At 32.1% G+C, this 72089-nt stretch overlaps 4 protein-coding genes across 4 annotated transcripts; 3 read left to right on the forward strand and 1 right to left on the reverse strand.

Annotated features, from left to right (window-relative positions):
* The first annotated feature begins 79 nt into the window (after positions 1-79).
* Positions 80-7419, forward strand: LOC139501333 (uncharacterized). The gene is made up of 6 exons (XM_071290368.1): positions 80-109; positions 1294-1413; positions 2249-2377; positions 2675-3019; positions 3859-3936; positions 6453-7419. The coding sequence occupies exons 2-6, from the start codon at positions 1305-1307 to the stop codon at positions 7244-7246; spliced, it is 1455 nt and encodes a 484-aa protein (XP_071146469.1). The 5' UTR covers positions 80-109; positions 1294-1304; the 3' UTR covers positions 7247-7419.
* A 6860-nt stretch (positions 7420-14279) lies between these two features.
* On the reverse strand, positions 14280-33513 carry LOC139502093 (uncharacterized). Its single transcript, XM_071291449.1, has 9 exons — positions 33332-33513; positions 26958-27712; positions 26323-26434; positions 25474-25563; positions 24268-24570; positions 23542-23643; positions 22516-22614; positions 21462-21563; positions 14280-17497 (listed from the first exon to the last, which is right to left on the reverse strand). Exons 2-9 carry the CDS (start codon positions 27642-27644, stop codon positions 16701-16703), a joined length of 2292 nt encoding a protein of 763 aa, XP_071147550.1. The 5' UTR covers positions 27645-27712; positions 33332-33513; the 3' UTR covers positions 14280-16700.
* Positions 33514-48203: 14690 nt separating this feature from the next.
* On the forward strand, positions 48204-54953 carry LOC139500104 (uncharacterized). The gene is made up of 3 exons (XM_071288842.1): positions 48204-48423; positions 51300-51398; positions 54115-54953. Exons 1-3 carry the CDS (start codon positions 48204-48206, stop codon positions 54951-54953), a joined length of 1158 nt encoding a protein of 385 aa, XP_071144943.1.
* Positions 54954-57157: 2204 nt separating this feature from the next.
* Positions 57158-58609, forward strand: LOC139500105 (uncharacterized). Its single transcript, XM_071288843.1, has one exon. It carries the CDS (start codon positions 57158-57160, stop codon positions 58607-58609), a length of 1452 nt encoding a protein of 483 aa, XP_071144944.1.
* The last annotated feature ends 13480 nt before the right edge of the window (positions 58610-72089 follow it).

A 72089-nucleotide genomic window follows, 5' to 3' on the forward strand; every position in this document is an offset into this window, starting at 1 on the left:
ATATTCAAACAATTCGGTATAATACTATTTAAAGGTAAACTATAACTATATTTAGATCTAAAATCATTTCCCTGTCGCCATTTTGAGAGGAATTTTAACAGATCATCAGGTAACAATCTATATAAAAATAATGAGATGTGGTACATGTATGACTATCAATGGGACAACTAAACTGTTTCATCACTGAATAAATACGTAAAGAGTTGAAAAATACAATTATAGTACAACAAATGCATAGTAATAAATAGTAGTCAATTTCATTTATCTTTAAATACCTTTAACGTTTAAAATACCATTAAGTATGTCAATATCCCCGTACAGAAAGTGTTTTTTCATAGTTGACTTTACTTGACAAGCAATGAAGGTTTTTAGATTTCTTTATATTCTTAGGTATATTATGCATGCATGTGTTTAATGAAGGAATGTATATACTCTTTTTGATTAAGTATTTTGATTCCCAATTTTTTAGTTTTGAATTAGCAGAACATATATTTTTTTAAGACCTTAATGAAAATAACACTTAATATTTTAAGTGCGTCTTAACTTTTTTCTGTATTTACCGTCATCAGAATGTTCAAATTGAAATTGTTAATACCATGGATAAATCAGTGCATTTAAACATTATGAGCTGTATGACGAAACAGGAACTACAAATAACTACTGAGATCGTGCTTCACGGAAGATTAACAAGGCATTACAAAAATCGTTACAAAAGTATGTGTTGTAGTAGCAAAATATATTTTATGCGTAATTTTCTTTCATTTCTCGACACATTCAATTAAAGGAAATCGTTCTTTGGTATAATTTGACAGGAAAATGTCAAAAATTTGGCTTCCTAATTAAAATTTACGTTTTTGTAAGTGTTAATACAAATGTATTTTTTTCCCCAATTTTTTTATCAGACGCTAGTAGCTAAAGGATTTACAGAAAAAAAATATCTTAAAGCTTTGCACAGAAGGGAAATTAACATATTTGTCATGAAGACAATATAGACATTTTACAGCTTATTTGTCTCTGAAAACGAATATTTACAAAGTTTGCCAACTGATGGATTTTACGCTGTTTCAACGAGATAATTTATTTAACCAATTCTGAAAGAGTTTCCAGTTCAGTCTCTACTCGTTTTTCCTGTGATCTAGTGTAATTGTTACAGAGTTCTTTGTTATTTTAGAGTTATGTTTCAAAATGATGCGTTGTGATTTTGTAAAATTCACAGAACAAGAAATTCAATATTGAGCAGAGTTTCCTGTCATTTGAAAAATAATATTTAAAGGAGTTTTTATTGTTTACAAGATTTTCAGAGTATGTCAGATTCACAGATAGAACTGTTGGACCGAGTTTGCTTATTGAAGTCGGAATTTTTAAAGTTCTTGAAACCATCAGATGTTATATTTAACATACAAGGACTGGAAGGTACTTTTAAATATACATCTTTAAAATCTAATCTAGTGCCCCTTCTATGTAATCTGAAGATCCTAACCTAATAACTTAAGTTGTTAAATAATTTTTTTTTGTCAGTTTCTTGGAATAGACTACCATACAAAAGAGGAACAGTCAAACCAATAAATCGAAACAAACTGACAACGCCATGGCTAAAAAATAAAAAGACAATCAGACAAATAATAGTACAAAACACACATTAAAGAAAACTAAAGACTTAGCAACACGAACCCCACCAAAAACTGGGGGTGATCTCATGTGCTCCGGAAGGGTATTAAGCAGAACCTGCTCCACATGAGGCACCCGTCGTGTTTCTCATGTTATTACAAACCCAGTAAATAGTCTAATTCGGTAGGTCACATTGTTGGTGAAAAGGGAAAAGGTTTGTAGTTACGACATAAGGAACATATCCGATATAATCTGTGAAACGGTTATTCCATAACGGTCAACCAACTCGTGATGGTGTCCGTAAAAATTCGTAAAATGCCAAAAAAAATACTTTTAAACAGAGTCTTAATAAGTTTCTACTTGTATTCTAAAATGTACCTTTTAGTTTGTATATAATATATATGTTGTACAGCATGTCTATTGTATTATGTTTTCCAAAACAATGTGCTATTATCGTGATTATTAATATTTTAATTTTCAATGGACTCTACCTGTGCCACCATATGTGTTATTTGTTACCCTAGTAAATATTAAGTGAATATTATCTTATGAATATATCAAGATGTACGCCATATATGTTTCTTCCATTGTGCCATCTGTTATGATGCTGTCTTATAAAAGTCTTGTCGTACGTTTATAGGTGACTTTATCAACGAAATATTTGAGCTTGATAAAATTAACAGGAAAGAAGCTTGCGATAAATTGCTTAAGAAAATAGCTGAAAGAGCTGACCTTCTTCCAAAGTTCATATTGGCATTATCCGATAGAGGTGAGGGGTATTTGGTAGATAATTTTACAACATTTGAAATTAAAGCATTGTGTAAAGAAATCAAACTATATATCAATGATACAAATAAGTGTCCAAAAATGAATATAAAATCAAACATACCACGATGAAAGTTTATTTTCATATCAACTCTTTATACTCTTTAATTAACAAATTAAAAATAATATGTACATATATTGATATTGCTTACTTATAATGAATACTTTATCCTAATAGATAGTTGAGTAAGTGAAACAGGCTATTTATTGTTCTCAAAGAAAAGATGTTAATGTTTTTCAGGTTATCAAAGATTTGTTGATCCTATTAGCAACATTTATCCAGACAGAGGGAGAACGTTTTGTCAAGAATACTTTGAATTTATAATTAATTACCTATCAGGAGATTTAGTTGATGTATTAGAACCCTTGCAGCTTTGTGCATATTTATATAAATATAGATGTATTGATCAAGGTGACAAAGAAGCAATTGAAGCAATGCAGTACTCAAAAGGAAGAACTGCTGCGTGTCGGGAAATGTTTCTGGCTGTTAAACGTAGGAAAGATAATTGGGCATTACTTCTTTTAGAAGCAATCAAAGAGACACAAGAATATGTAAAGTTAAAAATGGACCCATCAGCATCTCAGGGTAAAGAAATAGTTTTCACAAATACTTCATATATGTCAAGCTATTTCGTTTTGATAACCTGTAATATGAGCCCCGTTAGAAAACTATGTTTTGTAAAGAACATGTATTATAACTCCTATGGACATATTTTGGAAGGATAGGAAGGATGGAGTAATAAATAAAAAATATATGAATGCTGTGGCTAAATTTATGGTAGATAAAAAACGAAACTTCCAGTGAACACAACTAAAAGAACATATTTACTAATATAGTTCATTCTGTTAAGCGTATTTCAATGTACTAGTAATCTATAATAAATTGAATAGTTACAACGCTCAATGTTGATTGTTGAACGCTTTCTTTCATAACAAGCTGGGTTTTTTTCCTCGATTTTTTATGTTTCTAATTTTGGTGCAGAGTATAAACATAAGCTGTAATATGTTATAAGACTAAGTAGTGAAGGATGATTCAGAGATTTGTTTGAGTACACTATTTGAATGTTTTTCGAACGCAATAATTATGTGGCTGACATTTGATGAATATATATATCGCAGATAACCATGAATATGAAGTAAGTTTCTTTTTAGTGCTGAGTTGAAACCTGTGAGTATTTATTTTATTTATCATACGCTTACGTCCGGAGTTCAAAACATCGAATTCCGAACGCGGGCTATCTTGCTTAATCAGCAGTCACAATATTGCATCGTATTCAAACACATTACTTTTACATTACATCAATACTATTATGTTTAATTCTTTTTTAGAAAGACATACGCTGTTATTTTGAAAACTCAATCACTTTGTTAAAAGTAGCATATGTAACTGTTCCTTCCGTACTGAAATACTCTAGTCTGTTGTAGAAGAGTTAGAAAGAACTGGTATATTGCTCGCTAGCACAAAACAGCATAATCACAGTGATTCGACACTTTCAGAGGGAGGTATGTCAGAGCTTTTTATTGCCATTTATGTCATAGTATAGGGTATGCGTTTTGCTCATTGTAGAAGGTTTCTTTATTTCACCTCATGTTGGGTCTGATGAAACTTCTCTTAGCGACATGAATTTCATATTTTCTTTTTATCACAATAAACTATTAGTTTGAAAGAAATATACATTTCACTCAGTCCATGGTTCAAATAAATATCATTATAAACTATTGACCGTAAATTTACAGTTTGCACATTTATTTATTTTGGTTCATGGGCATTTTATTCATATCTACATTTGTACACATTTGACACTATGCATTGTAGCTTTCACTCTTCAATTTTTTTTTTAAGTAACTCTCTATAAAAATGTAAGCTAACAAAAATACCAAGTCAAATTTAAAACGTGAAGTTCCAAATTTAATAACAAAATCAAAATTTCAAACACATCAAACGAATAGAATACAACTGTCATATTCCTAACTCGGTACAGGCAGTTCCTTGTGTAGAAAATATTTAATATAACCTGGTTTTGTAGCTAGCTAAACTGTTCACTTGTATGACAGTCGCTTAAAATCGCATTATTATAACAACAAAGTGTGAACAAATCAAACAGACATAATAGGGAAAATGTCAAAAACAGTAGTATAGCATTCAGTATTGTGTTATAATCTTAATCGCTATACAAACAAACAAATATCAAAACATTTATGTTACCTTTAGCTTAATTTGTATATAAGTCTACAATATATTTTTAATGCTCAATGCTCTTCAACTTTGTATTTGTTTGGCATTTTAACTGTTTTGATCTGAGCGTCACTGATGAGTCTTATGTAGACGAAACGCGCGTCTGGCGTATTAAATTATAATCCTGGTACCTTTGATAACTATTTACACCACTGGGTCGATGCCACTGCTGGTGGACGTTTCGTCCCCGAGGGTATCACCAGCCCAGTAGTCAGCACTTCGGTGTTGACATGAATATCAATTATATGGTCATTTCTATAAATTTTCTGTTTACAAAACTTTTAATTTTTCGAAAAACTAAGGATTTTCTTACGCCCAGGAGTGGATTACCTTAGCCGTATTTGGCACAACTTTTAGGAATTTTTGGGTCCTCAATGCTCTTCAACTTTGTATTTGTTTGGCATTTTAACTGTTTTGATCTGAGCGTCACTGATGAGTCTTATGTAGACGAAACGCGCGTCTGGCGTATTAAATTATAATCCTGGTACCTTTGATAACTATTTACACCACTGGGTCGATGCCACTGCTGGTGGACGTTTCGTCCCCGAGGGTATCACCAGCCCAGTAGTCAGCACTTCGGTGTTGACATGAATATCAATTATATGGTCATTTCTATAAATTTTCTGTTTACAAAACTTTTAATTTTTCGAAAAACTAAGGATTTTCTTACGCCCAGGAGTGGATTACCTTAGCCGTATTTGGCACAACTTTTAGGAATTTTTGGGTCCTCAATGCTCTTCAACTTTGTATTTGTTTGGCATTTTAACTGTTTTGATCTGAGCGTCACTGATGAGTCTTATGTAGACGAAACGCGCGTCTGGCGTATTAAATTATAATCCTGGTACCTTTGATAACTATTTACACCACTGGGTCGATGCCACTGCTGGTGGACGTTTCGTCCCCGAGGGTATCACCAGCCCAGTAGTCAGCACTTCGGTGTTGACATGAATATCAATTATATGGTCATTTCTATAAATTTTCTGTTTACAAAACTTTTAATTTTTCGAAAAACTAAGGATTTTCTTACGCCCAGGAGTGGATTACCTTAGCCGTATTTGGCACAACTTTTAGGAATTTTTGGGTCCTCAATGCTCTTCAACTTTGTATTTGTTTGGCATTTTAACTGTTTTGATCTGAGCGTCACTGATGAGTCTTATGTAGACGAAACGCGCGTCTGGCGTATTAAATTATAATCCTGGTACCTTTGATAACTATTTACACCACTGGGTCGATGCCACTGCTGGTGGACGTTTCGTCCCCGAGGGTATCACCAGCCCAGTAGTCAGCACTTCGGTGTTGACATGAATATCAATTATATGGTCATTTCTATAAATTTTCTGTTTACAAAACTTTTAATTTTTCGAAAAACTAAGGATTTTCTTACGCCCAGGAGTGGATTACCTTAGCCGTATTTGGCACAACTTTTAGGAATTTTTGGGTCCTCAATGCTCTTCAACTTTGTATTTGTTTGGCATTTTAACTGTTTTGATCTGAGCGTCACTGATGAGTCTTATGTAGACGAAACGCGCGTCTGGCGTATTAAATTATAATCCTGGTACCTTTGATAACTATTTAATACTCGAATAGCAATACTATATGTTTATCTTTTTTTCTGTTTAAACATTATTACTAGACACTACAATTAGTATATGTTGTACATAGATTTTAACTAAATTCACCTCAATTTACCTTAACTTATCAGTCAGAATATGTTTTACGTCATATACATTATCCATTAATATTTTTGAATTATGTCATCTAAAATATTGGTCTATTTTTACAGAATTAGTACCATTCAAGTCATCTTTTCAATTTGATGTTAAACTGCGAAAGAAATTTCAATTACAATCAACTCCAGATCTGGTAATTAGTGATTGTATTATTACCAATGAGCAGTTAGTGTTTACTGGTTATTTCAGCGAAAGATTACATATCTACAATATTTATGGAAGTTACAATCGAGAACTTAAATTGTTTAATAGACCACAATGTATTACTGTAATAAACGACGACGATGTGGCAGTCTCATATGATCAAAAGTTTGTAGAAATAATCAATATCAGTACAGATCAAGTGAAGAATAAAATTGTAACACGTGGTTATTCATGCAAACTATCTTATCAAAACGGCCTAATGTATGTTGTTATTGATTACCACACAATAGATGTAATAACTATGACAGGGGAAATAATCAGATCTTTTCATTGTCCTTTAAAATCATCGGTACAATGCCTATCCCCTGATACGGACAGCATGTGCATAACTTATCCCTTCAACTTTGCTTTATACTGCTGTGACTTGTATGGATCAAACAGATGGAATTGTACTTTTGGTACGAAAATAAAGCCGCGGCATGTTACAACTGATGGGAAAGGTAATGTTTATATTTTATGTTATGAATCCAACAATGTGATTGTGGTATCATCTGATGGTAAACATGATAAGGAACTATTTACTGAGAAAGAAGTAATGCAAATCCCGACAATAATTTATTATGATAAATCAAACGACTGTTTGTTGGTGTATGATAGTGGGACTTGTGATGCTTTTTTATTTGATGTGAAATGTTCAATTTAAAGTGAATGCATAGCAATTGAGTGATAACATCTATCTTTGCTGAGTACAGATTGTTTTACATTTGCTTAATGACTTCTTTTCTCAATTGATTAATATTCTGTAATGTAACTATTTTTCATATATATGTTATACTTTTAAATGTTTATGTTATGAAATAATAAATGTAAACCAGATGACCTTTTCTGAAATTTTTTGGATGGCTGGATAGATTGTTTTTGAACATCCAGTGACACATTAAATGTATATAAGGGACAAGAGAATCATAGTACGAATGAATATGAACCTTGCTGCGAACGACACCTTTACGCAGATCCATATTTTCATTATGCTATTTCACAACCTAACCATGGTAACAGACTGTGTTATCCTCGCTGTACACATAATATTGTTTCCGAGTCTACCAGTCCTTACTCTATTCTCTTAATTATTAAAAAAAACAAGTCAGAAATAGCGGTACAGCAGTCAACATTAAGTTATAATCTTAACAACTATAAAAACAAACAAACATGTCAACAAAGAAAAACAAAAAGGCAACTATACAAAGGTCTTAATTAAAAAGAAAGACAACAGTACAAAACTTTACACAAAACATAGTGATGGTATGTATACCGTTTTATAAGTACGAAGATACGTCAAATGGATATTACCGAAACTAGAATTAACAGTGAAAGTACTAATTTACAAATACAAATAAAAAAATACCACATGCATCAACCTAATAAAGATGATAAACAACGTAAGTACCTAGTATGTAGACTTGACAACCATTATGTTGTATTTGTGCAGTTGAAACGGAATATTTGTCAACAAGGTCTTGTTATCCTCCGATGAATCTTTTTTGTTTTAAAACACAACGTTCTTCTGACAGCATACTGACAATACTACGAACCAGAAAATTCAATAAATGACAGGTATAAGAAACCTAAAAATGACCAGTGATGACGATTTGCCAAGCAATGTATTTGCTCAAATAACAAATAACCAAGATTCATAAAACAGTTTCATATTTAATAGACAAAGACAATATAAATACATAAATATCGCGGTATCTCCATGTGAAAATATCAATTCAGAATTTCAAAACATTTTCGAACTTCCCCTTTTTGGACAATCGATGCGGTGAAAAATACCCATGACAAGCTAACCAATTCAAAGAAGCATTTGGCCTTAGTGCTATCTAATTGAATACAATAATATGATACTAGAATTTTGCGGTGTCCGTTTACTTAAAATATTGAGAGCTGTACACTAGTCGTCTCTAACTAAATTATTATCCGATCAATCAAGTTGTGATGTCAACCTTCCGAGACAAAATAAATATACCCACTGGTTCCCACCGACTTTGTTAGGCTAGATCATGAACCTCATTATTATATGACTAGGAAACAAAATTCGATCCAGTAAAAAAAACATCGCATTTATCTATACCCGTTTAATTTTCAGTCCAACCACAGCACTGTCTGAAAACGTTTTTCAATATCATTGACCAGTTCAAGACCCAAAACCAAAACATGCGATAATACAAAATTCTATTTCAGAGTAAGGCACGAACAATTCCGTAGATTGACGACCGTTACTCCAAAATACCCCTCGGATTAACCATCTGTCTAAATATCACTATCAAAATGAACTCCATTTCTTTATAAACCCGAAATCATAAAATATCTAGCTAGTGTACAATTCCCTCTATTTATTCTGGAACGGAAACGTAATTTAATATTTTGGAGCTGTTTGACTACAAGACCGAAAAGAAATGTAAAGAAATAAGTATTTAAGTCAAACATCAAAATACAAAATGAAATGAAATTTAAAGTATAACTTACCAGGACAAAAGTTTTCCCCAATCTAAAGAAAACTGCTTTGACGAGGTTTAAATATCCAAGTCTGGAAATTGAGTTCCAAGCACGAGAAAAACGATCCCCGCGAAAAAGTGACCGGACAACCATAGTTTTATATAGTACCTAAAAATAGAAAAAGGGGAAATTACGATGACCCATAAACGTTACAGTATAAGTCTAAATATGATGCAGAGGATGACGTGTCTGTTGTTTCGTTAAATTTTAGATCTGTGATTTAAATGGAGAGATGTACTATTACCTTATCTATGTATGTAGTTATCTATTCTGAGTGTTTTGCGTTTAATTGTACTTTATTCTTGTCATGTTATGTTGTCATTTGAACGATATTTTTAACATTGTCATATAAGCGGGAAGTTTTGATAGCAATAACATCAGGTACAACCTACAGTATTTCCTTAAATGACTGTATCAAATAGTCCGTTTTGTTTTGTTGTAGTTTCCTGTTTCTGTTGTTCTGTTGTTTCCCTCTTTCAGTTAATGTGGTTCCTGCGGTTTGGATTGTGATCCGGATTTGTTTTCGCTTGAGATATGTATGACTGTTGAACAGCGAAATAAAATTGTTGACTGTATGATTATATTACAATATCCCAAGTCCTTTACTATTCAGGTTTAATGTAGCCATTATTTTTTTTCTTTAATATCAAAACTGAAAAGACAAAATGTGTGTCCAATAATATAAAACATACTTTTGCCTCGTTTAACTCAAGTTACAATCCAAAAATCAATGTTCAAATAATAACGAGAACTGCAACTTTTAGTGCATTCAACACTTTAATATGATGTGTTGTCTGTGTCATTCTTGTTACGTGTACGTGTTGGTGGAGCTGATAACTGTTTACGTGTCCAGATTATGTGACATTCAAAATATATGCTCCTAGAACTTCCGAATTATTAATTACGAACATACAACCTTCAGACTTGTATAAAACAGACAAGTAAAGGAGGACAGGTTTTCAGTTTTTCAATGTTGATCAGAAAGGTACATGTGTATTTATTAAAATTTATCCAAAACACAAGTATATAGCGAGATTATTCGATATAACACATTATACAAGACTCCTGTCACGCATTATGCTTCAAGTGCATTGACGATTCACACACAAGTTTTAGTTACAAATTGATCTCACAAAAATATATAAATTAATCATGTTAATAATATATTTGATAAGGAACTTTCATTTTGAATTTTCCTTGGGTTTCGATATTCATTTTATATATATATATATATATATATATATAAGAAAATTATTAAAAGATAATAACGGTTTCAATGCATCACTGTTTTTACTAGTACTTTCACTGCTTCCGCAGATCTTCAGGTAATGTGACTTGTATATAAATAAAACAATTGATTGACGTTAACAATAGTATGACGTTAACAAATACAAGGGAGACTACTAATGTCATTTTAAGACTTTAAAATGTTACGTTAAAATTAGAATATCATTTATCATTTAATCCCGGGTTGAGAATGTTTATGAATAATTCTTCCTTCTTCCTCCGGAGAAAATCATTTTGACGATTGACCATATACAATGGAAATATTTTAAATCGTCCATTAGAACAACGATGGAAATGGTCGTTTGCCCTGATGAGTGTTAAATCTTCATGGTTGGTTTGCTGTCTATGTAAAGTCATTCTAGTCCGCAGTTCATTTTTTGTCTCTCCAACATAGAATTCCTCACAATTTGAACATATGAGAGAATAGATGACGTTTGAACTTTTACAAGACATATTTTGCCTCACAGTAAAATGCTTTCCATTTTTGAAATAAATTGAACTTTCTTCTATTAAATTTGGACAAGTCATACATCGTTTATCGGTACATTTTTTTACAATTGGCACAGTTTCATTAAAGTCAAATTTTGAAGATGTTAAATATCGTTTCAGACTTTTCGACTGTCTTTTGCTGTTGATAATCTTCTTTTTCTGTAAGACCTTGTCCATTCTTTCACTTTTGTGTAAATTTGTTTCAATTTGTCGCATGAAACTAAAAATGTCATAATCTCGCGGATTATAAGTTGTGACAAACGGAATAATTTTGTTTAAATTGTTCGATGATTCCTCGGTATATATATATATATATATATATATATATATATATATGAGCTTATCTTCTACTTACATTTATTGGTCTTTAACTGATATGCTCGTTCATTCACGTTGAAAAAGTTGTTAGATATTACTCATAACTTTGTCACATTTGGTTTATCCCACATTTTGTCGTTTTAACGATTGTTTTATTATATACGCCTGAGGTGAAATTTCTGATACAAAATTGGTTAATTCATAGATAATGGTTTATGAATGAACCAATTGAATATAGCTGTGTTTTGTAAACTGAGCGTCACTGATGAGTCTTATGTAGACGAAACGCGCGTCTGGCGTACTAAATTATAATCCTGGTATTGTAAATAGTTTTCTCAAAATCAACTAACTTAAGTTTTACGATTAACTAATTCAGATTACAGATACTACGACAACTAAAATAATGTATGTTGGTGTAAGAAAGAATGTACACAAGTTTTTATTTTTTATGTTGTGTTTTGTGTACTATTGTTTGCCTGTTTGTTTTTTGCTTTTAGTAACCATGGCGTTGTCAGTAATTTTGAATTTTGAGTTTGAATGTCCCTCTCATATCTGTAGCCTCACTGCTAGAAAGTATAGTTGGTAAACACAGACAAGTCTTCTATAACCTATATCCATCTAAAGTGAGGAAAATCGTTTGAATGGTTTTACATTGTCTTATCGGGGCCTTTTATAGCTGACTATGCGGTATGGGCTTTGTTCATTGTTGAAGGCCGTACGATGACCTATAAATTTTAATGTTTGTGTCATTTTGGCCTTTTGTGGATAGTTGTCTCATTGGCAATCATACCACATCTTCTTTTTTCATAATCATGCATCAACAGTATCCTCCTTCTATCCTCCAAAAATGAAATCGTGGCCTTTCTATCATTTAATTAGTCGATTAGTTGCATGTTCTATATTTGTCATATGTATATAATAAATATAACTGCTTTCTTGATATTATTTTTTCTCCCTTTATTATATCTGACAAACATTCACAACATCCACTTGTTTCATAAAAGTGATGCAATTTGTGTTTTTCCTTTTTTATCTTCAGAATGGACTCAAAACCTAGTTGCAAAAAATATTTTTCTCTTATATATGTCCAAATAATATGGGATGCAATATCAACTATCAATGCAACTAATCTAAAGTCGTTTGCTCTTTTTGTGGGTTGCATATCTGTAAACAAATTCAAATTTAATATTATATATTTTCTTAAACTTTTATATAGTTGATTAAATCCTCTCTCTAACAGAATTTTATCATTGTTTGTATTCTAAAAATATTTTCATGGAACAGCTTGGGTAATTTGTCTTCTTTTCTTGCATTTTGAATCTAATCCAACATTTGCCCACACTATGTTTTGACATAATAAACACTTAATACAATTTGTATCAGTTAAAAAGATATACATAAAACTTTATATTTAGGTATTTGTTTAAAGTTGCACTTTGTAAAAAACTGCTGCTTCACAAATCACGCCTCTTTTATGCAGATATATCATACCCATTGCTATTTTGTTTTCTTTTCGTACTTGTTCCTAGGGATTACCTTTATTTTACAACTCTAGATACATTACCTTGAACCAATATCAGTATACATACACTTTGAAAGCGGCCAAATTGAATTATGTTAAAGACATAGAATGAAGATTAAAGAACAGAATTAAAGTTCAGAAGTTTAGAGTTTATAAATGTTGAATATATATACCACACAACCCTATTATATTATCTTTTAAATAACAAGTACCAATTTCTTTATCAAATAGAAAAGCCAAACGCTCAAACACATCAAATGAATGGATAGCAACTGTCATATTCCTAATTTGGTACATGCATTTTATGATGTAGAAAATTATGGATTGAACCTGGTTGTTTAGCACTGAACCTCACACGTGCACGACAGTCGCATCATAATACATTATATCGATAACGATACGTGATGCAGACGGGTAAAACAGTCATAATTAGTGATGCAGCAGTCCCTAGTGTGTTCTAATCTTTTAAATCACAATAAAAACAAATACCTATCTAACAAAGAAGCAAACAGAAAAAAATACATGTATATCAAATTTAACAACCACATTAATTGCTTCTATTTTTAATTTATTGAAATATTATAAGTACTGGGACCAAATGGGTGGATTTGACACAAACAATAAAATACAAAAATAAGAAAGTAATTAATGAGGTTGTTAATAAACATTAAATCTGACATAGAATTGTGCGTTTGACGCCAACATGTAAACGTTACTCATGTAGAGATATAAAATTATTTTGTCGTTCAAAGTATGAAGAGAATATAGCTTATAAATAAGCTCATCGTAGATACCACTGGCAGGTTTTTTTTTATTTACGCAAAACGCGCGTTTCGTCTATAAAGGACTAATCAGTGACGCTCGAATCCCAAAAAAATAAGGCCATATGAAGTACGAAGTTATTTTAGGTATATCTCTACAGAATGTAAAATTGGATGTTAACCTTGTCCTTCATGTCGCTTGTCTATAACACAAAGAGCCACATCATTATATATCAAAATGAATACAGTTAGCTGGTTAGACAAAATTTGTATTTAAATCGATTTCAGGGGAAACTTATATTTCAATCTGAATGTTTATCTTGTAAAAAAAAAATTTGCACATTTACAAAAAAACATTTACATAAAAAAGTAAAAAAATCAATAAAAAGTACAAAACGAATAAAGGAGTTAAATGAAATCTATAATTGGTGGGAAAATCTTTATCTTACTTATCAAAGTATAACAGGTAAAAAAAAGACTGGTATGAGACCGAAAAACATTAGCACCACACTGGTGTAATCTTCAAAAGTCACTGGTCTACATATCGAAATTTTTTTTATCTTTGAGCTTAAACTGCAGAAAACCAATGAAACTTTACAGCTTTCAAACTTCTTATTAAAGGTCGTTCTACCCGGACACATACATATTGTCAGCTCCAGTAACAACTTCTGTTAAAAGATGACATAGAACAATCAAATCTTATTATACTCTTCAAATGCCGATTTTAGCACAATACATATGTAATTTTTTTAATTTTGTTTAGGTTTCAGGTTGTAGTTTTCAAACAAGTCAACCCTTCTGGGTTTTTTTTTTGTATGCTTCTGCTGTAACGATATATGTCGGTTCCAAATTAACCGAAGGATTCTAGTCGTTATCTCTCTAGTGTTATGTTGGTTTGCCAAACTTCTTCTATTTTCGAATTCACTATGACTTAATTTTTGTATTTTTACGATTTTGGGCCTAGCACCACCCTCTAAATAGAAAATATGAGAAATCTGATTGATAATTTAATTTCTTTCATATGTCATGAACATTTCTACGGGTTTAAAAACTGGAAAGACGAACAGAATACATCAATGTCCGCGAAACGCATAGAAAACAGAAAAAATTCCCGTTATGCGTGCGCATAACGGTTTAAAAATTGCATTTCCAATAATTGGAAGAAAAACAATAATGTGATTTGCGCATTAGCGTTACATTTCCTTCATCAAAGACTATTATTCTACTAGCTTGTCTTCCATTGGCTGCTTATAATGATGACTGAAGGGAACCTATTATTCTACTAGCTCGTCTTCCATTGATGCTTATAATGATGACTGAAGGCAACCACATCTATTATTCTACTAGCTCGTCTTCCATTGGCTACTTATAATGATGACTGAAGGCAACCTATTATTCTACTTGCTTGTCTTCCATTGGCTGCTTATAATAATGACTGAAGGCAACCTAGGCCTATTATTCTACTAGCTTGTCTTCTATTGGCTGCTTATAATGATGACTGACGGTAACCTATTATTCTACTTGCTCGTATTCCATTGGCTACTTATAATGATGACTGAAGGCAACCTATTATTCTACTAGCTCGTCTTCCATTGGATACTTATAATGATGACTGAAGGCAACCACATCTATTATTCTACTAGCTCGTCTTCCATTGGCTACATATAATGATGACTGAAGGCAACCTATTATTCTACTTGCTTGTCTTCCATTGGCTGCTTATAATAACGACTGAAGGGAACCTAGGCCTATTATTCTACTAGCTCGTCTTCCCTTGGCTACTTATAATGATGAATGAAGGCAACCTATCATTCTACTAGCTCGTCTTCCATTGGCTGATTATAATGATGACTGAAGGCAAATTATTATTCGTATAGCTTGTCTTCCATTGGCTACTTAAAATGATGACTGAAGGCAACCTATTATTCTACTAGCTCGTCTTCCATTGGCTACGTATAATGATGACTGAAGGCAACCTATTATTCTACTAGCTCGTCTCTTCCATTGGCTGCTTATATTGATGACTGAAGGCAACAAAATCTATTATTCTACTAGCTCGTCTTCCATTTGCTGCTTATAATGATGACTGAAGGCAACCTATTATTCTACTAGCTCGTCTTCCATTGGCTACTTATAATGATGACTGACGGGAACCTATTATTCTACTTGCTCGTATTCCATTGGCTACTTATAATGATGACTGAAGGCAACCTATTATTCTACTAGCTCGTATTCCATTGGCTTCTTATAATGAAGACTGAAGGGAACCTATTATTCTGATGTTGATTCCATCAAATTTAAAATTACAATTTTCGATACTAATTATTTCTCAAATCGGATTAAGATTGATTTATATAATGAACATATAGTACATACAAAATTCATTTTTGTTTTATATTTTCAACATCGAAACAACAACATCCCAATTACAACCGTTTTTCAGTAGAATTGTCATTCAACATGTTTGCCTTGTGTACCGGATTTATAGTCTCGAAACCCCCAAAAAATGTCTCGCCTCTGTTTAGCTCGAAATTATAATAATATGTCCGCTAAAGATGACACCGTCTGCACACATAAACATTTAAAAACTGGTTTTGTATAGTGTGGTAATAGTTCAAAGCAGGTTTTATTTAAAAAAAAAACATTCACATATGAATATATTTATATTGCTTTTGATTTTAAAACTGGACGATAAACAGTAATTAAAACATTTACAGTCTTGTACACAGTCATTTAAAACAGCAATGTAATTTAAACTTTCCCCTAATAATCAAAAAGAAGCAATTGCATTTAGATATTCTTTAAAAAATCATAAATCGAACAAATCAACAACAAATAAATCCAAGTCAAAGCGATACAAATAATTGTCACGCATCGTGACTTTTCACAAATGTTACATTTTTTAAATTTAGAAAAAGAAAATATTGAAGCATCTTTGAACATATGTTATGAAAATGCCATATCAGACAGTAACTGATAAAGTTTATTGTCTGAAGTCTTTGTATAATTACAATGCTATAAGAACTAATTACTACTAATTAACTGATACACAAATCTCATAGAAACTCAGCTCCTTTACACGTATTATCTCCTTAATGTGAATGGGTTAAAAAAACAAAACATGTACCTAACTAAAAGCATGTCACATACAGCGCAGTATAACAATAATGTAAGACTGATTAAATTGCAATGTTAAATTTACCCATTCACTAAAATGACATTCATTAATTTTTAACTGAATGTTTAACATTAAATAGAAATGCATCACAAGTCCCTCCATTGCACACCAACAGACAGTCGTTCGATTTGTCATAATATATTCCTGTTGGCTTTTGCAGTCCATCTTTCTCAGTAAGTAATTCTTTATGATGTTTACCATCAGGTGATACCACTACAACATTGTTCGATTTATTACAAACAATATAAACATTACCATTATCATCCGTCGTAACTCCCGTCGGCATTGGCATCTTTACATTGGAAAACTTCCATCTGACCGATCCATACAAGTCACAACAGTATACGGTAAGAGTTAAGGGATCGGTAAGAAACAAACTGTCGGTATCAGTTGATAAACCTATGTGCAGTGATTGAAAAGGGCAATGAATGGATCGAAATATTTCTCCCGTTATTTTCATTACATCTATTGTCCGGTGACCAATTACAACATACATCAGTTTGTTTTGATAAGATATACCACTAGTAACACCACGCGTAACAATTGTATTCTTTACTTGTTCAGTGTTGATATCGATAATTTCTATATCTCGATTGAACGAGACAGCGACGTCGTTTTCTTTTATTACTGCAATACATTTCGGATGATTTGACAATCTGATAGTTCGATAATGACTCCCATTTATATTGTAGATATGTAATATGTTGTTGAAATAATCAGTAAACACCAAATGATCATTTTTGATAACACAATCACTTATGAGACTATTTTGAATTGGTTCTATTTGTAACCTCAGTCGCCGACTAATATCAAACTGGAAATATGACTTAAATCGTACAGATTCTGGAAAAATAAAAACAGACCAGTATTTTATGAAATAAATAATTAATATATATAACTAATATTAAGTATCAGAATTGAGGAGAAAATGCACCTGTGTAAGCTAAAGTTTTGATACCAGTATAAAAGGTGTGGACAAAGAGTGACATACACATAGACGAATTGCTTACGAAATTCTATAAATTGACAATAGGCTTCTTTTTGCAGTTTTTTCTATTTACCAGTATGCTTACTTTCCTTATGTTAAAACATTGCTATAGCTATTTTTAACTAACAGGTTATTGAGTATATATATATGTTATTTGTGCTGTTTTAGACCCTCCTACATTGAAATTCGTTTTACATGCACACGTATAAAAATTGCAATTTTTATCCAACGCAATCATAGGTTTGAACGTAGTTTTCAATTTAGACTCGTTTATACTTTTTCGTTTGGGCTTGTATCATATTTTCCCTCCGGTTTATATAATCCGTTCATCCTATATTGACTCTTAAAATTCAAGGGTCTATCTAAAGTGAGGGTACTTTTTCTAAAAATGAGGGTACTGTTTATGTGGCCTTCCAAATACTGTTTCGATCCCTAACGTCACTGAAGAGACATTTATTGTCGAAATCCGGATCTGGTGTACTAATAAAATATGGACACAGTATGTTTGTGGCATAACATCGTGGCCACAAGTTAATTTTTTTCGGTTTAGTATTAAATTTAGTTTACGATCCATTTTGTTACATCTTGTGATCAGTTTTTTTGGCAATCGCCAATGGCAGTCAGCAGGGTTAAAGAACATCAGTTGTTCGACCTGTTAGTCAAATGCGTTTTGTTTAGATATACTTTTTCCCTTTTTTGGTCTTTTGTAACATGTTGTTTGTGCTGCTTTAAGACCCTTCTACAACGAAATTTGTTTTACATGCACACGTATAAAAATTGCGGTTTTTATCCAACGCAATCATAGGTTTGAACGTAGTTTTCAATTTAGACTCGTATGTATATATATATATATATATAGCCCAGGTGGTCGTGTGGTCTAGCGGGACGGCTGCAGTGCAGGCGATTTGGTGTCACGATATCACAGTAGCATGGGTTCGAATCCCGGCGAGGGAAGAACCAAAAGTTTGCGAAAGCAAATTTACAGATCTAACACTGTTGGGTTGATCTTTAGACGAGTTGTATATACATTATGTACACAGCCATGTATCACCATCATTGATGGCGATCCGATGGATACATCAGTTGTAGGGTTGTCACTGACTCAGACGTACTTATGAATATAATTATTTTCTGTGACTGTATCTTACATTAATTTGTAGGATCCTTTACTATAGATAATTTAGCTGATCTGTAACAATAACATCTTCATGCCTTATATATCATGTACTGTAGTACGCCGCTAGATTAAAACTGACGTGGAAAGGTAACACATAGCAACGAAAGCTCTTTTTTTGAGAGCCCAGGTGGTCGTGTGGTCTAGCGGGACGGCTGCAGTGCAGGCGATTTGGTGTCACGATATCACAGTAGCATGGGTTCGAATCCCGGCGAGGGAAGAACCAAAAATTTGCGAAAGCAAATTTACAGATCTAACATTGTTGGGTTGATGTTTAGACGAGTTATATATATTAATATATATACTGTACAAGTCTTAATTGAAAACAATGTTCAAACCTATGATTGTGTTTGATAAAAACCGCAATCTTTATAAGCGTGAACGTATTAAATTTCGTTGTAGAGCACAAACAATATTTTCCAAAAGACCAAAAGAATGCCGCAGATTTATTGCCTTTTACTAGGTATCAAATGCATATAGAGATTCATTTTTTTACACATTGTGATCAATTTATTTGACAATCGTCAATGACAGTCAGCAAGGTTTAAGAACATCAGGTATTCGATCTGTTAGACCACAAAAATACTGAACTTAGGAGAAAAATTCAAAACTGAAAGTCCCTAATCACATGACAAAATCAAATGACAAAACACATCAATCGCATTGACAAAAACTGTCATATCCCTGACTTGGCACAGGCATTTTCAAATGTAGAAAATGGTTGATTAAACCATGTTTTATAGCGCTAAACCTGTCACTTATATGACAGTCTCATCAAATTCCGTTATATTTACAACGATGCGTGAACAAAACAGATATATGCGTTTTGTTTAAAATATATTTTTTCACTCTTTCGGTGTTTTATTTTCAAAAGATCAATTTCATTTAAGCAATACGTTCTCAATGGAGTGAATGTAGTTCATCATAGATATTATCCAAATAAAGCCGGAGTTGGAATACTATCATGTTTTTTTTCAATTCTGACGCATTTAGAAAATATAGTTACACAATAAATATCTGATCAATCGATGCTGTTGTATTAGAGATAGCAACTCGTCGAATTCAAGTTGTTGCGTTAATTCAAAATGGTGATACCCATGCCAATTATATATTGAGCATGTTGAGTAGACACAATTTAAAAAAATAAAAAAAAACCTGAAACACTTTCAGTTCATTTGATTTACAATTCTATAAATCTTGAATTTAACAACACAATAAACAATAACCGTCAAGTTGGATCTAGGATAATTAAATAAAGATGTAGTTCAGCTAAACTTGACCCAGTTCACAACATGGATTCGTTCACGATTACCAGTAAGTAAGTACACACACATATAGGCACATACACTTTTACATTCAATTTAACAATGAGCTATAACAAGGGATCAAATGAAAATCCGGCTCATAATAGGAATAAAAGTAACATACGAACAAACATCAATAATAAAACATGCGAGATAGAAATGAGACACACGAACCCATCACAAAAATAGAGATAAAAACAAGTGTTACACAAGGGTTAGTTTATTCCTGTTGTAAAACTGACGTCACTCGTGTCGCTTTGATTATTAAAATTCTAGTATTCATTCGCTTTCAGTGTTGTGACAATCATAACAAACAAGTCAGCTTTTTCATGTAGATCGTCACTATTTTTCTGACAAGTCTCTTCTAAAATATATTAACTAGGGTTCTTATGTATGTTTTACAAGGCAAAACTTTATAATATCTCATATTTGTCACCATGTCTCTTCACACGTACTGTGGCATTTAGTAGCATAAACTATTAAAGGGCACAAGCTACGAGATACATCAAAAAATTATGTTATGATATTTTTGTTCAATCATTATTGAAAGTAAAAGAGTGAAATAATAATTCGCTATTATCAGCCAGTATGGTTAAATTTTGTCTAAAAAAGCTAAGAAACATCGATAATAAATTATTCACTTGCACGTGAATAATTTGACCTCATTGAATCCGTATTCATGTGAACTTCAATTTAACCCCTTAGCTCGGGATGGTTATGCATGTTTGATGCGTGTTGTGCTAATTAAAGAAAAGAATGGCAAATTAAAAGTGAATCAAAGGTAAATCATTTGTTTCGTCGACAAAACATCATTTTTCTATGGGTTAAATCGAAAATTATTTTTTTTCACCTTAATTTGGAAATCAAACTGATATAGAAAAAATAATTTGAGGTCCACATCTCTATTTATATTTCTGTTTATGTTTATATTGCGTTATGTGACCGTTAGTTTTTTGGGGGGTCATCTCAATAGTTAAATTAGATGGCGTCTAAACTAAAATACACCCGAAACGAAGTTACATATTATATAGAAGAGGGACGAAAGATACCAAAGGGACAGTCATATAGCTTATGCATTGCAGATTTTTTATTATTGTGTTTTTCCATAATTTGGATACATATTTTGAATTGTTATAAAAAATATATGAGAATTTGAGTAAAATCAATAAACATAAATTTGACAGCTAGTGCCCCTGTAAATTCAATATATCAAAATAAAATACGCTCGAATACTTTTTGACCGTGAAAGTTTAAATGAAGGACCAATTGCAAATGCTATATCTGATCTAACAAATGATAGAGTTATTCCAGTTTTCTTTACAAGTATACTAGTTTACATACCATCAAATTCTGTTCTTGTTTTACAGTCATGAATAGCCGATGGATGGTCTGCCTTTTCAGCTTGATCATGTTCATCGTCACTATTTATCTGACTAGTTCCTTCTAAAATATTAAAACTAGGGTTCTAATGTATGGTTAACAAGGCAAAAATTCATAATATTTCATATTTGTCACCATGTCTCTTCCCACGTACTGTGGCATTTAGTAGCATAAACTATAAAAGGAACACTAGCAACGAGATACATCAAAAAAAAATTATGATGTTTTGTGTTCAATCATTATTGAAAGTAAAAGAGTGAAATAATAATTAGCTTTTATCAGCCAGTATGGTTAAATTTTGTCTTTATAAGCTAAGAAAAATCGATTATAAATTATTCACTTGCCCGTGAATAATTTTATCTAATTAAATCCCTATTCATGTGAACTTCAATTTAACCCCTTAGCTCGGGATGGTTATGCATGTTTGATGCGTGTTATGCTATTTAAAGAAAAGAATGTTAAAATTGAAAGTAAATCAAAGGTAAATCATTTGTTTGACTGAATCGTCGACAAAATATCATTTTCTATAGGTAAAATCGAAAATTAGTGTTTTTTTAACCTTAATTTAGAAATCAAACTGATATAGAAAAAACAATTTGAGGTCCACATCTCTATTTATATTAATTTTCTGTTTATGTTTATATTGCATTATGTGATTATTTTTTTTGTCATCTCACTAGTTAAATTAGATGGCGTCTAAACTAAAAAAACACCCGAAACGAAGTTACATATTATATATCTTATGCACTGTAAATTATTTATTATAATAGTGTTTATTATAATTTGGATAGATAATTTGAATTGTTTTAAAACAAATATGAGAATTTGAGTAAACTCTTTGAACATGAATTTGACAGCTAGTGCCCCTGTATGTAAAATATTTCAAAACAATTTACGCTCGATTACTTTTTAACCGTGTAAGTTTAAATGAAGGACCAACTACAAATACTATATCTGATCTAACAAATGATAGAGTTATTCTAGTTTTCTTTACAAGTATACTAGTTTAACATACCATCAAAATCTGTTCTTGTTTTACAGTCATGAATAGCCGGATGGTCTGCCTTTTCAGCTTTATCATGCTTATCGTCACTATTTATCTGACAAGTCTCTTCTAAAATATATTAACTAGGGTTCTAATGTATGGTTTACAAGGCAAAAATTTATAATGTTTCATATTTGTCACCATGTCTCTTTACACGTACTGTGGCATTTTAAAGTAACATAAACTATTACAGGGGCACTTACTGAGATACATCCCAAACAAAATATGATGTTTTGTTCAATCATTATTGAAAGTAAAAGAGTGAAATAATAATTCGCTATTATCAGCCAGTATGGTTAAATTTTGTCTAAAAAAGCTAAGAAACATCGATAATAAATTTTTCACTTGCACGTTAATAATTTGACCTCATTGAACCCGTATTCATGTGAACTTCAATTTAACCCCTTAGCTCGGGATGGTTATGCATGTTTGATGCGTGTTATGCTAATTAAAGAAAAGAATGGCAAATTAAAAGTGAATCAAAGGTAAATCATTTGTTTGACTGAATCGTCGACAAAACATCATTTTTCTATGGGTTAAATAGAAAATTATTTTTTTTAACCTTAATTTGGAAATCAAACTGATATAGAAAAATAATTTGAGGTCCACATATTTATTTATATTTCTGTTTATGTTTATATTGCGTTATGTGACCGTTTGGTTTTTTTGAGGGGTCATCTCAATGGTTAAATTAGATGGCGTCTAAACTAAAATACGACCGAAAAGACAATACATATTATACAGCTTATGCATTGTAAATAATTTATTATAGTGTTTTTTAATTGCTATAAAACAAATATGAGAATTTGAGTCAAATCGGTTAATATGAATTTGACTGCTAGTGTCCCTGTAAGTACAATCTACCAAAAATAAAATACGCTGGGTGACTTTTTAGCCGTGTAAGTTTAAATGACGGGCCAACTACAAATTGTATATATGATCTAGCAAATTATTGAGATATTCCAGTTTTCTATACTGGTTTACTAGTTTACATACCATTAAATTCTGTTCCTGTTTTGCAATCATGAATAGCCGAGTGATGGTCGGGCTGTTCAGCTTGACCATGTTCATCGTCACTATTTATCTGACTAGTCTCTTCTAAAATATATCAACTAGGGTTCTTATGTATGGTTAACAGGCAAAAATTCAAATAATCAGTAACTTTAAAGCAATCTATCAAAAACATAATTCTTGAGGAGTTTCGCGGCTCTTCTAGCAGGTTAAAATGATAATTTTTATCACACATGTTGCAACATGTTATTACATGAATAGAACTAAAGCCATTTAATGTCATCATAATTTTTCGCCAGATTTCTCAATATGTGACTATATGTCGTACTGGATTGACTCTACTTACATAGAGCACAAACATCGTCGAATATTATTGTATTTTGACTAGTGAAAACTGCAGAAAACTGTTCACCCTGTGTACATATATTTGTAACGTTTTATCGAACGTTTTGTTGTTTGTTGGCTTCATTACCAGGGAGTTCTTACAACAGAAGTATGCTTCTTTCAAAAATACATATTATGCTGTTCGATAATTTGTTTCTTTAAACATATATACATATAGTGCAATTATAATACCATACACATTTTTGTTTATCAGACCTAAATATGTTAAGTCCTGTGCAAATATTGAAACGTTTTGAAAAAAGTGCTACATCTGAAACCATGCCATGTGATTTAATATAGTAACCCCTGCATTGGAAAAAGAATTACCTGTAATTGTTGGTATTGTTACATTAAAACCAACTTCAGCACTTTCTTTTGAGTTAATCACCGCCTCTAAAAGCATTCCAGACAATAGTTTTTGGACTTCATCTTTTAGTAGATCAACTTTACTTAGAACAGTCTTTGCTATCTCTGAATACAAGTTAAGATCATCTGGAGAAACTGCAATAATTCTCAAATTCATATCAGACGTTTCATTTATTCTCATTTCCTCCAGATATTCCAAAACTTTCGTTCTGGACCATGAAGCTGGTAACTCAAGTTGTAGGAAAACGGGTACTCTCTGGATGTCTAAAATATGTATCAGTATATTAAAAACAAAGTAAATATTACACATACTGTTTCATGTACCTTTGCGGTACCACTGTCGATGCCTATATTTTGGCAATGCAGAAGGTCATGTTCTTCTCTGATTGTTATTGGCGTCTTTACACTAAATACATTTGACGTTGGGTGTGCACTGGTCTTAAACACAAGTTCTTTTTTTATGTTGTTATTGACTTTTAACTAGATGTAAGTAATTTTGAGTACTCTGAGATCTTTACTTGTGTCTTTTTTGGTGTAAGGGATGAGGGATCGATATATTCTCTGCCACGTCCTATAGTTTGTTCTTACATGTAAGTTGTGCTGTTACAAAACTGTTCCATGATAGGCCGGGTTGAGCGCTCGCACAAATGTCTATATTCTTAATATGCTTTCCGAAACTGGGAGCTGTTAGTTTAGTAATTCAGGGTTTGTCATTTGTTTATATCTGGCATATTTGTTTTTCTCAAATTGTTTTGCTAATTATTAAGCCGTCAGTTTTCTCAATAGGATTGTTTCATAATTTTGCTGCATGTCGGGGAAATAAAAACGACTATGCTGGGATATTTTTTTTCTCATTTTTGAAGACAGTACGGTTGACTATACTTGCTTACATCCAATTCATATGAACTTTAGTGGGTAGTTTTCCGATAGGCAATCGTATCACATCTCCTTATTGTTTTTCTTACCATGAATCAAGAAAAGAATGTTAGCCACTTCTTTATTAATACTTTATCAAAAAAGGTATCCAAACTCATACTTCTAAAAGAAATAATAACAACAAAAACACGACGAAGACTAAGTAACACGGATGCGGATATTACCGAAATAGATCAAATTTGTTGAAACGGGAAAAGATGCAAAGGATTAATCACTCCTGAATCATCATACCTTCGTTCACTAATAATGTGTTCACATCTTCGGTCTTTCCAAATACCTTGATCAGTATATTAATGTTGTTAACATAAGTTCTAAACTTTCCTGTCCAAATAAAAGTAATGAATGATGTAACAATTAATGTTTTGCAAGACATACATATATTCTTTCATAAAACAGTCGTATACTGTAAACCAACTTATTTTCGCGAGCGATTTATTTTCGCGACTTTCGCGCGTAGAAAAATAATGCCAATATTCATCGTCGCGAATATGTTATACTTGGATCATTCCTGGATTTGAGCGTCACTGATGAGTCTTTTTTAGACGAAACGCGCGTCTGGCGTATATACAAAATTTAGTCCTGGTATCTATGATGAGTTTATTTATTGAACTTCAGAAAATCGAGAAATCAAATAGCCGCAAAGTGATCTAGGACGGGTAAACGCGAAATTAAGTATCCGCGAAAAGAAGTTGGTTAACAGTTTACCTAGAAATACATGTTTCGTTGTTGTTTTTTCATTTGTGGGAACTGGTCAAAATAAATGATGATAATATCATTACTAGTGTTTACAACAAATGTGATGGATAACAGCACGATGGTTTTACTGAAATGTTGGGTTTGCTCCCTTGTATGTGTATGTTTTATTCTTTTCACCGGTTGACTTGATTTACATTTATCCTTTCAGGGTCACTTGTATCTTCATGATAATATGTTTATGTGTGTTTTGTATTGTTCAACGTCACAGGTTATTTATCATTACATACAACCATTTCATTTGGTTTCTGTACCATCGGCAAGAATACCCCACCTTTGTAACCTGGACATTGTCGAAATCTTAAGTACATAAATCAACATATTTACGAATTTCTTCCATGGTTTTCTGACAATCCTTTTCCATGGATTTACTGAACACTTTAGGATCTTTCATGTGTAGAGCCTCTGTTTTCTTTTCGAAAACCTGTATCTGAGCTCTCTTCATAAAAAAATTAATTAAAAAAAAATACAAAAATTTAATAATTTTTTGAAAAATTGAATATCATATTCAAATATAATACAAATCAATTGCTATCAATTTGGGTGTGCTTGTATATCAACCAGAGACTTTTAACGTTTTATAACACAAGACAAAAATATAAGGAAAAGCGTGTAGATAATCCCATGTTTGTTTATGGACAACGTGGCAATCGATTTCAAGTTGAATGTTGTGATTACCATAGCTGTATTTGGCAAAATCTTTAGGAATTGTTGGTTCTCAATGCTCTCCGACTTCGTACTTTATTAGCATGTGGTCTTTTAAACCTTTTTTTATTCATGAGTCACTGATGTGTATTTTGGAGACGAAACGCGCGTCTGGCATAAAAACAAAAGTTCAATTATGGTTTCTATGATAAGTTTATTAAAATTTATAAAAAGATTAATTTGGAAAATTTGACTTTTAACTGAGGCTTGAAATTTAATCGTTTTATTCAACGAATACAGAACATGGTTAATCATACCTCAAATTCAGCGCATTTATTTCTCCAGTAGTCACAGCAAAGTTTCTCATACTTCAACATATATGAAGAAATAAATATATGTTCCTTTGTTTGTAAAATCTTTTTCTCAATTTCATCTACGTATACACTGCCCATTAGATTTGCTATTCCCAATATGGATCCTTCTAATTGTGTCCATATCCTGTTAAATTTGTGATCTGTTATCTTTTGTATATCAGATAGATGGAATATTTTGTTTCGGACGTCTTTTATCTGTTCAATCCAATTGTCTACCCCTTGTTCGCGTTTCCCACACCTTTTAATGATATAGTTTGCAAGTGTGATATCAACAACTTTGACATCTACATTGTCATTCGCAGAATAATTACATGTGCAAATTTGTGTCAACTTTCTGCAAGCATACTTGTTGTGGTAATAAACCTTGTTCCGGTCAATAGATTTATATAATACGAGGAACTGTTTCCTTGAGACTAGTCTTTCTCCATTTATCTTCTTACTAACTATACATTCACAACATGGTAAGGTTTCATACAAGTGCACCAATGTATGTTTCTTCTTATTGAGAAATGTTTCAAAAGAATCTTTTCCTAGAATATTTTCCCTTATATACTGCCAGATAACAAGACATGCGATATCAGCAATGAGAGCCACTAATTTGAAGTAATTGATTTTCTCTTGTGGAGCCATTTATAACAGTGCGTGTAATTTATTATAGATTGTTCCTCCTACAAAACATGACGTCAGGGAGAATTTATCTAAAAAAGTTAAAGTGACAAGTTTGCAAATAAGTTTGGAAATTCCCATCTAAAGTTTGAAAGAAAGGAACAAAGGAATCTGATGTACAGTAGTTGTCGTTTGTTTATATATAATGACACCGAATGTTTGTGGCACAACATTGTAGCCACAAGTTAACAAATTTTTTTTTTCTGTGACGTATTAAATTCATATTAAGATCCATTTTTTTACATCTTGTGATCAATTTTATTTGGCAATCGTCAATGGCAGTCAGCAGGGTTAAAGAACATCAGTTGTTCGACCTGTTAGTCAAATGCGTTTTGTTTAAATATACTTTTTCACTTTTTTTGGTCTTTTGGAAAATGTTGTTTGTGCTGTTTTTAGACCCTTCTACAACAAAATTTGTTTGACATGCACACGTATAAAAATTGCGGTTTTTATCCAACGCAATCATAGGTTTGAACGTAGTTTTCAATTTAGACTTGTTTATATTTTTTGTTTGGGCATGTATCATATTTCCCCTCCGGTTTATATGATCCGTGCATCCTATATTGTCTCTTAAAATTCAAGAGTCAATCTTAAATTGAGAGTAAATTATATGGCCTTCCAAATACCGTTTCGATCCCTAACATCACTGAAGAGACATATATTGTCGAAATCTAGATCTGGTGTACTAAAGAAATATTGACACCGAATGTTTGTGGCACAACATCGTAGCCACAAGTTAACAAATATTTTTTTTTTCTGTGACGTATTAAATTCATATTAAGATCCATTTTTTTACATCTTGTGATCAATTTTATTTGGCAATCGTCAATGGCAGTCAGCAGGGTTAAAGAACATCAGTTGTTCGACCTGTTAGTCAAATGCGTTTTGTTTAAATATACTTTTTCACTTTTTTTGGTCTTTTGGAAAATGTTGTTTGTGCTGTTTTTAGACCCTTCTACAACGAAATTTGTTTGACATGCACACGTATAAAAATTGCGGTTTTTATCCAACGCAATCATAGGTTTGAACGTAGTTTTCAATTTAGACTCGTTTATATTTTTTGTTTGGGCATGTATCATATTTCCCCTCCGGTTTATATGATCCGTTCATCCTATATTGTCTCTAAAATTCAAGAGTCAATCTTAAATTGAGAGTAAATTATATGGCCTTCCAAATACCGTTTCGATCCCTAACATCACTGAAGAGACATATATTGTCGAAATCTAGATCTGGTGTACTAAAGAAATATTGACACCGAATGTTTGTGGCACAACATCGTAGCCACAAGTTAACAAATATTTTTTTTTTCTGTGACGTATTAAATTCATATTAAGATCCATTTTTTTTACATCTTGTGATCAATTTTATTTAGCAATCGTCAATGGCAGTCAGCAGGGTTAAAGAACATCAGTTGTTCGACCTGTTAGTCAAATGCGTTTTGTTTAAATATACTTTTTCACTTTTTTTGGTCTTTTGGAAAATGTTGTTTGTGCTGTTTTTAGACCCTTCTACAACGAAATTTGTTTGACATGCACACGTATAAAAATTGCGGTTTTTATCCAACGCAATCATAGGTTTGAACGTAGTTTTCAATTTAGACTCGTATATATATATACATACATGTTTCTCGTTTCTCGTTTTGTTTATATAGATTAGACCGTTGGTTTTCCCGTTTGAATGGTTTTACACTAGTAATTTTGGGGCCCTTTATAGCTTGTTGTTCGGTGTGAGCCAAGGCTCCGTGTTGAAGGCCGTACTTTAACCTATAATGGTTTACTTTTTAAATTGTTATTTGGATGGAGAGTTGTCTCATTGGCACTCACATCACATCTTCCGATATATATCGTATTACATATTGGAACTCTAATGACAAAGTCCTCCAAGTATTTCTTCTAATAGCGATATATTTAAAAGAAAACTTTATTTAAACAAATTACAAAATTGAATTGAAATGTATACTTGTTTCTTTGTAACTTATTTTATGCCTTATAATGATTAATTACATAATGTTGACTGCTGTACCGCTATATATGTTTTTGACATTTGTTCCTATTATACATGTATGTCTTACTGTTTTGTTCAAACAGCGTTGTCAATGTAATGGAATTGTATGTGACTGTTATAGAAGTGAGAGGTTTAGCTAGCTATAAGACGAGGTTCAATTCTCTAATTTCTACCTAAGAAATTGCCTGTACCAAGTTAAAAAAAAATGACGGTTTTTTGCCATTCATTTTATGGTCTGAGCTTTTAATTTTGCCTTTTGATTACGGATTGTCAGTTTTAATTCTCCCTCGGAGTTCTGTAGTTTTGTTGTTTTACTTGTGATGACATCATTCATTCATATCTCTGAATCTTAAAGCGAATTTGGCTAATGCTTCCTTTCAAATATGTCACAAACTTATGGGTTACGACTATTTTGATCTTGTGGAACAAGTTGACTTAGTTGAAGATCGTTTAGTTTTTTATACTTGCTTACTTCCCTGTCATTTTGGTCTCTCATGAATAGTTGAGTGTTACTGGCAATAAACCCACATTTTCAATTTCTACCGATAAAATTGAGAATGAAAATTGGTAATGTGTCAAAGAGATCACAACCCGACCACAGATCAGAAGGCAGCCAATCGCACTAATAGATCTTAAACACAGGGACAAAATACAAAACACGGAAGCGGGCTTTAGTTGGACCCTCAAGATGTACTAGTCTAATAAACATATAAATGAACTAAAATTTAAAATCATACTAGACTGATAAAAGCCTACAGCGTCAGACTTTCGATAGGCGAATAAATATCGGAGAGGTATAACATATTTTGTAAGATATTGAAGAAGGGCGACCAGACCAGAAGGAATTTTTAAAGTCATAAATCGAAAATAAAACGTAATTGCTTAAAAAGAAAGGAAAAACAGACAAAAATTTGTTAACAAGACACAAACTAAAGACTAAGCAACACAAAACCCACCAAAAACTGGGAGTGATATCAGGTGCTCCGGAGGGTAATTAGACCCTACTCCACATATGGCACGCGTCGTACTGCTTGGTTATTATAAACCCAGTACTTTATCTTTATAGGTAGGTCAGATTCGTAAAAAGGGAACAGGGTTGTAGTTAATACTTAAGGCACATATCCGATATCATCTGTGAAACCGATATTCCATTAAGGTCAACGAACTTGTGATGTTGTCCGTACATTTTACGAAGGGTTAATACACTTAATCTTTTTAAACTTTTTGTTTAAATGCTTCCCTGTTAGCAGTAACCCTGTATCGAGGAAATTAAGATAGGAAATAAAAGATCTGGAATATCGTGTCAATCGGGGGATATATACTCCTTCTGCAGGCGTTGCTTAAATGTAGCTGCTTATAAATGGAAAGTTCACAAATGGGAAGCTTGAATCATTATTTTTGTCGTAAAGTTTTGTTTTTCCACTAACTCATTGTTAATTTCTAAATGTAAGTCAAGAGATGAGGCGGAGAATTCCCCTACCCCGTCGTATACCTCTAGCATGCAGCCAATGTAACATAAAACACACACAGCAATACACACAGTAAAACTCAGTTTAAAAGAAGTCCTAGTCCGATGTCAGAAAAATTAAAAAAAAATGATTAAGCAAGAAAACAGTTCCACATCCATTAATAAAGGACTGCTAGGAGCTTCTGACATGCCAGATCCAAACCGTAATTTAACCAATTGAAAGATTGTGTCTTCGTCATATCAAAAATTAGTTAGCCCTAGCTTTTGTGTTTCTTCGTGTTTGTTTATTATACATTTCAGATTAACTTACAAATGTTTTATCTCGAAAATCCCGGATAATACATTTGAATTTGTTGTCAAAATGTACAAAGGTAATTATGAAAATTGTTACCTTATGTGTAATTACTATTCACTTTCCCTATCTCTGCTGGTTGGTTGTTAATCAACGTGGATAGCAATAGCCCAATAGTAAGTACTGTGGTACAGGTTCGAAAATACGGATACTATGTTAGTGCAATTGCTGTGATTTTGTTCTGAACATAATCTAAGTGTAGAAAACTTTATCTCATATGAATTCTCAGATTGCCACGCAGTTATGCATATATCACCCCTATTTATTTAAGATATTGGACTTTTGAAATACAAACTGCTGATTTCTTGTCTTTATTTGCTTTTGTATTTTACTGTAGCGACGCCTTATCTACATAATCTATATAATTATGAATGTATGTTTCGGACAAGCTATATTTAGCACTGCCAACACCCAATGAGCTCAACGTGCTTAACCCATATCCTATAACATCTCGATCGGTACATAACAACCTGACTGATTTTCCCTGATTTATTTCATGATATTTTTTCAATGTGGTATCTAAAAACATTTTGTGTGTACCAGAATTGTTATGTTCCCTTTATAAACAGATCGGTATCGTCTATATCTATACACCACGCTAACATGATAACCAACCATTTTTACTCATGGAAGATAAAAGAGGGACGACAGATACCAAGGAATCAGTCAAATTCATAAATCGAAAGTAAATTGACAACGCATGGCTAAAAAAGAAAGAAGACAAACAGACAGACAAACAATAGATCACACTACACAACATAGAAATATATAAATCTAAAAGAGGGAAAATATTTGAAATCATGTTTTCATTTGAATTCATGATCTGACAGATATCTGTCTACCCATAAAATACGAAAGGAGGTCAGTTGTTACTCAACATTTTGGGTCCCCCATCTCTAGGAGACTTTTGAATAACGTCCAATTTACATTTTGGAGTACCACCATTCAATTAAAAAAACCTGTTAATATCTCGTTGTATTTAGTTGCATAAGATTTTATTACATAAGTAGAGTAAATGACATACATAATAGATATAGGAAGATGTGGTGTGAGTTAAGCTTAGATATTGCAAGTGATATGAGTAATACAATTTTTATAATCAAGTTAAGGTTTCCCAATCTTGCTCTTTATAATAACTGATTCCATTAAATCTATCTAAAGCTTGTTTGCAAATATTAGAACATCATCAAGAAACATGATGAAACTGAACATTTTTTTACGTTGCTGTTGTATAATGTCCCCTGTTTAACTACCAACCAAAATTAGCATGCCTAGTCTGATAAAATAATGGACATTGTTATATCAAAATATTTTTGATAATACACCATCAACTCAAGTTTATTTTTAATATCATTTATATAGTCTACGTAAATTATTTTTCAATTAAACATAGATTCTACCACTGCATCGAATGTGATACGATATTTATCCACTTGAGACAGTTAAATTTTCAAATTTGAAACGCGAAGCTTGCTGAGCGTTTCAAATATTTCAAATTTAACTGTCGAGAGTGGATAAATATCGTATTACACGAGATTTGGTGGAAGAATCTGTGTTTATTTGAAAAACAATATGCAAGCAAACGTATTCCTTATTTGCGAATGATCTGCAAAAAATGCGTTCTTTATATGTGACGTCATCAGGCATGGTCACCTTTTTGTATGCCGTCACAATATGAAATTCAGATGATAGCAAAAAAAAATCGACGTCATAATCGTATTTAAACCAATGAAGATTCAACGAACCACACGTTGATAAACAAATTTTATACTATGGGTGCAGAGAGGAATAAATTGACGAAGAATTAGAAAAAAGGATTTTTCATACCTATTTACATGTATCCAATTTTCCAACAGGAGACAGGAAACAGCATATTTATATATCATTCGACTTAATAGCATAAACATTGACACTGCAATTTACAAGATTAAGAATTACTGACAAAAGCTTAACCATGAATTAAACTAAAACTTTTAAACGCACAAATAGTAAAAAGTGTGTTATGTTTTATTTTTTCAAATGTAATTGTTCCTGTATTGGAAAATAATCATCGGAAGTAAAACAGTTTGTACGAGGCTCTAGATGGGGGTTATTCCTTGATCCTTTATGAGTTGATTTAGCATACATAAATTAAATATGTATTTAAAATGATAAAAGACGGAACACCTAAACAGTAAGAGCGGTTGGCGTAATTTACATTTAAGTATAAACCAACTACTGAAGCTGTATCTTCTTGTAAACACTTATTTGTATTTCGTTCACATATAGTACGACACAACTTTACTTTAAAACACAGAAAATATTACTTTAGTACGAAGAAGTTCTGTACTCAAACTTTACATCAGTTTACATAATCTATGTTTTCAACCTTTTGAAATGAAACCTGTTCAATCTAAAATCATATACATTATGGATAATGTACCTACAACTGGATTTTTCTAGTACAAATATGTGATAAAATTATTTATATTTGAATATTCCTAGAAAACCAAATGACAAAAGTTTAAAAAAAAAGCTATAATCACAGTTGTATATCGGTGTTCAAAAGTTACAAATCAGTTGAGAGAAAACAAATACGGGTTACAAATTATAAACGAGGATAACTATGAGAGAAAATCAAGGCAATAACAGGACCACTGGAGTGCAACAAAAACAAACGTCAACATACATAGAAACGAAATATTTGATAACAACGGGCATATTCCTAATTCGGTAGGATCATACGATATTGGTTTGTCTCATTATTATAGACCGTTCCTTTAATTGAAATATGATAAGCTTCATATCGTGCCGAATAAAAACAACATGAGATTGATAACAGGGAATGAACTGATGCGGAAATAATTGTTAACATTGTATTTCTATAATGTCACAACAATTGTAGAAAAATACTTAACCTTTAACATTACATGTATTTTAACTGTTACAAAGAAAACCACGTGACATAAAAGCAATCGAAATCACGAGATAGTGCTTATTATGTACGGAAATATTAAATTAATGACAAAAATAGAATTAAAAAAATGATACATACATGTTTAAAATTGAAACATATGCATTATCGAACATTTTCAACAAGGCCCAATCAAAATGTTTTTTTGCTATCTTAATAAATAATGAAGACATTATCATTTTTTAACATTTATTTATATGTATGCATACGAAAGGGAGGTCTTGGACCTAACAGTTGATTTTATACCACCATTAATCATTTCATTACACAATCACAGAGTTGGTCCTCGGTCAACATGGATTTGAGTTTATTGTATTAAAATAAAGGCAAAAGTAGTATACCGCTGTATACAAAACACAAAATCGGGGTAACAAAATAAAACTGAGGGAAACGCATCCAATATTAGACACAACGACAACGACACAACATTAAAATATAATACACACAGAAACGGACGAGAATAACAAATATAACATCAAAACAAAATACATGAATTTTGGATTAAAGTATTATAAATGCATTAATGATTAATTTCTTGAAAATTGAATAATGGCCGGTGGCAAGTATTACAATCTATTTTTTTTTTCCCTTATAAAGTTTAAATTATCTTAAAAAAAAGTCAAGGAAAAAAATATCGAACCCAAAGGAAAATTCAAAACGGAAAGTCCCTAAACAAATGGCAATAATCAAAAGCTCAAAAGTTTTTGTAAAGGAATATACAGAATACTTGACTGGAATTGTTAAAATAACAGCTTGTTCAATGTAAAACAAACCTTACACAAAAAAGGATATGCAATGATACTTTGTTACATATTTCTGCTACCTTCTCTGCATATTAAAACATGTTTTCATTTGACAGAAATCTTTTTACCCACATAATGCCAAAGGAATACAGCTGTAATTCTAAATTTTTGGAATTTCAGTTCCCCGTCGAAAGGAGAAGTTCGAATAACTTTCGATTTAATTTTTGGAGTTTCATAAAAAGCTGTATGAGATTACACAAATTAGCTTAAATATTGCAAATGATTTGAGAATTACAATTTTTCCGATCAAGGCAAGGTTTCTAATCTTCCACCTTTTAAAAACTGATTACATTGAATCTATCTGAAGCTTTTTTGTAAATATTAGCACATCACCAAGAAAAATGATCCAACTGTACTTTTGTATGTTGCTGCTACTTTTTGTTCCCTTTTTCACTACAAACAAAAATAAGCATGCCTAGTCTGACACAATAATGGACATTGTTAGGTCAAAATATGTTTGATATTACATGTACACCACTAACCCCAGTAAATGTATAAAGTCTATGTAAACTATTTAAAAAGAAATAATCTTACCTACTTAAATTTATCCTATTTTTTACAGGAAACCATATATTTTTATATTATAGTCACTCGGTTTAACGAGAGAAACGATCGTGAAAGAATATCTAACGGGAGTCAAGTATTGCGAGCCGATCGTGAAAGCTCTGGTACCGGATCGTGAAAGACATTTAATGTACATTCTAGTTCAGAATCTGTGAAAAAATCGCTTAATTTTCAAAACGCGGCACAAATCCGAACAAAAAAATATGTCTGTCAAAATGGTTCAACTTCTTCAACATTACTTTGCAATAAGATAAAGTTAATATGCAGTACTTTATGAAAAAACACAAAAGGCGCAATGCATGTCTATCGAATTAATTAAAAAAGACACGCTATTTGTACCTATAATGGCCATATTTCAATATATCATGATAGATTTGAAATTTAATCTTCGGTGTATCTGATAGTACAGTAAAATAAAAGTATGCTCTTCCCTTTAAAGCGTTAATTTGTTTATGAAAACCTTGAGTTTTGTTGAATTGTCATCACACTTGATCGTGAAAGATCAGGCAACGAATTATTTTGATCGTGAAAGATAATGCGTGACCAGACTTAATACTAGTAATAAGAAATCAAGATTTCTTTTACCATTTGATATACCTGCAACTGGTTGAAGCCTGTAACTATTTTGATAAGAATGAACATTAAAGATATTATTATTTTTTTATTCAACACTTTAACTCGAAAGTAAAAAAAAAACCAAACTCAAAACGTGTCTAAATCAGTGTAAAAAATTCAGATCTGAGAATCGGTCTAGTACAATTCAGGCAAACAGCCACTATTTAGCCAATAATATGGGTATGTAACGTTTAATACAAAATATTAACCATCATCCAAAAACTTATAGCAAAAACAGCATCTTTCATGAACAATTTGTGATCGAACAATAACCAACATTTTGTGTAACAGTTCATTCATTAGTTCTATGTATCTTTATATACAACGTAGCATATTTGAATTGATTTACAATGAGATAACTATATACTACAGAGTACAGACTAAAGAATACCAGAGCGCAAATGCTGAAATGTCTCGTACTTATGATAGTATATTTGTTGAGCGTCTGTAATATTTACGGTTTTTACTAGAAGCGTCAAATACGCTTTAGATTGTCAATGATTCATAAAAAGGGGGCAAGGTCAGATGAACTATGCCATACAAATCTCTACAAACATCCCGTATACCAAATATAGGTGTTCCGATCCTTACAGTACCTGAGAAACTGGCAAATGTAAATGTTATGTTTGGTCAATTAATTCGGAGCATAAGGTCGAAAGTATATGAACCCTGATCGACAGCCAAACATAGATATCTTACTATCATTCAATATATCAAATACAATTGACGTCATATATGAAACATGCAGACAGACAGACAGACACCATACACCAAATACCGTGGCGCTACAGCATATAGGTATATAAACAAAATGCTAAAAAACATAAAACGAACATTACCAAATGATGCATGATAATGAGATCAATGTTATTTGAAATCTTGCTGGAGTCGAAAATGTACACCTAACAACATTAACAACAGACAGTAATCCTATTATAGCTTAACGAATCCGCGATACGGACTTGATCACAAAACTAAATCTTCATCCATGAAATGAGGCAAAGTCGAGGTCAGGTGAATCCTGTCTGATGAACATGTAGATTCTAGGATCCAATATACAAAATGTAGTTATCCTATAACTCGTGATAAGTGAGTACTTCACATGACAATAAAAACCTTCATCCTACAATCAGCCAGCTATTTTACAAATAACATGTTCACAAGTGCACAAATAATATTTTTTTTGTATTATTTGTAATTGTACAAATAAAAGCTCCTGTTACAACGCTTATATATCTTGAGAAAGTGCTAATATGGATTGTCTTAATGCGTAAAGGTCCATATTTAAACAAAAGTTTAAAGTGATGGGTGTACCTTGTAGGATAAAATATATATTACATACATTGGTAGATCATAATATAAAATTTACTTTTTTGAAAATATTAATACTTTGAAATGTTTAAATTTATTGAGGATCTTGGCCAATCTAGTTTTTCTCAATACCAATAACAAATATTAATTATCATATAATTGAAGAATAATTTGAAAGTCTTCGTAGCATCAGATCTTTCACGATCTTCAAAAAAACGGTACCTGATCTTTCACGATACTTGACTTGATTTTGTATAAAATAATATCTATTTTTGATTAATTTTTTTTCGATGAAAAATACCTCCGACTGATTTCGTTAAATCACGATGTTCATGATGTTCTTGTTTCATTGACGGACATTGCAGTAGGAATGTGTTGTCGTAAGTGTATATTAATTTGTTTAGAAGCTAGCTGAAGTCAGCCTCTGGGTGCAGGATTGTCTTGCTGTGTTGAGGACACATTGGTGGCTGATTTGTTTACTCTTTTGTCGGAGTGAAGCATTTCCTATTTCCATTCTGAATTGTATATGCATAAATAGATAAAGATATACCAAGTCCATTGTTGAAATTATTTTTAATTTGAATTGACGACCACGTGAGGTCTTTGTAGATAAATCTAAAATTAAATAAGTGTCAAAACAGATTTGTTTACGCCGTCCCTCCACCTTCCGCCTTAGGCAACGGGGACATTAAGTGTACCCTTGGCCGTCCCTCTGTTGGTCCTTCCGTCCGTCTTATTTTAGTCCCCGCACACCTACTTAAGCTTGCATCATGCAAATTGTCATGAAACTCATACAAAATGTTACGAAAGAAATCTAGGAGACAGATTTCGAATTTGGGCAGCCAATGACTAACCGTTCGAGAGTTATTACCCTTATAAAGTTGCTGCACTCTAACATCCAAATGTTATGAATCTCACACACAATACTACAAAACACAATACAGACTGCGTTTGAATGTGGGTTGTGAGTCAGTTACCGTTCCGGAGTTATGCACATTTTTTACTTGAAAACTTGCAAAGCTTTTGCGCGGGCATTCGTGTCCTCAGACACATTTCTTCCTTCATTTGCACATCATTAATATTAAGATACGAGCAAGATGTTTTGCATAAAAGTTTATCTTTTACAGTTAGCGATGATTATAACATTACATGTTAAGTGTCCAAATAACATTACCAATGTTCATTTTCATACACACAATATATTCAAAAACTGATTGCCCAGTTTTGCATTTTCTGGGCCTTAAAATGGTGCTTATCACCCCCTTCACTCCGCCTTTTCTCCATTAGAAAAGTAGACAATACAAGCTCCATCGAACATTTAGTATAGATAATTAGTATAATTAATCACCACAAAAACAGTATCGTGTTTATCCTCTATCATAAAGACTATATTCATGTACAGTAGAAGAATCAACATTGGTGTGTTTAAAGCTGATATTACGGTTGGCGGAGAGAGGCAAACATAAAATGTTGGACAGCATCAAAAGATCACATTGGTATATCAGTTAATAATATACTTTTCGAAAAAAAAAACCATGTTATTCAATTCATTATATAAAAAAATACACTTTTCATAATGTTTTTCGAAATTTAAAAAGAAAATCGTCTGAAAAGGGTTTTTTGTAATGAAACATTGCAGCGGTATGTCGAATTCCTAATGGTTAAGAATACCAAAAGTAGGAAAAAATACATTTAACAAGAGCATGTTCGAACATTCAACCATTGATATCAAATAAGGATATGCCGTATGCTTGAGAATTACACTGATATTAACGACGATGTGAAACCACTATAATAGTAGTCGCGACGTTCAGATTTCAAAGGACAGGACAAACAAATTTAAGATAACATGCTCATGATATTGTACAAAAGATATATTATTGCCATCACAGAAATTTTCAGTGACGCTCAAATCAAAATATGAAAAACCTAAAAGCATTGTAAAACAAACATTCTCACCAAAATACGGTTAATGTTATCATTGCCTTCTGTAGAAAAGGATAATGAATAAAATAATGTGAAACAATTAAATAATACTAACTGTTCAATTACTGCAAATTGTATTTATCGTTCGTGTATGACAGACGATATACAACAGTGGGATCAATCACGTTTATTCACATTTAATTTTCCCTCTATATTTGACCAAAGATTAAGCCTAATAACATTCAAATCAGTTATGTCTTTCTTTGTCTAAAGACAAAGATCAAATTGTAACTAAATCAAAGAACGACCATGTGAGAAACAGAGACTATATAATGAAAAACATACAATTGTACAAAACAAAAAAGTAAACTTTCGTTAAAATTAGTACTCAAACACCATATTAAAAAATGAATTCTAACAGCATATTATTTCTAATGTATATTTTTATCCGATCGAAATTTTTTATGTATCTGATCATGTTGTTGACCCTTAAACTGATATACATACACATTTATAGATAAAACGGAGTGACATACAAATTGTAAATATGTACAGTTTTGTGTGTTCTTCCTTCCGTTGTAAGCGTCCGGTAATATTCAAATCACAGTTTACGTAGTGGATCTTGCCGGTGTCCTCTTTGCATTTCCAATAAAACAAATGGCGATGTTTTTATGAATGAAAAATTTGAAAACAATTCAGCGTCACTGTTTACTACAGGATACAAGACAAATACAACCCTTACATTATTGAAAATATAGATCTCAGCTGTAAGCGCTTCAGACAAAAGTATATTTTATTGCTAATAAAAAAATAAAGCTGTTTTATATTAATTGTAATTAGTTAGTTAAGTGCTTGACGTCTCAATCATAGTGTATGTGGCACATAGTGTATGGTGCAATATACCGTCCAGTTGAATTTCATGTTAAAGTTTACACCAGATATTATGGAATTATATTAAAGAAAAACGCCATTTGTATTGCAAAATGAAAAAAACTACCTTTATGGATTTTCTTTTATCGAGACTATTCAACCGTAAACATGAAATCATCAAAAATGTAATGAAGTAGAAAAGTTAACAAAATATGATACAATTCATTGTACTATTAAAACGCTGCTTACTGAGCTGATTATATCATCTGAGACTTACATCAAAGGTATTGTACGAGTTGATGATACCCTTGGGAATACTGTTCAACCAGCACATTAAGCGGGGTTGATTCAGAACGAGTGGATAACAATACCACTTCATTATTTGTTCGTTCGAAATGCTAGTTGATTTCAATTTGGTTTTGGTGATATTTTTAAAAACTAAATCTATTGAATATATAAGGTGTAGGCAATCTTGTAATATATATATATATATATATATATTTGAATAGTAAGAAAAAACATAGAGGCGATATTTAGCTGTATATTTATGTCGGCTTCACGTTAGTACAATGTCACATTAAAACCAATGTTTGTGTTGTTAGATGTTTAAATCATTGTCATGTAGAAAACATTTTGTTTTTTCCCGTTGCTCCTGTTGTTTTGCTTTATTTCCAAATATAATTTAATATTTCATTTCAGACATTAAAGATAAAATAAAGATAGTTCCAACTTTTATGTACTTGTTTTGCTTTATAAATATTTTGATATGAGCGTCACTGATGAGTCTTATGAAGACGAAACGCGCGTCTGGCGTACTAAATTATAATCCTAATCCTGGTATCTTTGATAACTATTATGGATTTAATTGCTAATGGTTTTTATTAAAATGATTTTTAGACAACATTTTTGAAAGTGAAGATTAAATATTTTCGCATTTAACTTTTTACGAAATAGACTTTAACAGGTTCTTTCTTAGTCAATATATACTTAGTTTAGTTTAAACATATTTTATTTGCAAAAGTAGCAAAAGGGATTGGACACAAGTTATAACAACATTAGAGACGTCCTCTCCCAATATAAATATAAACACAAAGTACATTAGATAATGGCGAAAAAGAAAAAATACAACATAGTAGTAATGCATGTAATACATACTTCAAACAAAAATTAGAAATAAAAAGAAAAAAGAAAAAAAATACAATATAATAAGGAATAATAATGAAACAACTAGACTGGAGTGAAAGGTTGTAAAGTAGAAATTTAGAATGTTAATTGATTGTTTTAAATCTTTGTGTTATTCTGATATAAGATTGTACGGACTCAAAAATGTCTTTGTTTTGCTGAAAAGAAAGGTCACCGTCACCAGCTAATAGAAGCTCAATGGATATAGCATAACTTTCCAATTTTGAAAACAGTATTTCTCTTGCTTCGTTATGAAGAGCGCACTCTAAAAAATAGTGTATACTATCCTCAACAGGGTGGCCACAGCTGCATGCGGGACTTGGTTTAATATTAACACGATGTAAATCTGAATTTAAAGAACTGCACATATTTCTCAAACGTGTATGAATGATATTAAGTTTTCTATCCCCACAACTAAAATAGGAAGGTGGCTGTATCAATTTGGACTTCATCTTTCGTTTAAAAATATTTATGTTTTTGGACGTACGTATGTCGGGGGGAAGGCTATTCCATTCAATAGTAGTGGATGGGAAAAAGGATTTTCTAGTTATGTCTAGTCTATAACCGGGTACTACATAATTATTACTGTTTCGCAAATCGTAGTTAGATACTTGACCAACAAGCGGGGGCATTAAATCACATAGATAATCAGGGGCAGTCCCATTATGTAAAGAATAGAACATATTGAGCTTTCTGGATTTTCTTCTGTCCACAAGCAATTGCCAGCCAGTTTCAAAATATATAGCTTCCCGACTAGCAAACACGGGCAACCCAGTTACTAACCTCCCTGCTTCTAACTGAACATGTTCTAAATTGTCGGCTTCTTGTTGAGTACAACCATCCCATAACTCACATGCATATTCCATAACGGGTCTTATAAAAGTTAAATATATACGAGCAAGATAATTTCTATTCAATACATATTTCAATTTTTTAAGAACATTTAATCTTGTGCTTGCACACTTTAAAATATTTTCTATATGTGTATGGAATTTACCATTGGAATCAAAAGTAATCCCTAAGTGTTTATGACAGGAGACAAATTCTACTAATTGGTTTTGAAATTCTATTTCAATATCATCTGGGGAAGTATGGCAGGAGAATATCATAGCCTTTGTCTTATTAGAGTTAAAGTTAATAAGCCAATCTTTAGACCATACTGAAATTTGTTCTAAATCGCTGTTTAAGACATCCTCTATAGTGTAAGGATTATTGCTGGAATAAGAAAGAGATGTATCATCAGCAAACAATCGAGTTAGACTTGTCAAATTATCAGCTATGTCATTTACATAAATAAGAAATAGTAGGGGACCTAATACAGAGCCTTGCGGAACTCCTGCATTAGTATTATCAAAAGGCGAATAGGCATTTGAAACAAAAACGCTTTGTTTTCTATTTGAAATATAACTTTCAAACCATTTATACAGATTTCCATCAATACCATACGCTTTTAGTTTTATTAAGAGGCCACTATGCCATACCCTATCAAAAGCTTTCGAGATATCACATAATATAAGAGATGTTATACAGCGATCATCAAGTGACATGCATATCCTATAGTAAATTTCTATTAGCTGGTGAACGGTAGAATGACCTGGAATAAAACCTGATTGAAATTTGTATAATAAATTGTTTGCTATTAAGTGATTAAATACATTTTTAAACACAATTCTTTCAAAAACTTTACCCACTGCTGATAATAATGAGATTGGTCTATAATTGGAAACCAGTGATTTGTCTCCGGTTTTGAATAACGGCATGACAATAGCTGTTTTCCATTGACTAGGAAACTCTGCCTTTTCAAATGACAAATTAAATAACAATGATAAGGGTACACTGACAGTATAACTTGTCTTTTTTAGCATTTGGTGACTAATTGAGTCATTACCTGATGCTTTTCCCAATTTTAAAGTCTGCAAAATATCAATGACTTGATTTGAGTTTATAAAGAAAATATCTATTTTAGAATTTGACCTAGTCAGAAATTCTGGAGATTTATCATTATTTTCATTTATAGTAGATATGGAACAAAAATACTTATTCAAAAGACATGCTTTATCGTAATTTTCAGTGACTAATTCGTCATTTTCATTTTTAAGTTGAGTGATATGAGTAGAATTACCCGATGTCTTAGCTAATTTTTTCATTAATGACCAATACGATTTAGAATTACCAGATGCAAACTCGTCCAACAAACTATTTGCGTTTAAGTAAAATTGATCTTTTGTGTATCGTTTTAAATTATTCACATTATTTCTTTGCTTTTTATACTTATTCAGATCTGGAATACTATTGGACCTACGAGCTTGTTTGTGTAGTCTATCATGTTTACGTATTTCTGTCAATATATACTAGGTAGATATACAAAATAAATTAAAAACGTGCCAAAAGCAATAATAATCCTGCAATCAAGCATACATTGTATTTACAATAAAAAACATGAATTAAAAATTTCTTGTAACTGTTTTAGAGTACTGCACATATGGCACCATTAGATAGAAAAAAATACTTTAAATAAGTGGCCCTCATTGTTGTTGTAGCTTGCCAGGTCATATGGAAGTACATAAGAGAACAGATTCAAGGACCTGATAGTTTTGGAACATTCCTAAAAAAAGAAAAACATAAGTTGATGCATATGTTTGAAACATTCGAATGCTGTGAATGTAATGTTGGCAAGATAAGTGGGCATAAACTTATTTCAAAAAAGCAGTTACTAATATTATATGAACAAAATGATAATAACATAATTCATGGTCACACAAAATACATCAGCAGAAAATTGACCCAGATTTGTATTTGTAAATATTCTGCAAGATCAAACATAGATGTCAAAGTCATTAATATCACAATTATATCATTCAAACGTGTGGAAAACACGAATTATGATTAGACAGTTGGATGATTAAAATTAAAGACGTGCGAAGTGAAATATTCCATTTATCAGACACTCAAGAAATAACAGATGACAAATTCAACAGAAAATGGATACAACTACAAGGATCAATTTTAGGAATAGCTGAATTGATAGATAGTGCATATGCTGTGGAAATTGAGAAAAAAATCTTGCATTAATTCCTTATTACATGTTAAAGTATGAAGTACTGTGCCGTGATTATTGGAGACATAAATGCGCTGAATTTGAGGTAAGACGCCAATTGTTATATGAAGATGATGCAAAAAAAATAAATGGTTAATTTATCTTTATTATTCAATTTATTTACAGTATAAAACTTAGAAACGAATTTACCAAATTTTTAAGGAAATATTTAAAGAGATACAATTTAAATCAACACGTTGAACTTGCCTTTTTTGTAAATACAATTGCATGAACTTTTAAATCTTTTTTTTTACAGAACAATAGAATATTCGGGAATAATAAGACAACGTAAATAACCATATTATGTACTTATGTTACAAAGCTGTTTCAATTTCGCATACATCGTTCTCCGTGAGAAGCTCTATTGTTTCTGCTAAAATTAAATAAAAAAAATGTTTAAAAAACATGTAACATATCCGATGCAGACATCCAGCAATGGGATCTGCAAGTCTTTGAATCAATGCCTTTTAGCCTAAAATTCAATTCGTTTGACAGTTGTTACGTTCCCGTTCTAATTCCCGCAATAATTTTAATGTACATCGTAATGGTTATTCCGGTATATCTAAGAAGAACATATATTCCCGAGTAGATGCAGTAAAGATAGTTTAAGCAAAATAAAAAGCTCAATCGAGCAAATAATAGTTGTAACTTTAATTTCATAAAGTACGTTTAATAAGCCTGCTAATCGGTCGGCTGAATAAATTACATACAGTCGAATATGTTGAAACATTGGTCCATCATTTTGTTGATAAAAGTTTAAACAACAGGAAAATATTGCAACGGTTTATATAAATTCTGCTTTCGTTGAATATGACACGTTATGATATGGAACTATTTTTTTTTTTTGCTAGTTAAAAAAGTTGTACATATAGCAAACACACTAGTTTCTATTAAAAAGAGTAAACCGTTTGCGCCACTTACACTTTCATTTATAAATATTTTAAATAACATTTTCAAGCCCCAATAGACAGTTAAATCACAAAAACACGAACATTAGTTTTGCAAAAATGTGAAATCAGCATTCAACACAAAAAAACACAAAAAAACATTCACCTTTCAAAAAAAAGAGGAAAAAAACATGTAGAATTCTTATTACATTCTGCAAAATTTCACATTTACTTGTTAGCATGAGTGTCACTGTTATCAGAATCTGTTGATGTTGAGGTTCAAATACATCTATAAATCTGTTAGATGTGAGAATAGATATACATCTATATCTGATGATATAGAAAAAGTCATTTGAATTAATGTAGTAAATTGCGCAAGCATTCATGTATTAAAATATTTATAATCAAAAGTAAAATGTAGTCTTGTGTATTCATTTTTTACGAAGAGAGCACAGATTGAAGAAATCGAATTGAAAGCAAAGACTCTTCACGCAACATTTCCCCAATTCTACAATGAATCAATGCAAGAGACTTGCCAGAAAACCATGGAACAAATAAGTAAATATGGAGAATTATTTGATTAAGAGTTTGTGTAATTCAGAAAGTATCTTATATCTTACAGAATTGGTTGCAATTACTCAAATGACGATTCGTCAGTCATAATATTGATCAAATTACAAAATTATGTTGGTTGACTTTAAAACTTGATGTGTTTTATTGTATTAAAATATTAAAGAAATGACTGTCATATTTGTTAGTTATGAAGAAATAACATTACAAATGTGGTGCACACTGTAACATGGAATAACACGCGAAGAGGTTTATTTAAAAGTGTGCACAACAGTTTGAAGGTTATTTTCGAATAGACAGAAAACATATTACAGTCATTCCATTTTTAAGGAGTAAATTATAAAAACAAGGTTGGTGACGTCACAGTCATTTAACAAAATTATGTCTAAGAGCTGATAGACAAAACACTTAAAGCACATCAGAAGACGTGTTACATCCGACATTAAGTTATTGATTTATGAAGTAAATTCATGCTTATTACATACTTTACACATCTATGATTTAGAGTTAGAAACAATTAAATCAATTAGTCATAAGTTCATTTTTTTTAATCCCCAGAGGTCGTGTTTTGACATATGACTAATAGTTTGAGATAGAAAAAGCATTTCAAATTCTTTTGTTCAACTTGGATTCATAATTGTTGTTAGAGTCGACCACGATTTGGACTACATTTATTAATATTTATATTGTTTTGAAAATTATTTTTGGGTAGAGGGTGTAATTTGAGTATAATAAACACATAACATTCACTAATTAGTCAGGATTTATAAGAGACATCATATTTTACTGACGTTCCAGACACTAAACTTACTCAAATCAAAGTCAATGGAAAAAGTTAAGAAATTCCGGTACAGTTTAAATAACTTTACGGACATGTGCACCAGTTATAATCAGTTAGAGTCATATATTTCCAGCTATGGAGTTCTTGTCATTTTAGAACATACAATAGGTTACCAACTAAACTTTGTAATAATACAGACACACATATCTCAGAATTGGAGTCAATTTAAGAAGAACATTATACCAATAGTGGTAAGAGGGTCATAGACTGTCTAAACCATGTAACACACTTTGTTTTTAACTTTTTAGGTAGTGATATCTTATTCTGATTATGACCCCATCTGCCATTGGTAGCGTTTTGAAATGAAAACAGAATAGAAATGTGAAAAGTGTATACTAATAACTATTATTTTGTATTTTATTCGTACAAAACCACTACAGGTGTGTGTGTTGTATCGAAATGTACACCTAAATTACTATTATAAATACATTCCATTTAGTATATTTCTTTCATTTGGACAGACGACATAAAACTTATTATAGACGAGATTAATATACTGGTCAAATTTATCGGAAAAGACGAAAATACTCAAACATGGACGGCAAACAGATTAGATGGAGAAGGTATTTTTTTTTTTACAGAATTGATAATTAATTGTTGCAAAAAATAAAACAAAATAGAATATATAATATATAACATGTGCGTACGAGCATCCGGTAAACTTGGTTTGAATACAAAATTTGATATTTGGACAGGCGACATAAAACTTATTTTAGACGAAATTAATATACTGATCAAAACTTTCGGAAGAGACGAAAATACTCAAACATGGACGGAAACCAGATTTTATTAGAGAAAGAAGCTTTTTTTACATAATTGATTATTTATTGATGCAAAAAACAAAACAAAATAGAATATATAATATATAACATGTGCGTACGAACATTCGGTAAACTTGGTTTGAATACCAAATTTGATAGAGTAGTAATATAATCTATAATAATCAGTACCGATCAAAATAATAAAAACTATTTTTATTCAGATGTTCCTGACCTACAGAGAGTTCATGTGCCTGCTTTCGTTCAACTCGATTTACCGGCTACTTGGAATAAATCAGAAGTATTTGAATATCTTGACGAAATGAGACTGAACGGAACGTCGGACACAAAAAAAAGAATAATTGCAATTTCACCTGATGACATGAACATGTATACAGAGATAGCGAAGACAGTTCTACACAATGTAGATTTGCTACAAGCAGAAATTTCTCAAATTATGACCAGAATATTAAAAAATACTACAATTGATTCAAAACAACGTGCTGACGTGGGTGTAAATTTGACAATACCAGACATCAGAGGTATTTTGTTCTTTTTATCGTAGAAGTGAATAATGATCAAAAGTAATTAGCCGATGTTAACATTCCTTTATGCACCATGAATACACAAACCAAATAAAAATGTTAAAACCACCAATATTTTAACGAAACGAACCTAGTGAACCTATGGGATGCGTCTCATGTGTGCAACTTAGACTCGGTCAGTATAGCACGGTAGTATTTAAGACAAGATTGCTAAATTAAAAGCTATTTATACTATAACACCAAGAAGCGGTTTATACACGAATCGTCATATTGAAGTACAAGTATAGCAGAGGGGCGAAAGGTACCAGAGGGACATTCAAACTCATATATCGAAAATAAACTGACAACGCAATGACTAAAAAAGACAAATAGACAAACAATAGTACACAAAACACAACATAGAAAACTTTAGACTAAGCAACACGACCTCCACAAAAAATATAAAAAGTATAGTTTATACTGGGAATTTCGGCCAATAAAAAAATATCAAGAAGTTGTGCTTCAACTTGGTGTCTTTTTTTTAAATTTGAAAGAATAATTAGAGATTTTCAATCTTAGAAATGAAAACGGATTTGTTATAAATACCAATTTCTTTATAAGTGATATTGTGCTATCTTTGTTAATAAGCACTTCCATGACGAAGCGTAAACGGATGCCCTTTAAACTATGTTCAGCGAAAAATGCAATGGTTCAGTATCTGCAATTATGACAAGATAGGTGTTACGGATAAGATAATTTTTAGATTGTATGTCTCATTTGAAAAACTTTTTTATTATCGTATTGCGGGGTTCTTTAGCGGGTGTAAAATTTCGCAAATTTGGGCAGAAAGAATACAAACAAACTTGGTGGTTTTTATTTTATCGGATTCTCAATTCGATATTAAATATTTTCGCGGATACTTAAGTTTATAATTTGTCATCATAACAGAGTAGGTGTGTTTGAATCACAAAGTATCAGATAAAGGCCGAATTATATTCAAATCTTTTCTTTTTTCTATAAATATCTTACTCCTTGAGACGCTAAATCTAACACTCCGAGCAACGTATTGTATTTTTAAAACCAATAATTGGTTTACTAAGAAGCTGGCGCTTTGTTAAGTTACATAATTAAAAATGATATAAACCATACGGAAAAGTGGTATTTATCCTGAAACTTACTTAGGAAGACTCAAAACCTGAAACACGGAAAATAAGGGAGAAGTGTTTGAGATAAGCGATCACTGATCGAAAAAGTCTGCTCCTGCTTGCTGGAAAAAGATAAAGGTTCGAAACCTTCCGTGCAATACATTTTTTTTTGTACTCACAATTAGAAAAAAAGAAATGTTGATATTTAAACTTACATTTATCGTTTTTCTCCGTTTCAACACCGCCACCCAGTGTCAAACATAGCCGAAACTCCGCATATGGCGTTCTACACATTTTTTTTATAAGAAGTCTTTGTTTTGCAAGTAAGTACAAGTCTTAGATTAATCAATAATAGTTCGGTCAAACAGTTGCAAAAACAAGTGTTTGCAAATATAATCAATTATGTAATCTACATTAAATGTGTTGTTCAGAACTTTTTGTTTTAAAACACACTTTCATTTAAATCATAATGATGGAAGTTTGGAGAAAAATAAGCTAACGGTGTTGTATCCAAACTCGTCTTTCATATTTTGGTATTTTAAACTCTTTAGGTGTGACGTGCTTAATTTCTAATTCGCGGTTTGATACTTGCTCAATAAGTAGATCCTGCATTGCAGATTTGTGGATTATTACAAAGTCCCATAATTCATGGCCTATCTTGTATAGAAACATAAATTACCATTTCTAAAATTGTATTTGCTGATGTGGTGTAGACTTCTACAGAAGTGAGTGAAGCGCCTCAATCTATATGTTCATGATTTTCTCTTTGATAAATGTCGTCAATGTATATGTTAAAAATCCAAGTTTAAATCGCCAAGCTATCATTGAATGGTGTTTAACACGAAACGATGATATAAATGTTTCGGGAAGTGTTTCTATCCGCGGGGATAATAACATAGCTGTCATTGAAGTATGACAGGTACTTTTTAATATTTGGGTATTTGAAGATGTATGTAAATTGAGTGTTCATAGACAACTTATTCAGTATTTTTATTCAAATTTATAATAAGTGCAGGGCACTCATTTCCTAGTATGATCGTCAGATCTTAGATACCAGAGTAGCATCTGATCTACCTATATGGTCCTATTCCCTACTATTATGATAACACTGAGATTAATATCTAAGTAGGAATTATTTTATTGTGTACTGTGAACGTTAGATTCAAATAACAAGTAATTCATGGTACTTACACTTTCGTTACACCCGATATGCATTTGTTGGAATACATGCGATTGTTTTGTTTCGCTATATAAATCATTTATTAATTTATAAATTAATCTACAAATTTCGTACTTGATACGGTTGTAACATTTCAAAGTCTGTCAAAAATTTCTGGTGATGTAACACTAATGCCGTCACAGTCAAATATTGACACCTCGCATAAGCTATTAATTGCATTTGCGTAATCGTTTCAGGTTTATTTTAAAGCAAACTGGCAAACAAAATACAATCGTTCTCAATACCATACAGACAAGCCCAAAACCATATTTTATCATTAGACAAAATACTTTTGAGAATCCAAATCTCATAAGTGTTTTGAGAAAGTAAACTGCACAAAATAGAACCCTGCGTATATACTTATATCAAACCAAGCGAAATATTTGAATATGAAACAGGTCCTTATGCAGAGGAAACTGATATTGAAAACTTTATCACTTTACACCTCATGAGAGAACAAGATATTATTTTGAAAAAAAATATATTTTCAATGAAAATTGGAACTTCACGCCTCTTTTTACATTTTTTAGAGGAATATAGTCAGAAAACAAATGGAGATAGGGAAGACGAAGCTAACTATCGTTCTGCTATGCATGACGACGAGATGGGAATAGTAGCAAAATGTGAAGGTATTTTAAACGAACGACAACCAGATATAAAAATACCATGATTCAATATAAACATGAAAAATAAATACATCGCCTCCTCATAGGCGTTATACAACCAAATTATATTTCGCCACACCCGGTTTCATACGAAAAATGGAAGACAAATCCCTTGAATTTTACAGTATTATGAAAAAGTATAATATCAAAAATTCCGAAATTAACCCCGTGTTCCATTAAAGAAAACAAATTACGTGCCATAAACATATATTTTGGATGTTTCAAAGCAAAATTCTCATTTTTTTTTATGTTTTTTTTTTTTAAATATTTTTCCAATTTGGGCTGACATAGTTACTGAGGCTTATAAACAGGTAAAACAAAACATCTGATTGGTTAACTTAAAGTTATATTTTTTTATTCGAGCGTCAGTTATGAGTCTTTTGTAGACGAAACTCGCGTCCGGCGTAAAAACAAAATAATCCTGGTATCTATGATGAGTTTATTTACAACCACCTTGTCGATGCCACTGCAGGTGGAGTTATAATTTCTCGAGGGTATCACCAACCCAGTAGTCAGTAGTTCTGTGCTGACATGTTTTATCATTGATATGGTCATATTTATAGATTAACTGTTTTCAAAACTTTTGAATTTTTGAAATGTTAAGGCTTTTCTACCTCGGGAATAGATTACATTGGCTGTATTTGACAAAACTTTAAGGAATGTTGGTCCTCAATGCTCTTCAACGTCGTACTTTGCTCGGCCTTGTTAACTTTTTTGGATTCGAGCGTAACGTGCTTCTGCGTAAATGCAAAATTTAATCCTGGTATCTATAATGAGTTTATTTATATGCTATGAAATTATATGTGACGTTGTTTCTGTATTACTGGACAAGATAAAACTTTACTTATGCTAATTATTTCTTTTTTTAAAACAAAGATTAATTCTGCACATATTTTGAAACAATCTCAGTTTAAAAAAATCCGAATGGGGAAAACAATTGTGGTTGTACTCCTCGGATATTTTTGGGTATTATCTTATGACTCAGTTATTAGCACGAAGTCTTACCCAAATGTCTGAAATGACTAAATGTATCTATTGTATGCTGTGAACGTTCGATTCTAAATTCCAGGAGAGAACATTCACAAGGTCATGTTTTTCTCTGGCTGTTTATGACGTCTTTACACTAAATCCATTGGGTGTTGGATGTGTACGAATTGATACATGTAGTTTAGCCTTAGATGCATGATTTTTTTATTAGTTGTTAGTGGCTTTGAACTAGCTGTCAGATAACTGCGAGTACTCTCAGATCTGTTCATTGTGTCTTTTTGTGTCGGGATGTAAAAGTACCGGGCCACGTCCACTTGTATTTTTGTCCATCTCATGAGTTAAGCCTTTTTCAACTAATTTTTATAGTTCGTTCTTATGTTGTACTGTTATATCACTGTCCCAGGTTAGGGGAGGGTTGGGATCCCGCTAACATGTTTAACCCCGCCACATTATTTATGTATGTGCCTGTCTCAAGTCCGGAGCCTGTAATTCAGTGGTTGTCGTTTGCTTATGTGTTACATATTTGTTTTTCGTTCATTTTATTTTACATAAATAAGGCCGTTAGTTTTCCCGTTTGAATTGTTTTACATTGTCTTATCGGGGCCTTTTATAGCTGGCTATGCGGTATGGACTTTGCTCATTGTTGAAGGCCGTACGGTGACCTATAGTTGTTAATGTTGATTTTGGTCTTTTGTGGATAGTTGTCTCATTGGCAATCATACCACATCTTTTTTTTTTACATAACAGTCATCATAGTTACAAAAATTCAAATTGTGTACGCCAAATTATAACTATCTCATCAGTTACGCTAAAATCAAGTAGCTAAAAAGGCTAAAAAAGGTCGAGGTTAAAGATCTAAGATGACCCTAATTCTAAAAGATTTTGCTAAATAAAACTAAAATATTTAATTTTTGAGGATGACAAACCGTTTATCACAAAGACTGAACTAAAATGGGCTCTGTTATTGTTCAATGTAATTGAAGGTACAATGTGGAAATGGATATCAGTGTACAAGTAAATTATCAATGTCCAGTCGAAAGAAAGTAGGTTGAACTTGAAATTCAGGATATGACAGAACGAAAAAATCAAAAAAATATTGCGTTCTTGTTCAAAACATGCACACCATATGCCAATCCACTTTATCATTGGATTTAAGTTTGGAATTTGACATTTAATTTTCGATGTAGAAAGTGCATCATATAATGCAAATAAACCGAAAAATTCACCGGATATAATTATTTATAATTGCTTACATAGACGTCTTTTGGCTACATTGAAAGTTGTACAATATCTGCCTAATACTTCTATTGAAATAAATCTATTTCAAATCTGTTATTTTCGGTAACAGAATATCAACAATTATGATTATTACTTTGATATCATTTTGTTACCAAATGATGGATACATGCTGTAACCTTGTAGTAATTGTTCGCATCATGATCTTAAATAAGATGAAGATAGTTTGTATTTGAAAAATTGCCATACAGATGAATAGTATAAAAAAACATTGCAGAGACGATAGAAAAATTAGAAATGACATAATGCTATGATTTATGCATACATATGCAAACTGGTGTCATATCTTAACTCAGCATAGAATATTACTGCTTAATAGAAATACTTTAATAGATAGAAGTAAGGTATTTATTCATGTTATTATTTTTTAATGTGTTTACAAAATCTTTTCTTCCAGCGCCAGCACCATTTAATGACGTTTCGTTTGAAGGGACCATCAGTTTACTGTGTAAAATCAGAATTGGTGGGAATTGGTTCAGAAAGCTTCTTAGACCAAAAAAAGAAAATTTAACAATAAATGATTGTGCAATCATTGGTGAATCGGTTGTTTTACTTGATGACTACAACACAAGACTAATCATCTACAATAAAGACGGAAGTAACAAGCGAGACATCAAACTGTCTAGTAAGCCATGGTGTATAGCAGTGATAAACAACTCCGACGTCGCTGTTTCATTCAATCAATCATATATTGAGATAATTGATATTCACAAAAAGAAAACAAATGATAAAATAGTGACCAGTGGTGACCCCTTCGGAATATCCTATCAAAACGAACTACTGTATGTTGTTATTCGTCTACAGAAGATAGATGTAATGGGTTTTACGGGGAATATAATTCGTTCATTCCCGTGTCCTTCATCGTCTGTATGGTACATAACAACTGATAGTGAGAGACTGTTCCTTGCTGATTACTCTCAAGACACTTTATATTGCTGTGACATGTATGGATCAGTAACATGGACGTTTACTGATGATAAGTTGAAATATCCTTGTGGAGTTACTGTAGATTTGACTGGTAATGTGTATGTGGCTTCTAATAGCTCTGATAAAGTTGTAGTGGTATCACATGATGGTGAACATAGCACGGAATTACTTACGAGGGAAGACGAACTAAAATCCCCAGTTGGAATTTGTTTTGACAAATCAAACAACCACCTATTGGTTTGTAATACAGAGCCTGAGTATGCATTTCTATATGACGTTAACCATAAAGAAAATGACATGTTTGTCTAAAAAAAAATATGAATCTATTGAATATTGTGTCCAATGATTTTTCTATGATCAATGACTGATTTATAATATGTGTAATACTGTTCTGCACAACTCTAAGCTAAAGAAAGTAATATTTGTAACCTTTATTTGGCCTACATAGTTTAAGGAGCGGTGGTGCTACAGCAGCTGCTAGGGATAGTAGGGAGAGCATATGCTGATATTACAAATAAGATATACCTCAAATTCAGCACATTTGTTTTTCCAGTATTCACGACAGAGTTTCTCATACTTAAATTGATCCTCAGCAATTGTGGTTATTTTTTTAATTTGCAAGATCCTCTTATTTGTAATATCAGCATATGCTCTCCCTACTACATTAGCTATTCCTAATATAGATCCTTCAAGTTTTGTCCATTTCCTTTTAAAATTTGCCTCCGTTATTTCTTGAATGTCTGAGAGATGAAATATTTTATTTCGCACGTCTTTGATTTGTTTTATCCAATTATCTACTCCTAGCTCTTGTTGTCCACATCTTTGAATAATGCATTTTGCAAGAGTGATATCGACTACTCTGACATCAATGTTTGCAATAGCAGAATAATTACAGATGCAAATCTGAATAATTTTTTTTCCATCGTATTTTTTGTGATCTTCAATGTTGTTTCTTTCATCTGATTTATACAACGTGAGTAACAGCTTTCTCGTGATAAGTATTTCCTTGGTTATTTCACCCGAACATTGACAGCATTTCGAAGTTTCATAGACGTGCACTAAATTGTGCTTCTGTTTATTCAAAAATGTCTCAAAACTATTATGTCTAAGAATTCTTTTTCTTATATAATCCCAGATAACAAGGCATGCGATATCAACAACGAGGGTGACTAATTTAAAGTAATTGTTTTTTTCTTGTGGTGCCATATCAAAACTTTAACTAATCAGAGATACCAGGATTGAACTTAAGTATTTGCGCCAGACGTTCGTTTCGTCTACAAAAAAGTATTAATGTATTATTAAAATTGATTTTCTAGCTCAAGATAGAATTTTTAAGACGTTCATTGTGCGAAAAGGAGGATGCAATTGAAAGGGAACGAGAATTATACTATAATTATGTATTCTGTATATATATGCCTGTCCCAAGTCTGTACTTGTAATTAAGTGGTTGTCGATTGATGATGTGTAACATATTTGCTATTCGTTCATTTTTATACATAAATAAGGCCGTTAGTTTTCGCATTCAAATTGTTTTACATTTATCATTGCGAAGTCTCTTATAGCTGACTATGCGGCATGGGCTTTGCTGATTGTTGAAGGCCGTACGGTTAGCTATAATAAAAGTAGTTAATTTCTGTGTCATTTTGGCCTCTTGTGAAGAGTTTCCTCATTGGCAATCATACATGTACCATATCATCTTTATGTTTATATATATATATGTTAGCGGCAATAAGTGTAACAAGCCATTAAGCTTAAATCCTAGGTAAAAAGCTAACGCCTTGGCAGTAAGTCTATTGCCTAAATGATGTTAGGCATTAGTCTTAAATCCTAGGATTTAAGCTTAAATTCTGAAAAATGTGTGCAGGCATTAAGCTTAATGCCTAAAATATAAATGCGAGTAAATAAAAGACAGTTTATTTAAATAAAATTATATTTGTTGCATAATAACATTATGAGAACTGGGTCCTGTTTATCGAAACTATCCTTAGATTGGTCCTTTTTTTAAATATTGTATCCAAAAAGTAAAATCACAAAAATACTGAACTTAGAGGAAGATCAATTGGGAAAGTCCATAATCACATGACAAAATCAAATAACAAAACGCATCAAAAACGAATGGACAAAAACTGTCATATTCCTGACTTAACCAACAACTATAATTCAAAAACCGATTCATTATTTAAGAATTGCATGCTTCTTTTTGTAAATTTATTGGGGTGTAAAAGCGTGGACCGAAGTACATTTTGTATGAAGCGCGGAAGCGCTTCATTCTAAAAATGTGCGCACGATCAACGCTTTTACAACCCTATAAAGTTACAAAAAGAAGCATTCAATACTTATAATAATTTTTTTTTAGCTAAGATCTAACTCGAATAATTCAGCGCCCTCTATCCACTACTTTTCTTTTTTTTATTGATTTTAAAAAAGCTTTTGACACAATAAATAGAGAGGCTCTGTTGCACAAACTTGCTTAATATAAGATAAATGGACCATTCTTTAATATTCTAAAAGATATGTACAAAGAAGTTTTATTTGCAGTTAAAGTCACTGAAGGCATTACTAATATGTTCCCTTCCACAGTTGGAGTAAAACAAGGCTGCATTCTAAGTCCTACCTTATTTTCTTTTTATATAAATGATTTAACCTCAATGTTTGATAACACATGTGATCCTGTAACATTACATGACATAAAATTGTCTAGTCTTTTATATGCTGATGACTTAGTATTAATATCAGAATCCTCAGAAGGTTTACAAAATTGTCTAAACAAATTAAATACTTATTGTGAAAAATGGAACTTGACTGTCAATCTTGACAAGACAAAAACAATGATATTTAATAAAAGTGGTAAAAAACTTACTAAAGACAAGTTTGTATTGAATAATGAAGTAATTGAATGTTGCACAGAATATAAATATTTAGGTATACTATTCAAGCCATTAGGAATTTTCACTAATGCAGTAAATCTCCTATGTAAAAAAGCTTCTAAGGCATTGTTTTGTATAAAAAAAATACTCTACTCAGATAAGATGGATGTTTTCCCCCATATGAAACTATTTAATTCTTGTGTTAGCCCAATATTACTGTATTGTAGTGAGATATGGTCGCTAAATATTGTGAAGAACAACAAAACTCTTGAATCTCAATATTTATCTATGGAATCAGTAAAACTCCAAATAAAATTTGCGAAAGGTCTTCTAAATGTTAATTCAAAGGCAGTAAATACAGCTGTATTAGCTGAATTGGGAATGTACCCTATTGGTATACAGGCCCTTAAGTCTTCTGTAGGATTTTGGTTACATATTTTAAAGTCAAATGAAAATGAGTCATTATTATATAATGTTTATAAAGCTAACAAGCAGTTAAATGATGGATTTGCTTCAAAAGTTAAAATGCTACTTTCAAAATTGAATTTCACTCATGTTTGGGAAAATCAATGTACCTTCTCTAAAAAAAGATTACTTTTAGCCATCGTGAAGAAGCTCAATGAAAATTACATTATATTTTGGAGAAATTGTCTCTTTAATGATGATAATTCAATAAATGGAAATAAACAAAGAACCTACAGAAAATTTAAAGTAAAGTATGAACTAGAAAAGTACCTTTTATTGAATTTAGATAAAAATGTTACAAAAAATTATGCTAAAATAAGAATAAGTAATAGTATGCTGGCTGTTGAACGTGGTAGATACAACAAAACAGCTTTAGAAAATAGAATATGTCCTTTATGCCATAAAGAGGTGGAAGATGAATTTCATTTTATCATAACATGTTCAGAAATTAGTAAAACTAGGATCAAAATGTTTGATGAAATATCTAGTATTGTCCCCTGTTTTAATTCAATGAGTGAAGAAAACAAATTTGATTTTATATTTTCCTGCGAAGAATGTGATATTTTACTTATCATTGTTAACTACATAAGTGAAATGTATAATGAAAGAAACAATTATAATGTCAATATATGAACTGTGTAATTGATGGCTCAACTTATAATGTTATATATATTATAACATATTTTTTATAACATTAGCATAATATTTTAATTGATAATTTTAAAGAGGAGGCATGCTGTCAAAAATAGTATTATAATTAATACTAATAATCTATGTTTTTGTTTTTCTTTCAATGCTACATGTTTGTAGTGTTTAATGACTATCGTTTTGTATTTAATATGCCACTGTCTGTTTGTTTGTTTTTGTTGTATATTTTAGTAACAATCCTATTGTTTGGATTTTATACTAATAAAATTCTTATTCTTATTCTTATTCTTATTCTTATTCTTATTCTTATTCTTATTCTTATTCTTTCTCGAGGAAATGGTTAATGGAGTGATCGAAGTGATCGTAATATAACGACTGGATTATTCGGGTAAGCTAAGATCATTAAAATACGATTTTTATCAAGTTTTTATTTCATTCACCTGTGCACTTTATTGTAGGACATCGTGTTATCATGAATGATAAATTTTATTGTATAATGCAATTGCTTAAGGAATAACATGTGATGTGCAGTTAGTCAATCAGAATAACGTATTATAATGAAACATACATATAATGTAATTATTAGAAAATAATTATAAGTTTTAAATTTAAGGGTAATAAATAATTTTGATATAATTATATTTGTACTTTTAAACTCTTTGAAACAAAACATTAGTAAAAAAAATATGACTTTTTTATATTAGAATTGAACAAAGTTAAAATTAAATATATAACCGTGCATCTTTCATATAAATACTGAGTACTTCAAATATTTTATTTTATTACTGCAATTAACGTACGTTTGAATATGAGCAAAAGAAAAAAATCGAATTTTACTGATGCAAAACTACAGGGCCCAGTTTCATCCTAAATATAAAAAAGAAGATGTGGTATGATTGCCAATGAGACAACTTTTCACAAGAGACCGGTAATAAAATCACTAATAAAATATGATATTTATATTAAAACGCATCAATTAATAATTTAGAAATATGAAAACTTGATAGAAATTTTGTTCAAATCATTTTTGTATCACAAGTTATGGATGTGTGAGCAAAAAATCATATCTTATTTTTATCTACTTTTGACCAGTTCAAACCAGCTCGACTAGTGAAGTGTACAAATTTTCAAAAAATATTATTATTATTCTATAGAATCTCCCCCCATTTTTTTTTTCGTAATACCTCAAAAATATGAAAAAAGTATGAGTTAATTCTGTTTTTTAACTTTTAAAATTACTAAATAAACTAACTTTTGAAGATCTGTCACATGAATGTATATTTATACAAGCATTATTAGAAATATAATTAAGAAACTACTTCAAATCAAGAATAAATCACCAAATATGCATAAATTCCAGAGTTTACTTATTGCCTAAATTTATGTTCGGCAATAGGATGAATAATCATCATCAGATTTCAAGAAATAAGCTTAATGCCTGAAATTAATTTCAGGCAATAACTTAATGCCTAGGCATTAGCTTATTGCCTGGGATTTAAGCTTAATGCCTAATATCACTTATTGCCGCTAACATATATATATTGTATCTTACATTAATTTGTATGATCCTTTACTATAGATAATTTAGCTGATCTTTAAAAATAACATCTCCATGCCTTATATATCATGTACTGTAGTACGACGCTAGATTAAAACTGACGTGGAAAGGTAACACCCGGCCACCGAAAGCTTCATTTTGAAGCCCGGGTGGTCGTGTGGTCTAGCGGGACGGCTACAGTGCAGGCGATTTGGTGTCACGATATCTCAGTAGCATGGGTTCGAATCCCGACGAGGCCTAGGGAAGAACATAAAATTTGCGAAAGCAAATTTACAGATCTAACATTGTTGGGTTGATGTTTAGACGAGTTGTATATATATATATATATATTATACAAACAAGTCTTAACAAGTGACAAACCATACAATATATATGTTCACTGGATCTCAGAGTGATAGTGATACATGGTTGATACAAATATTTATATGCATTTACTTTTCTACATTGGCTAGAGGTATAGGGGGAGGGTTGAGATCTCATAAACATGTTTAACCCCGCCGCATTTTTGCGCCTGTCCCAAGTCAGGAGCCTCTGGCCTTTGTTAGTCTTGTATTTTTTTAATTTTAGTTTCTTGTGTACAATTCGGAAATTAGTATGGCGTTCATTATCACTGAACTAGTATATATTTGTTTAGGGGCCAGCTGAAGGACGCCTCCGGATGCTGGAAAGTCTCGCTACATTGAAGACCTGTTAGTGACCTTCAGCTGTTGTTTTTTCTATGGTCGGGTTGTTGTCTCTTTGACACATTCCCCATTTCCATTCTCAATTTTATATAAATCTGAAAATTAAACCAAACAGTGTTAGAGTTAGATTTTTTGCTGACAATTTTTAGTTTTGCCAACCACTGAAAATTTTTAAATAAACGTCTCGCAGTAAAGGATTAATTATAAAAACAGTTATTTTTTGTCTGAATAGAAGTTATCACCCAGTTAGTAAAATTGTATAAGATACCGTGAAAAAAAACTTACAAGTGTTATTTGTGGCATGTCTAATATGGCATGGTATTGGTTGCAAAAATTTAAGGTCAAATTTGCAACAACGTTTGTGATTGGTCGGTATTTGTTTGGATTTTCTCCCCTTTCTTTCTAAACTTGAGTTACCAAAAATTAAAAAAACGTCAGAATATCACCCCTCTAACTACATTTGGCGTTCGTGCGAGTTCGTGCACTGGCTATTAATGCCAATAATGGCATTTAGTCTACACATTGCAAAAAAAACATAACTACCTCCCCTTTTCCCCATCTAAGTCCAGATACATGTAATCATGACGTTCTTTTGTGCTACTAGTATATCATTTTTTACTTTTCTTGATCCTCAGAGACGTTGCAGGAAGGCAAACATGAAAAAAGAATAAAAAGCCTTCCAGGACGTAATAATTATTTGAACTAAGCCACCTCTTTTTTGCTACACGAAGAAAAAAAATCACCTATTACAAAAGCAGAACCAAAGACCCCTTGACAAGTAGAGACATAAGCTGTTATACTCCGGAACGAATTCTTAAATTCAGGATAAATTGGAACCAGCTACTTACCCATGTTCCAACAATAGTCCTATGATATAGGACTTCACTGTATGAGGCGTGAACTTCATACTTAATACTATCTATAATATGTGCTCTCATGTATTATGCCGCAAATCATTTCACATTCAGGATTCGTTGCTGAGCTTTTTTTTTTACTGTTCTCATCTCCGAATCCCTTAAATCGACTTTTTTCAAGCCCCTCAGTAGTTCAATAATTACTATATGTCATTGCTTAAATAAGTATGCAGGGCATATTTCAAAACATACTTTATCTTCAGGGCTTTCAAATGATTTACTTTTCAATACTTCATTGGGAAAAAGAGGGTGGGGGTTTATAAGTTTATTTTGTGATACAGTATATAATATAATAAGGTATCCAACAAATTATATGATTGTACGTTTAGCTATTATCTAGACCCGTACAAAATGTATATAATAAGACACATATAACAGGTTCGAATAAAAAAAACCTCGGTGTCTGGGTGGGAGGGGGGAGCTTCAAATTTAGATATTTGTATAGAGATGTATATATGCGAGTATTGGCAGTAATGGTTATGGTGTGTGTGTGAGGGGAGGGTTTCAGATCAAAGATCGTTTCTATAATTCTATATCTTTTAGTTTTTACCATTTCACTCTATTCTTTATCTTTAATCTCTATTACATTTGTCCTAAACATGCGTGACATATTTTTCACTGGACATAAGGCAACCAAAAATCAATCAACTTATTCTGTATATTTTATCATTTCTTTATTATGTTACCTATACATTGTAGGTTTGGTCCCGCCACTTATCTATTTTTCACGGGTCTCGAGGCCAATACGTATACAACACACCTTATACTAGTGCCAAAATAGAAACAGCCAGTTAATAACACTATAATATTTGGGAAAAAAAGTTAGAGGCAAGGTGTTTTTAAAAACAAATTAATTGGTCGTGTTTTTTTTTTTTTGTTTTTTTTTTTGTTTTTTTTTTTCTGAAGTGAGCCAGAAGAAGTCTATTTCTGTTTTTTTTTTTTTTTTATTGCATTGGGAAGATCTTCTTGCTCTCTTCCACCTCTTCTTTATGATAGGTAAACTACGGCAGAGGCACATAACAATGAAATTTATGAATGCAGATATATTAGAATGTGATCTGTTTTATAAACGTTTTTATTGTATGACAGTAGGACGAGAAATGGATGAATATAAGAACTACACGGACAATAACTGTTAATGGACAATTATTTGATAATCTAGGGAAGGGATTTTGAGTGATTGGTGTTTAACGCTACTTTCAACACTATTGGGATATTCCGTGGTGGTCAGTTTAAATTTTAAATGAAGGATGGGGAAGGGAAGAGAGGGCATTATTATCCATTTCAATCTGAATATTAGTCAGCGTACAGCCTTCGACAATAAACTAAGCCTACATCGCAGAGGCAACTATAAAAGGCCCCGAAATCAAAAATGTAAAACAATTCAATCGAGAAAACTAACGGCAGAATTAATGTACAAAAAAATGAACGAACACAAATATTTATAACAAAGCAACAAACGGCAACCACTGAATTACAGGCTCATGACTTGGGACAAGCACGTAAGTACAGAATGTGGCGAGGTTAAACATGTTAGCGGGATCCCAAATCCTCCCCTAATCTGGGACAGCGGTGTAACAGTACAACAACATGTTTGTGAACACTAAATCCATCCCGAAACTGGGACAGTGGTGTAACAGTACAGTAAAATAACAACCTGCACACTCAGTTGTAATTAGATTACATCAAAAGATCGGAACGAGACACACACAAAAAAACTAATTTTAAGACAATAGACACAAATCACCGACATAAGAGACTCAGTATTTGCAAAAACTGGAAATTTGCTCAAAGCTACTGGTAATAACAACTAGAAATGAAATAAATATTGTTCTTCCAGATTGAGTTATCAATCAGTACACAACGCGCGGCAAAGGATTTAAAAAAAACGAAAACAGTCTGAGAAACATCTGGTTTACGTTGTATATAGATATAAAAAAAGATGTGGTATGAGTGCCGACGAGACAACTCTTCATCCAAGTCATAATTTGTAAATGTAAACTATTATAGGTCAAAGTACGGTCTTCAACACGGAGCCTTGGCTCAAACCGAACATGTCCACCTATCGATGAAGAAGTAAATATATTTGCTAGAAGATGCATTCTTGTTTATTAAGTAAAGAATAGAGAATATTTCCAGTCATAATTGTAAAGTTTAAGTTTACTCTCAGACTATGGACAAAAAAAGTTAACATTAATTTCATCGTTTCAGGCGCGCTACTTGCAATAACCCCGCCCCCCCCCCCCCCCCCCCCATTAAAACAGTGCTTATATGTATTTCAATTACTGAAAATGTGATAGCTATTTAAAACGCAATCTGATAAACTTATCACCCGTATGTGGATTTTACTGCAACTGTACTGAGAAAATATGGATTGTTTTTGAATATCTATCATGAATACAAATTGTATAGATTCTTAATACTACCGGTAGAATGAAATAAATAGAAATCATGTGCCATTCATCCTATGTGTAGCAAATCATTTTTCAAGAAGTTTCTTTTTTACGTACGATTGTGCTTGAAAATCTTTAACTATATGTATAGGTCTCCTGACATACTCTTCGTGTTATGATGATACGGTAAATTGTAAGCTAGGACTGAGTTGAGAGTACTATTACACATAAAGTAATCGCAGATGAGGGTAACAAAAATAAGTCTTTTGCGATAAACTGTTAACGCAGAAAATGTCCTTTTGCAGCAAGTTAAAAAAGAACTATTAGCTCTCATTGAGCATAAAACTATAAATAAGAACATACATGTATATAAACCATCGTACATCAGCGTAGGGACCATCGCACTTCGGCGTAGACCATCGCACTTCAGCGTGACCATCGCACTTCACCGTCCCCATCGCTTCTCCGAGTCCTACATGTATTCAAAGCGTCATAACAGATCAAGAATTCAATGAATGAATAAGCAAAAACACACGAAAAGTCCTCTAGACAAACGCGCTTCAGTATAAACATGCGCCGTCAGGTCGTCTTATGGTACATGTATGTTCTGAAGACGTCTAAATAGACAGGTGTGGTGAGAACCTTTTCTTGCCCCAAAAATTGAGTGATTTATTTCAAAAAGAAAAAAAAAATAGTTACGATATGTCAATTGTGCATTTAAACAAAACAATTGTTCCTTTAAACACGCGACCGTTTTGCTTAAATCAGGTTTTTCTTTGAATATAGTATTTTGCTATTTTTTTCTTTAAATAAACTTTATTTTTAACTTAATTTTAAACCATTCGTTTTTGATGTGTTTTGTTATTTGATTTTGCCATGTGATTATGGACTTTCCCAATTGATTTTCCTCTAAGTTCAGTATTTTTGTGATTTTACTTTTTATCCTATACTTAATGGAAACATAAAATGAAAATATTGGGTCACCGTTCATTTACACTCCCAATGTGCCTTCTACATGTTCTAAAGAAGCATGCATTTTTGTTAAGGTATTTTTTCCTGTTGAACTAATAGGAGAAAAAAAGGTAATATCATAATAAAAATAAAAAGAATTAAGTTACAGAAATTGCTTAAGTTTTACAATAGTTTAGCTTATCTGACAATATAATAAAAATATAGGTTGCCGATGAAAACTTATTAATAACAAGAAATGTCATTTGTTCACCAAAGGGAGATAATTTAATGCCTTATCAATGATATAATCATTTTACAAGTCATTTAATTGACTTTTTCGTTGATTTTTGTACCATATCAAAAAGTAGCAACTAATTGTGTAATAAATAAAATTTGTAATAAAAAAATATTAAAATTTTGGCTGGTTTTTTTTTGTACCCTTGAACCTCCTTACGAATTATCAGGATTAAACACTTCGGACTTATTCATGCAGTAAGAAAATCGTAATACGGACGCGATAGAAATGAATTTTGTTTCATAATAAAACAAAAACAAACCGTCCATCTATACATGTATAAATCTCGTTATGTTTACGTGTGTTGGTTAAAATATCAGATCTCAAAAGCCTACGTAGGTCCAGGATTTGGATAATATAGTATTCAGCAAAGTGCCAATGTTTACATAAAAAATAACACGTATTTTTCATCCCTTTATGAACCCCGAACATCGAAGAACATTGATGTGACATGAAATCGAAAGTGCACAATAAATACTACTTCTATATTTAGGCGCTAAAGTCAAAAGGAAGTGTTCTAGTGGAAGAGACACTTTTTCACGATTTTTTGTATTTAAACGCGGCCCTATTTATCATTTAAAAATTAATTACTCACATGGATTAGTCCTTTCTAAACGATTTTAAACACTCAATTAAACCCTTAGCTGCATAAACGTATGTTGAAAAATATACATAAATTACAACCAGGCCTGTTCTTATATCGATTTACTACGTTAACCTTTGTTGAGAAGAATGTTTTGTGTTTACAAATGATATGCTCTTGATATAGGCCGGCACTTAGCCGGTACATTATATGATATGTGTATGGGTTTGAGAATGTTACATGAGTTTCTGCAGTTCTATGTTTTTATTTTCTGCGGTTTATGAAAATTAAAGATTTAAGGTAATTGAAATAAATACATTTTATTATTATTTTTTGTCGAGCCTGCGACTTTTGTCGCGGAAAGCTCGACATAGGGATAGTGATCCGGCGGCGGCGGTGATAGCTAACTTCTTAAAAGCTTTATATTTTAGAAGTTGACAGACCTGGATGCTTCATACTTTGTATATGGATGCATCTTGTTACGAAGTTTCGTCAGTCACATGTCAAATGTCATTGACCTCATTTTCATGGTTCAGTGACTACTTGAGAAAAAAGTAAAGATTTTTTGTAATGTTAAATTCTCTCTTATTATAAGTAATATGCTAACTATATCTGGTATGTACCTTGCAAGGTCCTCATGCCCGTCAGACAGTTTTCACTATACCTCAACCTCATTTCATGAATCAGTGAACAAGGTTAGGTTTTGGTGGTCAAGTCCATATCTCAGATACTATAAGCAATAGGTCTAGTATTTTTTGTGTATGGAAGGACTGTAAGGTGTACATGTTCAACTGGCAGGTGTCATCTGACCTTGAACTCATTTTCATGGTTCAGTGGTTATAGTTAAGTTTTTGTGTTTTGGTCTGTTTTGCTTATACTGTATGCAATAGGTCTACTATATTTGGTGTATGTAATAATTGTAAGGTGTACATGTCTAGCTGGCAGGTGTCATCTGACCTTGACCTAATTTTCATGGTTCAGTGGTCAAAATTAAGATTTTGAGTTTTGGTCTATTTTTCTAATATTATATGCAATAGGTCAACTATATTTGGTGTATGGAAATATTTTATGATCTCTATGTCAGTCGCGCAGGTTTTATTTGACCTTGACCTCATTTTCACGGTTCATTGCTCAGTGTTAAGTTTTTGTGTTTTGGTCTGTTTTTCTTAAACTATAAGCAATAGGTTAACTATATTTGTTGTATGGAAGAATTGTTAGCTGTACATGCCTGCCTGGCATGGTTCATATGACCTTGACCTCATTTTCATGGTTCATTGGTCAATGTTTAGTTTTCTTGGTAAATGTTTAGTTTTTGTGACAGTTGTAAAAAAGCATTATATGTAGGACTATCAACATAATATCAATGATTAGTAAAGAAGGCGTGTGCACTCTTGTTATATTAGAAGAAGATGAAAAATATTTATGAATGTTCATTGTTTTATTATGCACGGAATGCGTGAACCGTATTTGGGGATTTCCCAAACCAGGTTATGTTTAGAAATGCAAACAAGGTACCAAGTTCTTACAACAAATCGTCGTCGGATGATTTATTATAGTTTGTACTTTTTACCCTCCAAATAGTTATTGTATATTCTATTTTGATTATTAAACATTGTTAAATATACAGTTTTAGTACGGCGGCTCTGTGAAAAATTGTGCACATCCTGCTACAAGCATGAAATTTGGCATAGACCTTCCACAACTATTACTCTTTTATTTCAGGTAGGAAGGCATTTAAAAAAAAGTGTCTCACTTCCGGTAAAATCCAAAATGGCGGACATCATACTTAAATCAGCCCAATATCGAAGGCTAGTGTGTAAAAAGGTGTTTTTATCATACTACTATAATAATATTTTGTACAAACCTTTGTTTTTTACTACTTTTGGATAAATTAAATAGATGAGATTTTAATAACCCTACTTCCTGTAAAATCCCACATGGCGGACATTGTACAAAACTGATAAGCTTTTTTTTTAGGGAGGGTAATAAATGAGTTTTAACGTATTGCTACTATCATAACATTGTGCAGGAACCTTTCTTTGGTGCTTCTCACATTGATACAATGTATAAGACATATGTCTTTAAAACCCTTACTTCCGGTAATATCCAAAATGGCGGACATAGAATTATCAATTTCTTATTGTAATATTCAACTTTTTTTCAAAATGTTGGGTTTTTTTTCTGTTCATTAAATTTCTGGCTTTCAGTTATTCTCAATACCACTAATTCTATTCTGTTGTAAATGTTTAAAAACAAAGTTAACACTTCCGGTAAAAAAAAACACAATATGGAATAAGTTTCAAAGATGAGTCCTCAATCCATATCTTCGATGTAGAGTTTTGGATTGATTGATTAAAACTTAATAAAATCACTAAAGTACTAAAACATATTTAAAATTACTACAATTTTCGGCCCAAAAAAAAACGGTCACCACCACATGCACACATCGCAGTGCACGGAAGACCCGATTTTCCACATTAACAACGACCGCGGCATTCTTTCTTACATCCACAATGTACAAGCTTCTGACAAAATGATGATGCCTCAAAAAGAGTTTTTAAAAAGTTATCCTCTTTGTCCCCGCCTGGACTGGGTAGCGTAAGAGCCAACCCCAAGCTCGCCTCCCTAAACACTTACCTAAGCATATTGCATGTTTTACATGCTGGAAAAGACTAGACCAAGTTGAGCGAATAGCATCAAAAAGCCTTCCCTTTTGCGCAAATAGTTTTTTTTCCTGCTTTGTTAACCATGTTTTATCCATCTGTTAAGTTTTTGCGATCTTAGAGTAAAACCCCGGTGATTTAGGCTGATCATTCATCATTATTTCTGTTAAAGTCACATCTTCAAATGCCACCAATGTCTTCCACGCAGTCTTTTTCTTTTCTTTTCAAGCATAGAGAGAACCATATCACAACCGGTTAAGGCATGGATAACAATAAGTGTGTGTGATCACTCATTGCCTTGTGCATTTGAAAGGCCATTGATAGATATTAATCCAAAGTCTTTTGCCCTCCCAAACACAATCCATGGTTCGTCTACCCCTATGTCACGGAATAGCGAAACAGTAATGACAGCATCATAGTTAACGACTGTTCGAATCATGACTCGTTTAAGTTCGTGTTTCACTGCATCAGACACATGCACCATGATTCTAGTGTCTGCCTCTAAATGTGGATTTGTTGCTTAACTGGAAATTCATCACGTGGTTGATAAGAAATAATATCATGAGCGTTTGTTGCTAAAACTACCATACGCATCAAAGACTTCATCCACTCGTATTACAGTTTCAAGGTATTTTATTAAAGTAAGGACATAATATATACCCAATCAGCATACTTGTTAAGCCGCAATTCACAATCGGAGAGCTGATTTTCCACAATTACAAAGACTGTGGTATTGTTTCTCACATCCACAATGTAAAAGCTCCTGATAAGGTGAAGAGGCCTCACAAATAGTTGTCCAAAAGGGTTTCCATGGATCATATTTGTTCCTTCGCCATTCATACGCGTCTGGACTAGTTAGCATAGGAACCTTTTCCAAGCTTGTTACTCATTCACACCCGCCATGGCTTTGTTAACCCCATCTGATAAGTTTTTTTCGATCTTACAACAAAACCATGTATCGTTTTCAATGACATTAAATTTATCAAATCCAAATCTGATGATATTGGCTGATCAATCATTATTCTAAATGCTAAAGTCACATCTTCAAACGCCATTAATGTCACCAACGCTGTTCCTTTTCCAGCAAACGTGTTATCTTTTAATGCCTAGTGCATTTGAAAGGTCATGGGTAGATATATATCTTAAGCTTTTTCCACTTCCAAATGCAAACCAATTTGAAAGTTTGTCTGCCCTTATGTCACGGAATAGCTAATCAGCAATGACATCAGTATCGACTGTTCGAGTCATGACTCGGTTAAGTCTGTGTTTAACTGCATCAGACACATCCATCTTGATTCTAGTGTCAGTCTCTTTGTGTAAACATGGTGCTTAACTTGAAACATCATCAAGTGGTGGATAACACTGAACATCGTGAGCATTTGTTGCTACAACTACCTTTTCCTCAAAATTGTATTGATCAAGCTGCTGTGAATGAAAACTAAAAAGTTCTTTCTTATTGTCGTCATCTCTCAGAAAACTTTCCCAACTTTGAGGATTTTTTTTAACCCGGATTCATCTGTGTATTCCCTTTCCCTAAATGTAGCTCTTGAATCTTGTAGCAGCTTTCAAACTACCAGTATTGTCTATGTTCGCATCCGAGACTACATCCACTGTTGTTACAGTTTCAAGGTGTTTCCTAACGAGTATGATGATTGGGTATTATGTCCTTACCTTAATAAAATACCTTGAAACTGTAACAAGAGTGGATGAAGTCTTTGATGAGTATGGTAGTTGTAGCAACAAATGCTCAGGATGTTCTATCTTATCCACCACGTGATGTATTTCAAGTGTAGCACCATGTTCACATTAAGAGACAGACACTAAAATCATAGTGCATGTGCCTGATGCAGTGAAACACGAACTTAAACGATTCATGATTAACAGTGGTTACTGATGATGCTGTCAATACTATTTCGCTATTGCGTGACATAGGGGCAGACGAACTATGGATTGTGTTTGGGTAGGCAAAAATCTTTGGATTAATATCTATCAATGGCCTTTCAAATGCACTAGGCAATGAGTGATCACACACACTTATTGTGACCCATACCTTCACCGGTTGTGATACGGTTCTCTCTTTGCTTGAAAAGGAAAAAAGACTGCGTGGGAGACATTGATGGCATTTGAAGATGTGACTTTAACAGAAATAATGATGAATGATCAGCCTAAATCACCGGGGTTTTACTGTAAGATCGCACAAACTTATCAGATGGAGCTTACATTACTAACGGAGCAAGAAAATAACTATTTGCACAAAAGGGAAGGCTAATTATAATTGAGGCTATTCCCTCAAGTTGGTCTAGTCTTTTCAAGCATGTAAAACGTGCAATATACTAATGCATGTGTTTAGGGGACGAGCTTGGGATTGGCTATTATGCTACCCAGTCCAGGCACTAATGGATGGAGAAGGGACAAAGAGGATCCCTTTGAAAAACACTATTTCTGAGGCCTGTACATTGTGGATGTAAGAAAGGATGCGGCGGTCATTGTTAATGTGGAAAATCGTGTCTCCCGTGCACTGCCTTGTGTGCATGTGCTGGTGACTGTGAATAAACATGTATTCTTGGCCAAATAGTAGTAATTTTAAAAATATTTTAGTACTATAGTGATTTTATTTTGTTTTAATCAATCTATCCAAAACTCTACATCGAAGAAATGGATTGAGGACTCATCTTTGAAATTTACGTCATATTTTTACCATAAGTGTCAACTTTATATTTTAATATTTACAACATGATAGAATTAGTGGTTTGGGGGATAACTTAAAGCCAAAAGTTTAATGACCAGCACAAAAAAAAAAAAATCTTTTTCATTACATTTAAAAAAAAAGTTGAATAATAAATTTATATTTCTATGTCCGCCATTTTGGATGTTACCGGAAGTAAGGTTTTTTAAGACATATGTCTTATACATTGTATCCATCAGAGGCACCAAAGAAAGGTTCCTGTACAATGTAATGATAGTAGCAATACGTTAAAACACATTCCAATTACCCTCTCTAAAAAATAAGCTTATTTAAGTACAATGTCCGCCATGTTGGATTTTAACCGGAAGTAGGGTTTTTGAAGACATCTAATCTATATAATATATCCAAAAGTAGTGCATAACAAAGGTTTTTACCAAATATTATGCTAGTAGCATGATAATAACACCTTTTCACATACTAGCCTTCGATATTAGGCTGATTCAAGTATGATGTCCGCCATTTTGGATTTTACCGGAAGTGAGACATTTATTTCAAATGCCTCCCTATCTGAAATGAAAGAGTAATAGTTAAGGAAGGTCTATGCCAAATTTCATGCTTGTAGCAGGATGTGCATAATTCGTCTGAAATATGCTTGTAGCCGCCGGACTATTTTGATCATTTAGAAAAATAATTATGTAAGGTCAATATTAAATTTATTGAAAAAAAGCTAATTCCTGTT

This window comes from Mytilus edulis, chromosome 13 (genome assembly GCF_963676685.1).
Source record: "Mytilus edulis chromosome 13, xbMytEdul2.2, whole genome shotgun sequence".
Lineage (NCBI taxonomy): Eukaryota > Metazoa > Mollusca > Bivalvia > Mytilida > Mytilidae > Mytilus > Mytilus edulis.

Bases quoted from the DNA above. Each gene is read 5' to 3' on its own strand.
- LOC139501333 (XM_071290368.1), top strand. From the start codon at position 1,305: ATGTCAGATTCACAGATAGAACTGTTGGACCGAGTTTGCTTATTGAAG. The intron at 1,414-2,248 runs GTACTTTTAAAT...GTACGTTTATAG, and splicing joins TAACATACAAGGACTGGAAG to GTGACTTTATCAACGAAATA. The intron at 3,020-3,858 runs GTAAAGAAATAG...AGTCTGTTGTAG, and splicing joins GGACCCATCAGCATCTCAGG to AAGAGTTAGAAAGAACTGGT.
- LOC139500104 (XM_071288842.1), top strand. From the start codon at position 48,204: ATGAGACTGAACGGAACGTCGGACACAAAAAAAAGAATAATTGCAATT. The intron at 48,424-51,299 runs GTATTTTGTTCT...TACATTTTTTAG, and splicing joins GACAATACCAGACATCAGAG to AGGAATATAGTCAGAAAACA. The intron at 51,399-54,114 runs GTATTTTAAACG...CTTTTCTTCCAG, and splicing joins AATAGTAGCAAAATGTGAAG to CGCCAGCACCATTTAATGAC.
- LOC139500105 (XM_071288843.1), top strand. From the start codon at position 57,158: ATGTACAAAGAAGTTTTATTTGCAGTTAAAGTCACTGAAGGCATTACT.
- LOC139502093 (XM_071291449.1), bottom strand. From the start codon at position 27,644: ATGGCTCCACAAGAGAAAATCAATTACTTCAAATTAGTGGCTCTCATT. The intron at 26,435-26,957 runs GTATGATTAACC...TTTTTTATGAAG, and splicing joins ATAAATGCGCTGAATTTGAG to AGAGCTCAGATACAGGTTTT. The intron at 23,644-24,267 runs GTAATTCTTTTT...GATATATTTTAG, and splicing joins AACAATACCAACAATTACAG to AAGAGACTAGTCAGATAAAT.